Here is a 72,089-nt window from a genome sequence, read left to right as displayed (position 1 = left end):
TTTTCACTGATTAAGTCATTAGAAACACGCCGATTTAGGCAAATATATGAAAAATCTATTAAATATGCCAAAAGTTGTCCATTTTCAGATGGTTTCTGTCAAAAATTAAAATGGCCGCATCTGTGTTCATCCTCAACCTTCATGTATGTTATGTATTATCATCAATTACAACTTATATTTCAATATTAAGAATGAACACAAATGAGGTTACTTTTATTTAAGACGGAAACCGTTTAAAATTTAATCAAAATGCTAAAATTGTGATTATTTCAGTAATTTACCATGCCTTTATGATGCTAATACCCGATGTATGTGCATTGTATTAAAAACAGCACATATTTATGTAGCAATAGCATTCCACTTTTCTAAAACATTTTGCCAAATTCAGCTGAGATAACTATTCCTGTGGAAGAAAAACCGTAGTTTTTCAAAAATTCTAAAGTTTTGTAAACAGTTAATTTGTAAATATGACCATATCAATTATAATTCATGTCAGTACGGAAACGACTGATAAAACGTTTCACAGATGATTTTGGATAACCTTCACAGTCTGGAACACTTGCGTTTAGTCCCAATTTTCGGTCAAGTTTCTGTTCTTTAATCATTATGTCCTGTGCGCTATTGAGTGGACTTGTTTGTTTCTTTGGGTTTTTTTAGTATTAATTATTGGTATTGTTACTTATCTTTTCGTAATGGTAATCAATTTCAGACAAATAGGGAACATTTTTTTCGTAGAAGGCTTTTTATTAATTTTTATTATACTGCACTCGTTCTATTTGAGCAGTCAAAATGCGTTGACCGTATATTTATTTCTATGTCATATACAGTCACTGACCTGATATCACTTTTCCTCATGAATATTTAAATAGAAATTGTCGAAATTATAATTAATTATGCATACGACCTCTTCAACCTGGTCTTGTTTCCAATGTAAACAATGATGCGTTTAACGACTCAAACTCGTTTTACAATTTGGGGAACAATATTTCACTTCTTAATATTTTTTGTTTGAAACCTATAAATCATTATGTTTTATGTTTATAATTGTTGATATTTGAGTCTGTAAACAAACGAATTCGTTCACCATTGATTGCGGTTTTCGGGTGTACATTTCATCGTGTTGTATATATTTCTCCGCTGTGAAACATGAGGCCTTTTCAAACTGGGATTTTTCCAATATTTAAATCAAATAAATAACATTGACACACTAAACAGGAAGTAAAAAATGTTTTTTTTATATTGCAGTATAAAGACAATAATAGTGCATTGACTAGACATATCAACGATATAAGGATTCGGCCGGAAACAGGGGAAAGTGCTCGGCACAGACTCGCATTTCCCCGTTTCTAAGCCTCATCCTTATATCGTTGAAATGTCAAGTCGATTCACTATTATTGTCTATTTATATGAACAATATCTTGTACTCAACTTTACCTGTCTAAAGAGGTACAGTTATACCAAAGTAATTACCTTTATCATGCTTATTGTAATTTGTATTGTCCTCCAAGTATTCCAGATATTCATCTGATGATTTGTCAGGATATCTTAGGTTTAGTATGTACTGTTCTTGTGCTTTCCTTCTGACTAAACAAGCTTTATACATTTCTTCAAATTGTTTGATTGTCAGTCCAAAAACGTCATTTGAGATAATGATCCCTCCATCTTCAGATTGATAAACTAATGGTGGATATCTGCGCCTTCCAGGGTACGGGAAGCGTTTGATGCCGTATTTTTCCCTGTTCGTCATTTTTCTCAGTTCATGTGCATTTTAATTGCTCTTATTTTCGTCGTTTTTGGGCTTTGAGTTCATGCTGGCTGTAAATTAACATTATATCTACTGAGCCATCAATATTGACATAACTTTTCAGAAGATTCATAGAAATGTTTAAGAAATGTAAAACGACCATTCTAAGACTTAAATAAATGAGTAAACCTTCTAATTCTACCTACAAATAAGTCTGCAACTTTGGTAAACATGTAACAGGACTTTCCACATCCGATAACAACGTTAATGTAGCCACTTTTTATACAGGTCGTCCTAAATTAAATATCCTGCGTTCACATTATGGTACGTGTTATCAAATATATAGCTTTGACACAGTGAGACCCCAAATTATCATTCTAATATTTGTTTGTCTACATGCATATTAACATTTTGAATAAAAATAAAGTTTGCAAATTGTACAAACAATCTAAAAAAAACACCAATTGCACTGTTTAGATACCAGAGGGACAGACAAACTCATAAATCGAAAATATTCTGACAACGCCATGACTAAACATGCAAAAGACAAACAGACAAACAATAGTACACATGACACAACATAGATTACTTAGTAGCTGTAGTAGTCTTAGAATACCTATATAAAATGGCAAAACAAAAATTGTACACATTCAACGAATGGAAAACAACTGTCATATTTCTAAATTGGTACATAAACTTCATAATGTAGAACTTTGTTGATGTTCTAAGAGATACATGTAGTATTTACACAAAACTAATGTATTCTTCTGTCTGATAAATGGCTGATTTTTTGGTGTTTTTTGTGTAGAATGGATCATAAAGTAATAATGATTAAGAACGTCAATAGGATTATAATTTAGTACGCCAGACGCGCGTTTCGTCTACTAAAGACTCATCAGTGATGCTCATATCAAAATATTCATAAAGCCAAACAAATAGAAATTTGAAGAGCATTGAGGATTCAAAATTCCAAAAAAATGTGCCAAATACGGCTAAGGTTATCTATGTCTGGGATTAGAAAATCCTTAGTTGTTCGAAAAATTCAAAGTTTTGTAAACAGGAAATTTATGAAAATGAACACATTATAGATATTCATGTCAACAGCGAAGTGTTGACTACTGGTCTGGTTATACCCATGGGGACGAAACGTCCACCAGCAGTGGCATCGACCCAGTGGTGGAAATAGTAATCAAAGGTACAAGGATTATGATTTAGTACGCCATACGCGCGTTTCGTCTACATAAGACTCATCAGTGAAGCCCCTATCAAAATATGTATAACGTCAAACAAAAAGAAAGTTAAAGAGCATTGAGGATTCAATATTCCCAAAAAATGTGCCAAATACGGCTAAGGTAATCTATGCCTTAGTTTTTTTTTTTAAAAATCAAGGTTTTGTAAACAGATTTATTTTGAAAATGACAACATTATAGATAATCATTGTCAACACCGAAGTGTTGACTACTTGGCTGGTGATACCCTCGGGGTAATTTCATATAAATCTGATAATTTCAGGAATAAGACAGTTTTTTTTCTGTTTGTTCCATTTGTGTTTAAACACTAACTTGTTAGTTTATCTTTTATTTAAAGTGCTGTTACGTTTGTATTGCTATATATTTTCAATATATTTTTCCTGTATGTAGAATTGAATTATATAGAAGAGTGTACGAAATTATCTCGATATTAATTATGTCCAATCTGAGAAGAATTGTTAATAAACAACTTACCCTAGCTTCAATTAATGTTGATGATATTTTGAATAAATGGACGTCGGATTGAATCCAACAAGAATTTCCACTCTCGATATTAAGATTTATCCATTCATTCTTCAAGGTAAAAAAGAGGTCGTTGTCATTTAAATCAATATTTCATGGCTATGTTACGTTGATATACTTAGATTTATGATCATACAAATAAATCAGGATATACAATCGACACTCGAATATGAAATATTTAAACTAAGTACAGTAAATCGTAATAAGGTTGACACGTACGATTTACGCTTTGTATGTATACATTTGCAAATATTGGAAAGATAAATAATGTAAAGATAAAACACAAAGACAACTGACAACAAACTAATGAAAATCAAAGGACAAAAATGGAAACGTCAACAAATACAAACATAAGGAAATCTATCCTATCTGTATACTGCCCACTGATAAAATTTATAATGGTTGTTGTTTGTTATCTATTTCTTGCATGGATATATATGTTTATATAACGGATTATACATGTGTTGAGGTTTGTCATTAGATAACCACACAGAGATGTCAGTATATTTTCAGGAAACTGTTGGGGTATATACGACGTTTTTATCCTCAATTGGAACATTAAAAACGTCATCAAAACACTGGTTACTATGTTACGTAGTCAAAAGCTATACAGAACACTAAGGAATGTCAGAGGCTCACAGAGGAAAAATAATAACACTTCTGTATTGACATGATAATCAAAATGTTTTTTTTTTTATAGATTACCCGTTTACAAAACTCAAAATTTTTCGAAAGGGTTAAGGTTTTCTCATCCAAGCATAGATTACCTAAGCCGTATTTGGCACAACTTTTTGGAATTGTATAACCTCAATGCTCTTCAACTTTGTACTTTTTTGGCTTTATAAATATTTTGATATGAGAGTCACTGATGAGTTTATATATAGCTAATGAAGACGAAACGCGTGTGGCATACTTACTTATAATCCTGGTACCTTTGATAACTGTTTAAACCACTTGGTTGATGCCACTGCTGGTAGACGTTTCGTCCCCGAGGGTATCACCAGCCCTGTAGTCAACATCTTGGTTATTACATGAATATCTTAATGTAGTCATTGTGATAAATTTCGTGTTTACAAAACTTTGATTTTGTTTTAAAACTAAGGATTTTCTTATCCATGCATAGATACCCGTAGCCGTATTATGCACAACGTTTTGGAATTTTAGATCCTCAATGCTCAATATAAGGTCTTTCCACTGTTCTGTGTAAAAACCTATTGTATTTGTTTTGATAATTATTAGGTCTTTCCACTTTTCTGTTCAAACACCTATTGTATTTGTTCTGATTATAAACAGGTCTTTCCACTTTTCTGTGGAAAGACAAATTGTATTTTTTCTGATTATTATTAAAATAAAATTCCGCCACATTTTGAATTTTTTTGTTTTGCAATATGCCGCTTAGAAATTTTTCATAATGTTTCGTACAGTTTATTCGCTTCTTAATTTCACCATTTGAAGACAAACAATTTACTTTGTAAGCTTTATCTACCTATTCACTGTTATTAAATGTGTACATGGGAGGGTTGAGATCTCATAAACATGTTTAAACCCGCAGCAATTTTGCGCCTGTCCCAAGTCAGGAGCCTTTGGCCTTTGTTAGTCTTGTATGATTTTAAATTTTAGTTTCTTGTGTATTATTCGGAGTTTAGTATGACGTTCATTATCACTGTATTGTTATGCATATTTTTAGGGGCCAGCTGAAGGACACCTACGGGTGCGGGAATTTCCGCTACTTTGAAGACCCATTGGTTGTCTTCGGCTGTTGTCTGCTCAAGGTCGACTAGAAATGACTTTCAATAAACCGGAAGTGGCAAATTATCTCCTGTTCTACATACAATAGTATATAGAAACTATATATTTTTGGAATCAGTGTGAAAGAAGCTATCATATGAGGTTCTTGCTTTATGACCTTGAAATTGTCTCAAAGTTAAGCTTAATTTGATGTTCCAGACTTTGACCTTTGCTTTTAGCTCATATATTAGCATGAACAAGCCGCTTTTTGCAATTGGTTTCAAACAATTTAATCTTGATAAAAAACAGAAGTGACCTTGTATAAACGGAAAGTAGCTATTTTTTAAACTTAATAATATCAAATTATATTGAACCAGATATTTTTGGAACCAGTGTCAAGTAAATTTTAAAATAGTATCGGAATACGGAAGTAACAAATTATCTCCCTTATTTAAAATAATATTGTATAGAAACCTTACATTTTTGAAATCAGCGTACAATAAGCTATCACTTTGAAATGATATTTCAAACCTTATTGTACTACTTTTATATCAAAATATATGGTTTTTGGTGGAAAGACCTTCAATTGACCTCTGAACAATTGTTTTGTTTTTTATTTGTCATTATTAATTAAACTATTACTGTTTGGTCTGTTTTGTTGATATCCATTTGACGTGGCTCTGTATACCCGTCATTGTGTTGTATAATCTTTCAGCTTTGCTTATGTGCTTTGGACGTGGAACTTGTATAATTGTTGTACGTTTTCTTCGATATTTGCTTATGCTATGTCTATATGACGAGGCTCTCTTTTAGAGGAAATATACAAAACGCACAATAGGCAAATAGACCTGCGACTACAAGGAGGAGGTAAACTTCTTATTTACATTTTGCATAGGATATGCCTTAAAGAATTATAGACTATATTCTTTTCATACTTTGAATGCCACGATTATTTTTTTTATTACTACTTGTGTGATGTTTACATTCTGACGTCAAATACGAGATTCTAAGTCAGAGTTAATGTAGCCATTCGGTCAAAGTACCTAAAACCTTTTAATCCTTTATTGGTAGATTTAACATGTACAAATAGAATAGGAAAAAGATGAAAGAAATGAGTGAAGTTGTTAAATTTGATATATGCCTTTCTGTGCATCTGTTTTCAATATGTGTTTGTTTTTTATATTGTGATTAAGATTTTTTAACACAACGTTGACTGCTGTACCTCTATTTGTAACATATTATCTACAATTTATGTTGGTTTTGTTCACTCATCGTTGTCAATATAATGGAAAATGATGCGACTGTAATACAAGTGGCGAAATGTTTAGCAAGCTATAAAAACAGGTTAAGTCCCCAAAATTCTACATGAGAAAAATCTTGTACCAAGTCAGGAATATGACAATTGTTATCCATTCGTTTCATGTGTTTAAGCTTTTGACATTGCAATTTGATGAAGGACTTTCCGTTTTGGATTTTTCTCAGAGTTTTAGTGATGTTACTTTATTGTCATTCATTCAGTTGTTGATAAATTCTAAACTTTTATTTTACAGTTGTTTATTACTAAGTGAACTTTTTTTTTTTTTTTTTTTTTTTTAATATTTTCGATATATCTTTTTTAGTATGAAGTAACATAATGTATTGACAGTTTAATATGATTATTCACGATATAAATTATGTCCATTTTGAAAAGAATATTTTATGGAAAAACTAACTTACCCCAGCTTCACAATTTTTTTTAACAAGATGGACGCTTGAATTGAATCCAATAAAAATTGGCATCATTGATATCGAAATTAACCCTGTTTCCCTTCAAGGTTTTTCAAAGGTTATTTAAATGTCATGTTAATATTGGTATGTAACATTTCTTTTTTACATATTTGATTCTATACAAATCAATATATAAATAACCCGCACTCGAAGTTGCAATGTATAACCACAGCACTATTTCGTCATAAGGCTGAATAGTATGGTTTTCGCTTTGCACATGATGTATGCATACATTCGTTAAGATAGTAAGGTAGAGTGAATAATTAAGACACACTAATTAAACAGATCACGGACAAGAAGATGGCAATATAAAATGACGTAAGCCTTAGAATAGTAAGGAATCAAATTGTTAACCACATAATCGTTTTCCTTCTTCAGGAGAGCATTTTTATGTCTTCAGTTTCATAAACAGCCTGTTAAAAAAGAGGTTCACAAAGATTGGGCCAAAATATTACAAATTCCCATAAAAATACAGCTGATAAAACTATTTAAGACAAAAGTATCTTTGTTTGGCACCTTCATATGAAGCTATGACTCCTTAGATAGACATTATATATATTTGTTTAGGGGCCACCTGAAGGACGACTCCGGATGCGGGAATTTCTCTTTACATTGAAGACCTGTTGGTGATCTTCTCCTGCTGTCTGTTCTATGATCGGATTGTTGTCTCTTTGACACATTCCTCATTTCCATTCTCAATTTTATTGTTTGTATATTTTAGGTCAATTTTGATTAAGAAAATGCATATTTTGATAATTTTTGGCATGTTTTATTTTGACCGGCATATACGATCCAAAAATATTTAGATTGGTTTATTATATCTCAAAATTGAATTCTTTTGGTTGCATCACATTTTGGATTGTAGGTGGCGGACAGTGTGTATCTAAAGCTTTTCATTATAAAAAAAATTTGCTCAAATCCATAATATTTTGATAACACTTCTAAATTTGGCTTACTTGAGATAATTCTATGTGCTTTTCTGAAAAGAACTGATTTAGTTAGCATTAAGGTGGTATGGGAGTTAAATTAAAAATGATAGAATTTGTTCATACTTTGCCAAAACTATCTATTTATATATGTTAAAAAAGTTCATAAAATTGATAGGTCACCGTGCAAGTTGCAGGTCGTTACAAAATGACAACATTTGTATGGATTATACAGAAAAAATCGACATTATGTGATTAGAAGCTAAACTAAATGATATCATTTTTTAAAAAATTACGAGAAGATAGCTTTTTTAAAATCCTTTGAGAATATCAAAAGAAAGATAAGGTCACCGTGCGTTTTTTTCCTACAAAAAATGCACCATTTCAGAGTTATCTCTCCTTAATAATGCCGATTTAAAAATAGTAAACTTCAAGTAAAACTTATCAACAAGGCTTTTGAAATAAGACCTTTTACGAAACAAATTGTGACCTTTTTGGTTTTCTATGATAAATTTATATTTAGACAATTTTGTGCCGTTAATGGACCTTGTCCTTTGCGAGAGCAGCGACCTTAACTCTGGCGTCATCGGTGATCTTTTTTTTCCAAGAGCATAGGAAAAAAAGCATTTTCTTTTCCTTCGATATAATCTTTGACGTGAAATTCTTGCATGCAGTTGTCGACGTTTTCTTCAACTTTATCCTTTACTCTTTCAATGTCGAATGTTTCGACACTAACTTCAGTAAGCACTTTTGAAGTAGTTCAAAACATTTGTTGTCCTTTGAATATCCTCCTGTTTAAGACTACTGGCTAACAGCAGCAACTTCATTATGCTAAAAACAGAAAGAAATATGAAAGGTCAACAATATATATCTATAAACGTTTGAAAATAAACCACGCAGTGTAAGGATAAGATTTGCATACAGAATACATGTGGAATAGTTCAACAAATGTCAAGTTCAACTTTCGTTTTTCGTGGAAAAGTTAGTTCTATATATAATAAAATTATAAATTGAAATGGGAACTGTATTAGAGAGACAACAACCCGACCAAAAAGCAGTCAACAGACAAAGGCAACCAACGGGTCTTAAATTCAGCGTGAAACTAACACACCCGGAGGCGTCCTTTGGCTGGCTTCTAAAGAAAACTTTATACTACAATGTAGTTCAGTGATAATGGACGTCATACTAAACTTCGAAATATACACAAGAAGCTAAAACAAGTATAGAAGACTAACAGAGGCTTATGACTTGGGACAGGCGCAAAAACACGACGGGTTAAAACACTTTTAGAAATAAAATATTTAATGGCAAAACAAATTAACCCTAGCTATGTAATTGTTTTCTTGAGGTTGAGTTTAAACAAAATGGACGCTTGGATTGAATCCAACAAGAATTGTCATCAATGATATCAAAGTTCGCCCTATTTCTGTTCAAGGTTTTTCAAAGGTTGTTTAAATCTAATGTTATTATTTTTATGTAACATTTCTATTATTATGTATTTGATTCTACAAATCAATATATAAATAACCCGCACTCGAGGTTAAAATGTATAACCACAGTACGATTTCGTCATAAGGCTGAATAGTATTGTTTTGATATTGAAACAAATAACAATAAGTTTGTGTTAAAATAAATTTTATTTTGTTAAAATATAAACATAAATATAAAAGTTTAAATATATTAAAACAATTGTATTTGCTTGCTTTAGAAAACAAAACATATTTCAATCTCATTCTTAAAAGCAAATGTTGAAAGTACTGACCTTTAGCATTTTTCAATTTAGTTTACAATATTGAAAAATGAAATGTTTCTTAGAATGACACAAGAGAGTTAATAATGTTGTGGAAGAAAACTATTATGAAGTTTCAGGACTGTCCAAAACGTTTTAATACTGCTTGTTACACAGTGGAAGGTTACGACGCAAACTTATTCATGGAAATCACCTAGTGTAAATAGCTCATCACCAGGATTAAAATGTTAAATTAACGCCAGACGCACGTTTCGTCTACTAAAAACTCATCAGTGACGCTATATGTTTAAAAGGCCAAATAAAGTATGAAGTTGAAGAGCATTGATGACCAAAAATTCCTAAAAGTTTGGCCAAATTCAGCTTATATAATCTATTACTGAGAAAGAAAAGCCTTAGTATTTCAAAAATTCAAAGTTTTGTTAACAGTTAATTTATCTTTATAAAAATATCAATGAGAACTCTAGTCAAAACATAAGTGTATGAGTTGTAGTAAAAATAGATTTAATGTCTTTAGACTTTAGTTGTTTTTGAACGAAAACTCACCACTTTCAAACAATGATATTATAAATATGCACAGGATTCCAAACTTCAAACCAACCGCCATTTTCCTGAAAATTAAAACGATTGCTTAATGTTCATTGAATAGGATGTCCATTTGAATAATTACCCAACATACACGTATTCATTTTTGAAGGATGTTCGCTTTTTTGTTTTTAAATCTTTTCCAGTTATTTGGAATCCTCTGGTTTTATCCATGTTGTGCCATAAAAAAAAATACCCCACTAGCCCCTCTCTTTTCTTTTGATATTTTTATTACATATAGTCTAAAAAAAACTTTTGTGAACGCAGAAAGAATGTTACTGTTAAATGTATGAAAAGTCTAGAGATTGTGACATTTTGACTTATTGTGACTTTACATGGCTGGTTATTATCGAATAGAAGTAGACAGGAACTATGTCGACGCATCTGGTCTCGTTCCTTTTGTTGTTCATGCGATTTCCTCATTTTATTTTGTTAACTCGATCTAACCCAACAATCAATTAAAAGATTTGAAACTAATGTCGTCGTATTCCACTGAAATGTAATCGATTTAACTTATTCTTACAATTCTACTCACCTTCTAATCTGTAGCTGTATAGTTTACATGCACATATGAATTGTCAGAAAGTCACCTTACATTTAATGGACGTCTCTCTAGTTTGGGCTGTTATCTTATCATTTATGTGATAAGGGTAATGCAAAAGTTCATTCCTTACATTTTAAAAACTGAACTTATTTATCGTTTTAAAACATTTAATGTTAAAACGACTTTCATTATTTCACATTTAGATAAAACAACAGCAAATTATCTGTAATAAAACTTTGAAACGGATATTGTTTAACGGTCTACCAACTAGTGATGGTGTCCGTTAAAATTTACGAAGAGACGATTTCAACCTCATCGTTTGGAACTCTTGGTTTTATAGCTTCCTTGTGAGCAATGTTCCTCAATCAAGATAATCATGATAGGAAATATAAGCTCGGGAATATCGGTATAATTATGTTATATAAACTCCTTATGCAGACGCTCCTGGAATGTTGCTAAACAGAAATAGAATTTTCACAATTGGGAAACTGAAATCATCTCTTTATAAAAGATGTTTCTTCAGTAATGTTCGAAGGTAAAAATTTAAAAAAACCGAATCATTAACAAATGTTATACAGCTTTTCAAACAAAACATATTTTCTTTTAGTTTTAACGAAAGAGGACGATATGCCTGGTACGTTAACAGTATTATAACATGAAAACAAATGAGCCGAAAGTGAAAAAAAGCCAGAATACAAAATTATCGACATAACTGAGAAACTCAGAATGCATTCGTCATAATTGATATATTTAACAGTTGGGATTATTCTATGCAAACTCATCGTAAATTCCATGAGTGAAATTTTGTATTTGCACCAGACTCGTGTTTCGTCTACAAAAGACTCACCAGTGACGCTCGAATAAAATTAAAGTTGTTAAAAAGGCAAAATAAAGAACGAAGTTGATGAGCAGTGAGGATAAAAAGTTCCTAAAAGTTTTGCCAAATACAGCTAAAGGTAATCGACAAATGTTCCTGAGGTGGAAATGCCTGAGTACAATGTATGCAAAAAATTCAAAGATTTGTAAAAAGTTAATTTATAATTATGACCTTATCAATGATAATTCGTGTCAACATAGAAGTAGCAATAAAAATAATAAGTTTTTAAATTTTAATGTATATCTGTCTTTACAAATCAGACTTCATTTCACTAGCGCATGAATTCCAGCAGTCTTTGGCTATCATAAAACACTGTTCAGAACAACGAAGTTTTTCAATTTCTGCTGATATAACTTTACATCTTTCTGCACATTTATTGTTGACGTCATCGCATGTACACATACAAGGGTTATGTTTAGCCCATTCATCACATCCACTGGCCAACATTAATAAACAGCAGAGGAGTAATACAAATTTCAATATATGCATGACTTCAACAGTTCTGAAAACAAATCAATTAAAAATATCTACTCACAAAAAACATACTGAGTGCACGACTGTAATGGTAGAGGTAAATTAAAAAAAAATATTTTCATGAAAATCAGGCGGCGAATAAGGATTTAAGACTATACTTTCCAGTCAAATGGCTGTAAAATGTCTAATGAAATGACTATAACAAATTTTTTGTAAGACCACATTGACGATGATAGCACTTCAAACATTGGACTGCATTACTTTTATCCCGTAAATAAATGCCAAAAAATGTCTTCTTTGGTTAAAAACATATTACATGCCTTCGAAAAGAAGCCTTCGGTAGGTATATACAATCCTAGGATAGAAGTCCCTTTATAAATCTACAGTCTTTCAACGAAATAATCTTACAAAAAAATGTATCGAGATGGAAAAAACCAGCAACATGTAAATGTGATTTAATCTGTATCAATATAGAATGTTATCATCAGCTTTTAAACTTTTAAGTCAATTTTCTAAACTTTAAATGTTTAAGGTGAAAATAAATTAAGTAAAAGGTTCAAACTCTATCTACTTTTTATTTAAACCAGTAAATCAATAAAATGACGCATTTCGTGTTCACTACAGTATTGAGCGAGTAATTATCGGTCAAAGATTTCAGGAATATAAAATAAACAACAACTTGGAACGAAAAAGAGAACTTGAATATTTCATTCAAAATACAGAATGCTTGCAATTGCACTATCGATGGTTTTTATGGATATACCGAGACAAATAAATTAGTTTTGACTTATAATGGTCTTTCTACCTTTATAAATTGTTAGGATGAAGAGTTGTCTCATGGAACTCATACCACATCGTCTTATATCTAGCCAAGAATAATCCCACTAGTAACAAATTTGACCAGCAACTGTTTTTCAAATTTCTACTTCAAAATCCAAATGCCAAAAGCGGGTACAGGTATTTAAATTCACTAGATACTGTTTACTCAGTCAGCAAGGAATATGGTATATGTTTTTGATAGCGTAAAATAAAGTTTCTACATATTGATACATTTCTAAATATGCTACGATAAAATCCGCATTTTGTATAATTTAGCCAGAATCATTATTTAAAATTGTTGTTGTTGTTTGTTGCCATTCTTTTTTATCTTGTTGACCTTCTTTAATCCGTTTTTATATATTTCTTGGCTTGAAAGGTGTTACAAATACTTACTTTTCTGGATACCATATATTTCAAGCTTCATATATGTTGATAACACCATAAATCATCTTTATAACCTATGACATGTGTACAACATAATTCGGAAATTGTGTAGGAAATTCATCATATAAACGTAGTGTCATTGTTATACAAAAGTAATATATTATCAATACACGTAAAATAAACAAGTCCTTGAAAATAATCGGAAACAGTATTGGTTTCATATTATGTTGATAATAAAAAACGACAGGTGGTTTTAAACATTTAAAAGAATTTTAAGAAGCACTTTAATGTTTGATAAACAATCGGGTATATATTGACTGCGAAATTTGACATTGGTGATACATTTAAGTTTTAAGATATTTACTTTAATAAGATTTAATCATTAAGCATTAAATCAATTTAATAAATTAAGATTATCGTCTGATAAACTAGAGTTATCTTTTCTTTAATTTTGAAGGACTTGAGCGTCTTTCATTTACCTACATAATTTCGTAAGCGGTTTTCCCGCTTTTATTTGGTATAAAATTGCATGCTTTTCGTGATTTGTTCATTGCGTGATTTGAACTGAAGGAACACAAAAGGATGGGCTGATTCAGACATAAGATAAGTACATATGTTTTAGTGATAAATAGAAATAGTTGTTGCAGTTGAATTTTCTGAATGATTTTATTTCTGTAATTTATAAAAGAATAATTTTATTTTATTTGAAAGTTGTTCTTGCAAATAGTTTGATTCTTAATTCAATGTATCGCTTACTTCGATAGCATTTATACTGACTAGACTATTATTCAATAGTTACATTTGTGCACACATATATTAATCGTTGAATACATGTAGCATTAAATTTAAAATGCTTTAATACAGGTGATATATTTGTTTTGATTGTAATGTATGAGCGTTATTCTTTAAACAGGTAATTACATGTTTGTAGTGTAAGCCGTGTTAACATTTACATGCCCGCTAATGTTTAATTTGTTCCACGTACATCTTTTATAAGTTTTTTAATTTGCAGATAATTAAATAAGCTTGGTAATTTAACTTACCGTTTATAACGACGTTATATTTGGTTTGAAGGAACATTGCACTTGTTTTAATTGTGTTTTGTTACCAACTTCAGTTGTTTAATGCATTCAAATGTATTAATTTTATTTAAGACAACGTAGTGGGTTATATGTGGTATTTCATTTATCTAAATCGAATGATTGAAATTTTATAAGAAGTTGAATTTATATTTTGAAAGGTGAATGGGCTTTTAAGACTTGATGTATACATGTAGCTAATCTGTTTTTATAATTATAATAGTTTATAACAATGCCAAGAGATAGAGGCAGGCGTCGTCGGCAGGACCCGGTTGGAGACTTCGTCTTAGAATGGCTCCCAGGGAACAACTTCAACTACCATTTAGGAATGAGAAAAGGCGTCCCAAAGTTGATATTGATGAAGATGCCCCTGTAGGAAGAAGACGGAGTTGTTGATGGACCTCAACTAGTTGCCTTGCAACCAGATGTAGAATTCAAGAGATTGAACCTAAATTAGCTGCCTTAGGTGAGGTTATTGAAGTTTTTGATGAACATCTAATGTTGCCTGGTTTAAATGAGGTTGTTTTATTGATAAGTCAAAAGCTTAAGGAATTTTGAATATATTGATTTGTCCCTTTTGCATTCACAACAATTTCAACAGTCAAACAAATGAAAACACCATTGGCATTAATGACGGTATGCTGGTTATACAAAACAAAGTTAGGAAAAACCATACTGTTAATTCTGTTGAGGATTGGACTGATTGTTTTATTGCTTATGCCCAGGTCCTTATTGAAAGGTATCCTGGAAAAGCAAGTGAACTTTTCTCATATATGTCAATAATAAGGGGTGCAGCGGCTGATCATCCTGTTGAAAAATGGTATTCTTATGACCAACAATCTCGTTTGAGAGTATCGAGGGATCATACTGAAAAATGGTCATCCAGAGATGGTTTTTTGTGGTTGCGTATTTTAACTAACAATACCCAAAAACAACAGCAGGCTAATGTTGGTTATAAATGCTGAGATTTTAATTTTAAAGGTTTTTGCAATAAACGCAATTGCCAACACAGGCATGCATGTCTCAAATGTGGTTTTAATCATCCTGCTTTACGATGTCGTTGCTTTATGGACAATGAAGGTAATACTGGTCCATCTAGGTTTAAGAGAAATACCATTTCACCTTTTGTTAACAACTCTGCTAATAGACAAAACCCAAAAGGAGGTTGTCAGCAAAGATAATTTATAATTTTTCAGAACTACATCCAGACCAGTTTAATATTTGGGCCCTAGGAACATCTCCGGTTAATGTAAATGAACTCTCTAAGCTTCTGGAACTATATCATGATAAACAAAGCGCTGTTGAACTTTTGAATGGATTTAAATATGGTTTTAAAATTCATTAGGTCCTAGACGTTCATGTGAATATAGAAATTTGTTGTCTGTTTTGAAAAACCCTATTGAAGCTCAAAAGAAGTTGAATAATGAGATATCATTAGGTCGAATGGAAGGCCCATTCAAACATAAACCTATTTCAAATCTTCGGTGCTCTCCTATTGGTTTAGTTCCTAAGAAAACTGGTGGACTTAGATTGATAACTTATTTGTCTTACTTCCAAAGGAAAGTATCAATGATTTTATTGATACTCAGTTTACCAAGGTCACTTATTCATCATTTGACAATGCAGTCAAAATTGTTAAACAAATGGGGAATTCGGCTTTAATGGCAAAAATGAATATTAAATCGGCATTTCCTTTACTTAAATGTTATCCTGGTGATTTTGATTTTTTAGGCATCAAACTAAATGGTCTTTACTATATCCAAAAAAATAATGCCCATGGAATGTTCTATTAGTTGTGCTACATTTGAAAAATTTTCAACCTTTTTACATTGGTCAGTTAAAATTAAAACGCATTCTGAAAATTTGGATCATTATCTTGATGATTTTATTTTTGTTGGAGAAGCTCATAAAGATGACTGTCTCTTTCTTATGACTGCATTTTCGAAAGTTTGTTCAAACTTTGAAGTTCCTATAGCAAATAAAAAAAAAAAAAAAAAAAAAAAAAAAAAAAAACCAGAAGGTCCTTGCACAAAACTGGAATGTTTAGGTTTGTTAATTTATTCAGATGAGATGTTGGTTAGAATACCAGTGTTAAAATCAAAACTTAAGATCAGATAAATTGGGTATTGGCGTCTATATGGCTTTTAAAAATGTTAAAAAATCTCATCATTTTATAAGATTGACCAAAGGAATACGAGATCATTTGCATATGTGGCAATATTTTTATAAAGAATTTAATGGCTATACATATATCCAAGATTTAGATTGGGTTTCAAATGCTGATTTACATTTGTATACTGACAGTGCAGGTGGTCATTCACTGGTTTCTGCAGCTTATTTAAATGGACCATGGGCAATTTTACAATGGCCATAATTGGGACAAAGTTTTATTAAGTGACATTACTTATTCGGAAATTATACCTATTGCTTTGGCCATCTATTTATGGAAAGAAAGGTTTACGAATAAGAAGATAATTTTTCATTGTGATAATATGGCTGTTGTTACAATTTTAAATTCAAAATCTTCAAAAAAAGACGGGGTTATTTTTTGTTAAGAAAAATAGTTTTGTGGACATTGTTATTTAATTTTCAATTTAAAGCGTTGCATATTTTTTAAAAATACAATTTTATTGCTGATGCTTTATCTCGTGGACAGATGAAGAAGTTCAGAGAAGTAACGAGCAATGCCGACCGGACGCCACAGACTATTCCACACGAATTCCTAGATCTTTTGTTATAGAAGCTTCAAAATTGTTGAATTATTCAATTTCTCAAAGTACAAGAAATGTTTATGAAAATGCATTGCATTCGTTCAATATGTTCAGGATGGAATATTCTATTCCCCTTAGTTGGCCACCAAGTAACAGACAAATTATTGGTTATATTGGTTTTTTTGTCACTAAATCATTGTTCATCATTACAATTAGATCATATATATCTGGAATAAGTTACAAATTAAAAATTCAAGGGAACATAGATTTAACTAAATCTTTTATCATACAGAAACTTTTGGGTGGTTGTGATAGACATTACAACTCTTAAGATCTTCGGGAACCTTTGACTATTGATATTTTGATTAGATTAAATGTGGCTTTGAGACACGTGTGCTCTTCTTATTATGAAACAATATTGTATTTAACAGCATTTAACTTAGCTTGATGCTTTTTACGTGAGCATATTTTACATAGGCGGGATGTTTATATTGACCTTCTTAAATCAGCTGTTTATTACGATAATTTTTTTTCAAAAACTGATCAAAAAGGGAGATCCACTACTTTAGTTGTAAAAAATAAATAAAAATGAATCAAATGAGATTTGTCCTCTACAAAGTTTGAAAGCCTTTTTGCAAATAAGACCTGGAAACGATGGTCCTCATTTTTGCCATATAAATGGGAAATCATTGACAAGATTTCAGTTTCAGACTGTTTTAAACAAAGGGGGGTTAGATCTTACCTACACAAAGTTTAGGGCAAGGCTATTAAACATACTGATTTTGATGATATCCATCCAACTCTTTTCGCTGATGATGGCGAATCTGTCATATATTGGCAATGACATTTTTATTAATGCTATTCAGTCAGCATTAGAGTTGTTTACTAAGTATCCAAACAGATTTTTATATCCAGATGAATTTTAAACTGTTTAAAGTTGTAAGCCATCGTGCATGGACACATGAAGTTGTATGTCAGTTGAATAATTTATTTCAGTTGTTAAACGCATGCATCAAGTTGAACAGCTCTGTTGAATATACAACAGTTTTGTTGTTAGTTGTAAATACATAGTTGAATATTTTTTTTGTTGTGCACGTTGTTTATATTTGTACTGTTGTATAGTAAAGTTGATTACTTCATTGATCCTTTGTATAGTAAAGTTGATTACTTCGTTGATCTGTTGTATAGTAAAGTTGATTACTTTGTTTATCAGTTGTATAGTAAAGTTGATTACTTCGTTGATCTGTTGTATAGTAAAGTTGATTACTTTGTTGATCTGTTGTATAGTAAAGTTGATTACTTCGTTGATCTGTTGTATAGTAAAGTTGATTACTTCGTTGATCTGTTGTATAGTAAAGTTGATTACTTTGTTGATCTGTTGTATAATAAAGTTGATTACTTCGTTGATCTGTTGTATAGTTTAAGTGATATTCTTCGTTGAACTGTTATATAGTATAGTTGATATATTTCATTGAACTGTTGTATAGTATAGTTGATATACTTCGTTGAACTGTTGTATAGTATAGTTGATATACTTCGTTGAACTGTTGTTAAGTATAGTTGATATACTTCGTTGAACTGTTGTATAGTATAGTTGATATACTTCGTTGAACTGTTGTTTAGTATAGTTGATATACTTCGTTGAACTGTTGTATAGTATAGTTGGTATACTTTGTTGAACTGTTGTATAGTATAGTTGATATACTTCGTTGAACTGTTGTATAGTATAGTTGATATACTCCGTTGAACTGTTGTATAGTATAGTTGATATACTTCGTTGACCTGTTGTATGGTATAGTTGATATACTACGTTGAACTGTTGTATAGTATAGTTGATATACTTCGTTGAACTAATGTTTAGTATAGTTGATATACTTCGTTGAACTAATGTCTAGTATAGTTGATATACTAATGTTTAGTTGTTAAACTCCGTTCAATTAATATGTTTGTTCAAAACCTAGGTTTTTTCATTTGTTTTGTGTGTTAAAGTTAATTTTTTGTCATGGATTGATAAATTTTGTTTGGCGATGCTTACAAACAAGTTTGCTAGCATTTGGCTGAATTTATTACAGTTGGCGTCTGGTAGCCCAGTTGCCATTTGGAGAAAACATATGATGGTTGCCCTTCTATGTTTTTATCTTGGACATTAATGAGACATTGTCGATGAATGCAAATTCATAGGCCGGTTGATATATAGTTGAACTGTCCTAATAAATCCATGAAAAAAAATTGCCAAAATTCAAACTTACTATTTGTTGTTTTTTATTATGATAATTATTTAGTTTGTCTTACAACTTATCTTCATTTGTATAACGAAGGTAATCTGGAGTCATTGGAAATATTGCGAGTGATTTCAATGGATTTGGGTTATCTTTTATCTGGTATATCGAATTCCTAAATTTATATCTGTTGGTTTCTTTCGAATATTTAATAATAAGATTTAATCATTAAGCATTAAATCAATTTAATAAATTAAGATTATCGTCTGATAAACTAGAGTTATCTTTTCTTTAATTTTGAAGGACTTGAGCGTCTTTCATTTACCTACATAATTTCGTAAGCGGTTTTCCCGCTTTTATTTGGTATAAAATTGCATGCTTTTCGTGATTTGTTCATTGCGTGATTTGAACTGAAGGAACACAAAACCCACCCTATCCCACCCTTGAGAATATTTTCTGCTCTCTGTTGTATATTTTCAGATATCTTTAAAGAAGCGTCATGGATTGGACAGAATATGAACTGAATATATTGATTTACTGAATGGCTGAATTTATTACAGTTGGCGTCTGGTAGCCCAGTTGCCATTTGGAGAAAACATATGATGGTTGCCCTTCTATGTTTTTATCTTGGACATTAATGAGACATTGTCGATGAATGCAAATTCATAGGCCGGTTGATATATAGTTGAACTGTCCTAATAAATCCATGACAAAAAATTGCCAAAATTCAAACTTACTATTTGTTGTTTTTTATTATGATAATTATTTAGTTTGTCTTACAACTTATCTTCATTTGTATAACGAAGGTAATCTGGAGTCATTGGAAATATTGCGAGTGATTTCAATGGATTTGGGTTATCTTTTATCTGGTATATCGAATTCCTAAATTTATATCTGTTGGTTTCTTTCGAATATTTAATAAGTCACAATCAGAAAAAAATAATACCTAGCCTATCGACAAACAAATGTACTAAATCGAGTGCATAGAATCACTGATAAAACTAACTCTACGTGTAGTATTGATTCAACTTTACCACAATATGAAGAAAAATAATTTATTCTCATAGACATTAAGGGGACAATATTCACTGTTCACAAGTAGAAAGGTGTAAACTGTGTTCCATTATATTCGCCTGTGGCTTTAGCAAAGTAAATTTTAGCCCAACTTAGATCTCCTATCATTACCAAATATTCACAAAACTAAAACAATTACTCCCTTAGCAACCACTTATGCTGGTACTGAGGAAGCATTTATGAGAAAACTTCCAACTATTACCGTCAAGTGTTTTGAAATCAAAATATCAAATACTCGAATAATTCTTATGAATTATCACTTTACAACATATAAAAAGTTTCTATAAATGTTAATTTCAGCTAACAAGTGTACATGTATTTTCATTAGATCAGAACAAAACAAAACATTTGATCACCTTTGCTATTCTATATATCACAAACTCGAAGACGGTAACGTGCAAAAGCGAAAATACTAACTATTACAATTAAAGATAACTTTGTATGCAGACTTTTAGTGTCAAATATTTTATACTTTTACAGAAAAATAACTCGATTAACAGGTACTGTTGGCAAAATGATTTAACATGGACCAATTATAAGGTAAGTTATTGAGTAGGTTAAGATATTTAGAGTCGAAACAGAACACATATGGGATTCTGGGATGGATTGTTCGTTTTACATATTTTTTTTAGTTAGTGTAAATTTGTTTTTTTTTGTAATTGTTAAAATGTAGAAATCTCTTGTAAAAACCGTAAATATAACAAAATTTACGTAAACATTAGTATAAAAATGATAAAAAGTTAAATCAGAAAAATACTGAACTCCGAGGAAATTTTAAAACGGAAAGTCACTAATCAAATTACAAAAAGCTTAAACACATCAATCGAATAGATAACAACTGTCATTTCCTGAAATTGTACATTGACAGGCACTTTCTTGTGTAGAATATGTAGGATTCAACCAGATTGTATAGCCAATAAAACCCCTCATTTATATGAGAGTCGCATCAAATTCCATTAAATTGACAAGGATGTGTGCACATAGCAAACAGATCTAATAGTTATAAAAAATGTATGTTTTACGGACACAGCTAAATCTAAAAAAATCCTGCATGTATGTACGTTTAAAAGTGACATAACTATTCCGTGAATTTAGCTATTTTAAAGCAAATATTTATCTCGAATTAACGTAGACGGAATTTATAGAAGAAAACTTAGGTATAACAAAATGTAATCTCTTGTCAAACGAAAGTAACCTGAACATCATGTTATCATTATAAGGAGAAAAAATAAGTATTTGATAATTTAATGGTTTTGAAAGCGAATTCGTGTACGGCTTAAGATCGTAATTTATGCACTTAATTTGTTCAACATTTTAAAAGATTGTTTTTCATTTCAAGTTCACATTCTTTCGGAATTTAAAACCCATAGAAATTTCATGACCAAATACACGTCCGAAGTTATCCTGGTTTTTTTTCAGTTATACGCGAACGGTCGTATTCAAGTTACATTGATTTTTTCAACTTTTTGGTAAATTCAATAATAAATTTGGACTAGCTTAAAAGAGGTAGAATAGATATAGATCATAGTTGCTTAGTCCTTTTAATACTCATACAAATTCGGGACAGAATATCAAAGGGACATTCAAACTCATAAGGAAAAAGAACTAATTGGAAACGACATGGCTTCAAAAGTAATTGACAAACAGACAAAAAACAAATATATTTGGGTGATCTTAAGTGCTCCAGAAAAATTAGCAGATCCTGTTCTATGTGGCACCCGTTGTGTTGCTAATGCTCATACAAACCCGGTTATTAGTTTAATTCTGTCGTTCTCAGTGGGGGAAAAGGGGTCCGGATTGTAGCTATGACAATTGGAACCTACTCATCGACATCTGAGAAAAGGATATTCCATAACGGTCAATTAACTCGCAATTGCGTACATAAAATTTATGTTTATTACATTGAAATGGAAATTTCACAATTTGGATGCCAAAATAATTTCTTTTTTCGTAAAGTTTTGGTTTCAACAGACCATCATTGCCAATTTCCTGAATTAAAGTCAAAATATGTAGCAGAATTGATTGGATTGTACCTGTTTATTCTTTAAATTTATCTAAAGTTCGATGGGAGAAATGCATTTAACATTTTGACAAAATTTTGAATTATTTAGTGAATGGACATCTTTATGGCTGTAAATATTATTTGACAATGATTGTACATGATATATTTTAATATGTTTAAGAATATTTCTTTTTGGCATTTGTGATTTATTAACCAATTGAACCTCAATACTCGATAGATCATGTGAAAAGATAACAGTATTTATGATATGTGAATAAGGCACTAATCCTAGTGATTTAGAAAGCGATTTAATATTTGTTGTAGCTTCCTGGTTAGATTGTGTTCAGTAAAAAAGGTACGTACAGTTTCATTTTACATTAATTTGGAAGATACGTTTGACATTTATATGTCAAAAATGGATACCTATAATTAGATATTTACCGTTAAGTACGTATTTCTTCTTTTTGATGACAAAAATCCTCGGTATTAATTATTGAACACAAGTCCCATTTAAAAAATCTTCCTTGTCATACAATTTTACAGATAATTTATAAAATTGAGAATGGAAATGGGGAATGTGCCAAAGAGACAACAACCCGACCATAGAAAAAAACAACAGCAGAAGGTCACCAACAGGTCTTCAATGCAGCGCTTTTACTGTCTGACTATAGCTATAATTTGATAAATTACGTATACAATGGTAAAATAAAAATGTAGAATTATAACAGGAAATTGTAGTTATGGTAATTGTTTTCAAATTTGGGAGTCTTTTCAAAGTATCTTACACAAAAAATATACAAGATATTGCAAGCCGTGCGTAACCTGGTGTGGTAAAGGATTTTCTATACGGCTAATTGTAATCATCAGAAAAAATTAGCGCCGAAAGGAAATAAGATGTTCGTCATTATTGTTAAATACATGCTTCAATATTGAATTTCTAATAGTCATCAGTGTAGCAGTTGCCTTTGATTTGACTGGTTGAGTGAAATAAAAAGTAAAATATCAAAATTATTGAAAATTCGAAACGACAAGTGCATCATCAAATGGCAAAATACAGTTTTCTTTGAGATGCCCTCTGCCACAGCAGCTTTTAGAATCAATTAGAGATGTTTTCAGGATTTTATAGAAAAGGAGAAATACATTTCAAACTGTAGATTTCTAAAATGTCACTGTTTTCCCTTATCAGGAAAGATTTATGTAATTTATGTTGAAAGTTTTTAAAATGGGTCTGTTCACATGTATCACAAATCGTTATCAAAAACACATTACAAATAGTACTTCCACTTGTGTGAAAATATTTCAATGAGACTTTAATTTAAATTTATAACTATCCAGTAAGTACAATTCAAAAATCGATATGATATCTGACAAGAGATTCTTTATCACGTACTTTGTATTTTATTTTGATAGTATTTGAACTTTATGAATGAAATGATAATAGCACATGCATTTGACTTTTACAGGTACCAATGAGACAAGTCTACAGGTTATTGTTGTTTATTTTGGGAAATTTGGAATGTAAGTATATGCATTTCTCATCTCTGCAACTTGGTAGTATTTGTGTTATCTATCACTATCTTATATGAATATTGACTAATATATAAAAGGAAAATGATACAGATATATCATGCTTGCAAAGGGGTATTGTAAAAAATAGAGATTAGGAATTAAACCATTTTCTAGAGCCCAGTAGTCAGCACTTCGGTGTTGCCATGAATATCATTTATATGGTATATTTTATAAATTTACTGTTTGCACTAAGGATTTTCTTATCCCAGACATAGATAACCTACATCGTAATTGGCACAACTTTTTGAATTTTGGATCATCAATGCTCTTCAACTTCTTTCGCTTTCTAACTATTTTGATCTGACCGTAACTGGTGAGTCTTATGTAGACGAATTGCGCGTCTGGCGTATTAAATTATAAGCCTGGTACATTTGATAACTATTTACTAACTGGCGGATCTCTGAATAACCCATTCAGGCTATGTGATTCAGTGATGAACCACTTAAAAAACTACTCCGGGATACAGTTTCAATATTGAATTTCGCTAGATACATTTTTTTTTGTAATTACCTTATCCCGCATTAAATGTAAAGATCGAAATTGTTTAATTTCATGTTTTGAGTAAAAAAATATTATATATTATTTTGTAAGACAAATCGAATATAAATGCATTGCATGATAAAGTTATTCTTTTAACATTTTGAATAGGTTTCTCATCACAGTCTACACAGCAACCACGTTGGAATGATGATATCAGCGGCTTACACGAAATACCGGAAAATTTACCACTAGGTAGGTAATGAATGACTTCCAAATTTATCTTCTTCGTTACGATTTATGCGGGCTCTATTTCTGTTTATTGTTAATGAAAATATAATAATTCTAAGATGGATATATGTATACTTGTTAGTCCAGACTCACGATATACATCATCTATATTCTAATGTGTAAAGTATTTTAATGTGTATTTTTTTATATGTTCAACTTGAACCATGTTTCTCTGCTCATATAAATTGCATTGCATGCATTTTCATAGGTCAGATACGTGGATAAATCATGTTCAATAAAAACAAATCCTATTTTTTGTCGAAATATAATGTAAATGAGACAATAGAAAAAAAATACATAATGCACTATGTTTTTTTCAGATTCAAAATTAGCCACAATAAGTGCAACAGGACAGAATGGTGTTGATGTAATTCTTATGACATATGGCACAGAAACAGAAAGACGAGTCTCTTTCAATTATACGAAAGGCATAAACGCTGTTGGTACCGTTTATTTAAAGGAAGAAATGGATAGAGAAGTAAATATAACTCCATCTATTTCGTGTCTCTTTAAAAACAATAAAACAAAGTAAGAATATCATGAACTTGCTGCGTTTGACTGGTTTTAATTACCACAGCTACTAAAATATATGTTTAATATAACATATAGAAATGTGTATTCGCTAATTGAGTAATGACTATATACATCAAGACGTATATTCACTAAGAGGACCAATGTTTTTGGTATCCTCTAATGGTATTTAAATATAATTGAAAACACTTATGTATTTCTGCTAGTAAAAAACGTAATGCAATAAAGAATTTATAATTGTCACATACTTTTAGAAAAATCTGTATTGCCACCTTTTCAATTGTAGGAAATGAGTACATGGGAGCTTTATTTTAAAGCATACGACAGTAAAATAGGACCTGATCAGGTAAAACGTGATATTTTTGAATTCGGTGATGGGGTTGATACTTCTATTTTTTGACTCATTTGGGGGGATTAAGAATGCAAAATGGAGCAATTGAATGATGTGATGACGTTTACTTTAATTTTCCTTTTTGCAAAATTGAAGTGAATCAATAAACACATGTTGAATTATTGGTCTTATGTAGACGAAACGCGCGTCTGGCGTACTAAATTATAATTCTGGTATCATTGATAACTAATTAGCTCATACTAAATATACTAGGTACTATTGATTTTCTTTAAACAAGGATGTACAACAATAAAGCTATACAGCCTTTCTTTCCAAAGAACCTGTGGTGACAAATCTTTTCTTCCTATTTTATACTTAGCATTGTAGAATATTCCAACTTTTCATTGTGTCTAGGTTAGAGAAGGGAAATTGACTATATATATTACAGACGTAAATGACAATGCACCGAAGTTTACAGAACCATTTTATCAACAAGAGGTACCTGAAGTATGTATGATACTAATTATATCATATTCAGAACTGGTAATAACAGTAATAAAATAAATATTGCTCTTCCGGATTCTCATTTTGACAAATAAAGTTATTCATTGATGCTCAAACCAGTTATCTCCGTCAATATTATTAATCAATTATTTATCTACTTGAAATTAACAACTAAACTATACAGAAGAATTTTTGCAAAAACGTTTTTGATGCTATAGATTAGTACATATATAGTTATATAAAGATATCAAACATATTTATCATTTCTATTAACTAAATGGATTTAATGTAACTGCTATTTTACGAAATTTTGCTTAGATCTTACTGACTGATACTTTTTTCATAAACATAAGACTGATTATCGCTAGAAACTTAGGCTGTCACGTCATCATACGTAAAATAGCGATAAATAGATTACGTTGGTCATCCCATCTCCATTTGTTCCTCACTTTCGCCGTATCTGCTCAAGCGAAAAAATCACTCTCGTTGAGATTATCAACTATAGTCTATAAGTATAACACTTCTTGATATCAGTAAATGTTGCATAACAGGATTTATTTAGATGAAGATTAACCTAAAATACTGAAACATAATCAATCTCATTACACTTTTCCAATTATGTTGTCTTAAAATATAGTATCATTCATGTCATTGCTATATAACATTTAGAGAATCAGGCAGTGAGTCACTGTGCTTAAACGGCTGTGGGTAACTTAAGTTACCCACAGCCCAAGATGGAGCCGCTTTGCGTCGGTTAGGGACTTCTCTTCTATAGAATAACAATACCATGGATGCATCAATTAAACCACTGAATTAAAAAGTTGTATTAATTGTTTAGGGGAACCCCTAAACTTAACAGGTGATTAAATTCTACAAAAAAAAAAAACCGATCTCAACACGATTTGAAAAAACGCTTAGGCTGTCCGTAACTTAAAAACAACTTGTCCGTAACTTTCAAAGAATCGACATACGTGGATGTAATGTTTTACTTGTGATCTCTAGTATGATATAATTCATTTGAATTAGAATGGAAGACAAAATTGGGAATAATATGAAAAAAATAACGATAAATCCGTTAAACTCGGGTCTGATTTTTTATAACGTCGGGATGCCCAAATCGCCCAGTTCGGAGGGTGGTTTCCTACCATTGCAGTTAATCGTTTAAACATCATTGTTGATTTTTATTTTTGAACAAGTAAACTACACAAGAATTTTTTACACATGCATTTCGCGTGTATGCACTAACTGATTTTCTGCCAGCAATGACAAAAGTAGATCATGCGTAAATCCGGGATTATTTTTTTTTTTGGGGTAGGGGAGGGAAGACCAAAATTGCCCAATCACATGACGATTATCAAAGGTTCAGCCAAAAACGATTATATTCAAAAGACATTCCTTTCCATTGATTTTAAAAAAAATCACTTAATTCTAAGTCCAATGACATTACGATTCGATTAGAATTTAAAGTGGCCTGTTGCATTCGATGCTCGAACTTTATAGATTTGCAGTAAAGAGAAAACTTGAAGAAAGGACATTTTGTAAAAATATATAAAACCTAGTTTTACAGCTAGCTGGATATTTCACTTGTATGCAAGTTGCATTAAATTTCATTAAATTGAACTAAACTAAAAGACACAATAGTTAAAATTCAGTGACATAAAAGGAATAGAGCAATCAACATAGTGTAACAATTAGAAATAGTATATGAAAATATAATTAACTAAGACAACAGAGTAATTTAATAGTTTAACAACCCCTGATGACATACAAAGAGAAATAAAAAAAAACAAAAACACTAGGAAACGTATTCAAAACAAAATAACACTATAACTTACAGGTGGAATGTATAAATACCGAACCGCGTCAAAGAGTATTCATCAAAATACAAATAAAAAGAAACAGAGGTGAATATAAACCGCAAACAGATAATAAACTAAAAAAATTAAAGAGTATGACAAAGCCATGGTGCTAATCGAAAACGTCAATAAGACGCACATCAGTTAATAAAAACTCAAACCATAACCACACGTCCAGGATCGAGTACCACAAACCCCACATAAAACCACTGTGGTGTAAGTATGATGCATTAATAAAATCACATTTGGTGGTGAATGAGTAGTATAAACGGCCGTGAAGGTTACAAATATGATGTTAATTGTTGAAATTATAATTCTTAAATCAAAGGTTACCCACATCTGAAAATAAAGTTACGGACAATCTGATTATTTTCGATCAAAAAGTTACGGACGTCTTATGGATTTTTAAAAGTTGGCCTTGCGCTTTAGTGAACTCTTTACTAACAAATTTATGGTAATTGTTAGTCATTTCTTTATTCAATAATCCTATAAAAATTTACATTCTGCTTGAAAAACGTCGCAAAAGGTACATTTTGTATGAATTAAATATCAACGAGTTTAGAGTCCGCCATCTTGGGCTCTGGGTAACTTAAGTTACCCACAGCCGTTTAAGTACAGTGGTGAGTGTAGAACTTAATGAAATCTTTGTGCGACTTAGGTCAGCCGGTTTCACTTCTGTCAAGCGTTTTGTCACACTTCTTCATTGCATAAGTCCTTTAAACATCAACAAACACTATACAATGCAACGATCTCACTCTTCTTTTAAACAAATATGACAGCAAAGAATCTAGGAAGTAAGCAAAACAATTTCTTTTTCATCTCACTATAGAATGCCCTAAGGGAAAATATAGTAACCGAGATAACAGCATCCGACCCGGACAACGGCAATGGCGGGATATTTTCCTTAAGACTAGAGGTAAATAAACCATTGAATATTTAAGATGTTTAACATTTCCGAACCAAAAAACGATAGTTATTTCAACTCTTTTAGCAGCGAATTCTACCATGATGTTAACTCTTTGGTACACTGAAATATTGCAATGCAAATCGTGGAAAACATTCCTTACTGAAATAAAGGCAACAGTAGTATATCGCTGTTCAATAGTCATAAATGGATTAAGACGAAACAAATCCGTGTGTCAACCTAAAATTGAGAGAAACACGTCAACTACATGTATCAGATGAAAACAACGGAACAACAGAACCACGGAATTGCTTAGAAAACAAACGCCAACATATTTCATAGAAACAGTATATTTTAACATTTTTACCTATATCTAGTCTGTTTGTTTTATTCACATATCGTTCTCAATATAATGTAGTTGTATGTGACTGTCATTCAAGTCAGTTGTTGAGCAAACTATAGAACCAGGTTTAGCCCAGATGTATAAAATTTAAACAGTTGAAGAGATATATGATAAAAAAAATATACCTTAAATATTATTTTCCATAGCTAATACAGCGCTGGCTTATTAGGTACTTTTGGTCTGAAAAGTTGACAATCATAAAATATTTTACAGGCTGCTGGCCAGGTAAGCATGTTTGTTTTAATAAACATTACATTGAAGAAAAACACTGTTTTACATCTTAAGTTGAAATGTATTTCAACAATATTTTTCAGGCAGTTGTATTACAGTTGTATTTCTCTTATATCCAACAAATTCTTGAAATTACTACGTTAAAAAAGCAATCATTATAAGTTTTCAATAAAACACCACGATTTAACTAAAGGACAAATATTACCATCACTGCGAGAACATTCAGATAAGATCAAAACACAACAACAGAAACTCAATAAAACCTGTAAATGTGCCTTTAGAAATATTCCCAGCATCCATTTTGTTGTTAATAATGATTTTATTTTATGGACGAAGAATGACTGAGTGGAACTGTAATGCTGACGATGATATATCAAAAAACATCAGTAACAACAGTAACAACAGTTATACTAGAACAATTTAACAAATACATACACTATATTTTTTGGGTTTTTCATTCAATGATGTCTTTCAACCTTATCAATATAAACCATAGGTTCGCTAAAATGCTTCCATGAATTCATCAACTGCTTTTACATGGTTAACATGAAGATAAATACATTTCAATCACTATTTGTTGTCATTATCTGACACTTACCAGTAATATATCTACTACCGTCCCCATTGAGCTGTTCTGCATTTTGATATTTTAATCTTAAAACCATATTTTTTAATACAATATTTTTTTTATATGAATATCAAAAATAATAAGAATTCAAACATTATTAAATTTTGTTTTTAAATGTTTTACTTTTTTCAATACTGTTCAGTGGGGTTGCTGTCAATTAGTTGTCATATGCTTCATTCACGTATTCATTATCAAATATTATTTTTTTTAGGCAACACCTGATTCTAAAATTTGTTATATTCATATTTATATTTAGTTATGTAATTTTGTTGTATTAATATGTGTGTACTACAATGTACTAGTTACATATATTGTAGTCCGCACATTTATACCGAGGTGCTTTCAATATCAGCCAAAGGACTGTAGACGGTAAAACTGTTGGGACAGTTACTCTGAAGCGCGAGTTGGATTACGAAATACTTAGTTTTTATCAGTATCTTATCATTGCAACAGTAAGTATATATTCGAAACTCCTGTGCACCAGTCATCACATTATTACATATCATATAATATTACATATCGTGTAGCATATTCCTGTTTTCATGGATATTACGATCACGTGTTTCAAATAGTATTCTATGTATATGAATCTTTGTTTCTATTTTTAAGTATATTTAGGCGAGTGACAATTTAAAAAAAAACCGCTAAGTTAACGACTTTAATGCACCCACCTAACATACGGCTATATAATATATCATTCTAAAGCTTATTTCCTGTAATTTCTTGTTTGCCCTGTCGTCAATAATTCGTAATTGTTGCAATTGTTGTTAAGATTCGCACAATTGTATAGATATTTTAGAATTAAATAACTTCATTTTAACCATATGACTGTATTTTCAACCAATGCTTAATAGATGATCTATTAAAATAGTTCTTTTTTTTAAATGCCTAAAATAAAAATATTCTGTGGCTCATCTACATGTACATTGATATTTTAAAGAATCAGTACATTACATATGAATTAACAGGACAAGGATCCAGACAGACCATTGTCAAGTAATGTTACTTTAGTGATTAAAGTAAAAGATATTCAGGATTCGCCACCATACTTCCAAGGTCTTCCTTATTTCACTCAAATTAGCGAGAACGTTAATATAAACGCTGTAAGTACTGCAAATTGTATAGAAAAATAAATTACAATGTAACTCGGGTTAGTTAATAAAAACTCATCAAAGATGCAATGTTATTGCCATTTGATTAAAATGATGAAAACGATAAATGGGACATGAACGTCTTTCACAATATACCAGGGAAAAAAGTTTAAGAAAACTGAAAATATGATAAATGTACACAATAATATGAAAACTAGTAAAGAACAAATGAAGAAAATCATAAAACGTCGCCAGCATAGTCATTTATAGTCAATGATCTAGACATTTATATAAAAAAGCATATTTAAGTCACCCTTTATTTTTGTATCAGGTATCGTTCTAATTTAACATGTGTTTAATATGAATAACAATGATTTTATGCAATATATCAAGATCAATCAATCAAACCTAGATAAATAGCAGTTAGCAATTTCGAAAAGTTTTGAAAACAGTTTCATGAAATGTTACAAAACTTAATTCGTTGATGATGTTTATCATTACACCAATCTATTGCAGCGTCTTCCAGTTCAGGTGTTTGCGATCGATAGAGATATTGGTGTTCCAAATGAGATAAGATATTTGTTAAAATCAGGTATTATATAAATAGCTTTTTAAAATATAAATCAGATGATTTTATGGCTACTTGGTGTAATTTAGTACTATGTCGAAATGCGCATCTGGTGCAAGAAAATTGGTACCGTTAATTTTATTACTACCACTGGGTCGATCCTCTGCTGGTGGACTATTAGTCCCCGAGGGTATCACCAGCCCAGTAGCCAGTACTTCGGTACTGGCATGAAAATACGGATTGTTTGTGTTATTAAAATTTGCTGTTACAAAATGATAGAAATTATTATAAATTAATGAATGTATCTCCCTCATGCAAAGCTCTGACTCCTTTCACGGATTTTATTATACTTTTTGGACCTTTTGGATTATAGCTCTTCATCTTTTATATAAACTTTGGATTTCAAATATTTTGGCCACGAGCATCACTGAAGAGACATGTATTGTCGAAATGCGCATCCGGTGCAAGAAAATTGGTACCGTTAATTTTATTACTACACTGGATCGATGCCTCTGCTGGTGGACTATTAGTCCCCGAGGGTATCACCAACCCAGTAGCCAGTACTTCGGTACTGGCATGACAATACGGATTGTTTGTGTTATTAAAATTTGCTGTTACAAAATGATAGAAATTATTATTAATTAAGGAATATATCTCCCTCATGCAAAGCTCTGATTCCTTTCACGGATTTGGTTATACTTTTTGGACCTTTTGGATTATAGCTCTTCATCTTTTATATAAGCTTTGGATTTCAAATATTTTGGCCACGAGCATCACTGAAGAGACATGTATTGTCGAAATGCGCATCTGGTGCAAGAAAATTGGTACCGTTAGTTTTATTATAAATAATTTAGTGCAAAGGTGTTATACAATAATTGATAGTGGCTATGTTCTCCCAATTTATTAAACACCTATTTGGAGGTATTGTGTTTGATTTTCATATATTGAACACTTACTTAAATCCGTTAATTAAGGAATTGATCTGGCATGTCAGTAAGTGGGAGTTATGTATCGTTATCATTTTGAATAGTTTAAACATTTTTTTGTTTATTGCCAAAAGAAACACGATTTCTGATGTGGAATTTTTCGCTGTGTTAAATACCTTTTGGTGGCTTAGAATATCATATGCTTTATGTTCGGTACCGGTTATGTTTTTGACGCATTCCCCGCTTCCATTCTCATAATAAATAAAACCACCCGAACCATAACGATTTGTTATCAGCATTTATAAAAGTGAGGCAGAACATACCAAAGTGATATTCAAACTCATAAGTCAAGGACGAAATGACAACGTCATGGAAAAGAACGAAAACAAAACAGACAACAGTCTCAGAAAATAGATACCTAAGAATGAGCAACATGAATCTGTGGTGATCTTAAATGTTTTAACTTTCGTTTTTTCTTCGTTTGCTCTTGAAATAAGATATGATAATATTATTTTCTTAATACGTCAGTGTTTCTTTTGTTTTATTTGTGTTTTTCTTTTTGTTGTTAAGCAGGTTTGGTTTTCCTTGTGAACTAGCAACCAATAGTATTTCAAGAGTTTTGTAAAGGTGAAGCCTATTGTAACCAAGTTCTCAACTTCATGTCGAAATATTTTATGATGGATCTGCACTTCAGCATATATTAATAATTTGCGTATACAAATGCTTATTCATATACATTCAAATCAAGCATTATTGGTTCTGATAAGTTTCAACAAAAAGAAGTATTTTTTGTAACAATTATAGCATATTGATAACTATACAAACAAATCAGCATATACATACACAGTTTCTTATCAATAGACTTAGAAGCTCATTTGTAGTTTGATTACTAGATTCAGAAAAGTGTCGTGGTTTGTTTCGTATTGATCCAAATAATGGGACTGTCTATACCAACACAGCAAATCTTGATAGAGACGACACACCGATCAATGATAATGGTATAGATGGGGTATGCAGATTAACACTTGAGGTAAATCTCCTACTGTCATATATGTGAGCGGTTTAGCGCAGTAAAGCAGGTTCAATCCACCATTTTCCACATTTAAAAATGCCTGTGCCAAGTCAGGAATATGACAGTTATTGTCCATTCGTTTGATGTGTTTTGTCATTTGATTTTGCCATTTGATTAGGGACTTTACGATTGAATTTTCCTCGAAGTTTAGTATTTTTTTTATTTTACTTTCTACCATCTACCCAAATCTTAATAAAAGCGAACATTCTAAAACTATCAGATACATTGCAGCATCTATAATCCAGCTAGATGTTGGATTCCTAAATCAATTTGTGTAAAGAATAGGCAGATATATGCTTTTTTACGGGGTTGTCATCCATATATTGCTAGGAATGCTTGAAAATATTTTGTTGTCGTAAGTCGAAACTGTATTCATAATACAAGGGAACAAATCTCTGTAAAGAGAAGCAAATTTAGCTGTCATCTCAATACCAATACATTAGATTGTATACGTGAGAATGTTGAGTACGTCTTTTTCATGTTTTTAGAAGCATTTAAATACTGATTTATTTGGTTAACCTTTTTGAAAGCTACTACAAAATGGTGTAGCATTTGTAGCAGTTGCAACGGGTAATTCCTATTAAAATACATAATAAAATACGGTTTGATATAAAATATAAAAATAGCATGATCAACATGACAGATACCACAACATAGGGATACATTATTTACCTTTACTAAACAAAAGATTTACAAAGGATTTGTTCTACTGAAGTTTTAGCTTTTTTTTAATTGCACAGTGTATGTGTTTTTGATATTTATAATGACTGCATGCTGCAATATATTTCTTTAAATTGTCCTTTGTTGAATTTTATCTCCCAACATTCACATTCATTTCAGTATATGAGGGGGATGAATGTTAATATATTAGTGAAATGTAAATGAATTACACAAATAATTGGAGATAGCATACTGTGGATTATTTTTTTTCTTAGCTATACACTTTCGTTGATTAAGAAAAATCTGAATCTCGTGGATATTTGATTTCTTGGATCTTTGATTTCTTGGATATTTGATTTCGTGCTTTAGCCAATTTTGTCATACAAAGCCTATAGAAAATTTACAATTCGTTGAACATTTGAATTCGTGGTTCACCTGTACCCACGAAACTCACGAAAATTGGTATCAAAATGATTAATAATAAATCCACAGTAATAGCATATTAAAATGTTGTCCTATATTCAAACATGAACTATGATTTGATATTGAACTTAAATATACGAATTTCGACGTCTTTAGCTTTTATTGAAAATGCAGTTCTCCATTCCATCAATTGTTTTTTTTTTTATTGTGGTATTATATTGTTAATCTGTAATAAGTTATTGTGAGCAGAAACGCTTGCTCGTATGTGTCCTTCTGCTAATGGCATTGACAGTCCTTTCAATAGTGAACCTTTCAAGTTTTCAGTGTTTTTTTTTTATTCTTTTGTTTATATGAAAAAAAAATAAAAATTATATAAGTATATGTGGAAATAATGTGAAAAGTTTGTTTTCCCGAAGTTTTAAATAACAATTTCATTTTAGGCTAAAGAGTTAAATTCATCAGGATTGCCTCAGCATGGCAACGACACTACAACGACGCCTTTTGTGATAACAATATTGGATGAGAACGATAACTTGCCGAAATTTAATTATTCGGTGTATCAGGCCTACGTAGACGAAAACACCACAAATATTCCTTTGACAATTTCAAAACCAGAAGGAATTGTGGTTACTGATATTGATCAGGTAAATATTTAATTTTTTTTTTTAGAAAAGAACGTTCGTGCAGACCGTGATCGTTTCCACGTTAGTCATGTTAGTATTTCGTATAAATATAACAATAAGAAATTCTGGCATATCGTTAAAAGAGCAGATACTCGATATTCTATTGACTGGTATACGTTTTGTAGTAATACTCGAATCTACACAATGTGTCTGCTTCCTATTGATCCGATGAACAAAAAATGTAAACGAATGTAAAAGAGACTATAAAGATCATCAACACAGAATTTCCTATTTTCCCACTTTTTATTGGTAAGTTACATAACTACAATGCTTGAAATGGTACAATGAGTAGCTATGACTCTGTTGAAAACATGTATACCACCACATGTTAAATGTTCTGATATTTCAGTAACGTTCCCAATACTTATATAGTAGATATCAGAAGATGTTGTATGCATGACAATAAGACAACTATTCATTTAAGTCACAGTTTGTATAAGCCATTATAGTTAAAAGTATGGATTTTAACACGAAGATTTGGCTTACATCGAACTGCAAGCTATACAGGGCCCAACAAATGGCGAGTTCAAAACCATTCAAATGGTATAATCTATATAAAAAACGAAACGACAGGCACTTATGAACTAACGAAAACCGCTGATTATGAGGTTCCTGACTTAGGACAGGTGCAAACAAATGCCGCAGATCCAAATATTTAAATTCGCTTTATTGATATTTGTCTTATATATTTATTGCTAACAAGAGATCACTTTTCGAAATAAATTTGAAATTTATTTATTAAAGACTGGAAACAACGAGTTTGATATTTCGGTACAATATCTCAATGGATCAGATTTTAATGGTATCCAACCGGATCCTAAAAGTAATAGAGGAAGCGGAAATATACAATTAAGATTAACAAATCAGTTTAAGTTTGATTTTGAAGTAAACCAAACAGCACAGTATCGGGTGAGTATATGAATAAACTCATCATAGATACCAGGATAACAGTTTGGTTTTACGCCAGACGCGCGTTTCGTCTCAACAGACTCACTAGTGACGCTAAAATCCAAAAAAATCAAAAAGGGCGAGTAAAGTACGAAGTTGTAAAGCATTGAGGACCAAAATTCCAAAAAGTTTTGCAAATTACAGCTATAGACTGTAGTAATATCTCAATTACAGAGTGATTAATTATTTTAATAATCGTCAAGAGTAAAATGTTTTGTTGGAAAAATATTTCTCATTTCGGAAAATTGTAACATTTTGGTAAAGTCAGCGCATCTCGAACATCTGCGAATAAACGCATCATAGATACATGTACCAGGACTAAATTATGTATGTACGCCAGACACGCGTTTTGTCTACAAAACACTCATAAGTGACGCTCAAATCCAAAAAGTCACTATACGGCAACGTTTCGATATGACATATTTATTTGCTTTTTATTGTCATATACATAATATACATATTACTTTATCTCTTTAATATAAGAGTAGTAGATTGTCTTAAATAATAATAAAGTCTTTACGAACGTAACCGATTTGGAATTAGTGGTATTTTGGTGGGATCCTATCTTATTGGCTGTTAAAACACAATACTTTTTATTCAATTCAAATTGTGTATTTTGTTCATTTCAATAATCTTTATACATCTTTAAAATGATGGACATTACATCATTGTACATGTCGCACTTTCTATATTGTTGTGAAAAAATTAAATAAACGATGGACATTACTAAATCACGTCATTCTTTTCAACAGTTGGTTGCAACCGAAAAGGGAAAATCAAATGCTTCGTCTGATCAAACATGTATCATCAATATAACAATAAACGACATCAACGATAATTACCCTGTTTTTACTGCATCATCTTACACGGCATATGCTTCGGAATATTCATCAGATAAACTTTTTGAGTCGGAGAGTATACTAAACGTGACAGTAAGTAAACACCATATTTATGAAATAAAAAGAAAGCCCAATATAAATCATAATCTGTTTTCATATGTTTATTATGAGTAGTTGAAATGAACACTACATCAACATATATCTTCAACGTTGTCTGACTTTCATCTGTCAAACCTAATTTTTCAAAGAATTAAAAGTCGAACAACATACCAGGTTTTTCAAAATGGAAAAACGTACATTGTATATTCTACACTGGTGCTACACAAATGCATATTAATGAAAGTGGGTTTGTTGATATTCCATGTTTTCTCTAGATAAAATGCCTGTATGTATGTAGTCAAATATACAGGATGTCTTTCCACGCATTGATTCAGACAACAGATTTTATATTTCGTTAGGTACTGTAATTTGGGGTTTAAATGCTACGAAAAAAAAACCTAAAAATAAAAGTACATTCACAACAAACAGGACATCAAATGTGTAACCCAGATAATCTTTAATGTAGTTTTACTGGTACATTGTAGATCACACCTAATGTAATGAATTCTTAATAACATTGTGAAAATCCCCAGTGTTGGTTGGGTCCGTGTTGCTAAGGCTTTAGTTTTTTATGTTGTGTTTTGTTTACTGTTGTTTGGTGTTTACCTTTTTAGGCAATGTAATTACCAGTTTACTTTGGATTCACGAATTTGTATGTTCCTTTCTATCATTAGCCTCTGTTTTGTTTACTCGATCCCCATTTCTCATCTTTTCATACTAATATTAAATAATCTGGAAAAATTAATACCATAAAAAAAGTAACAGCGTCGGTGTCTATTAAGTTGTCACAGCCATTTGTTGTGTATGTGAATACAATTGTAACCTGCTCGATAAGATCACACAAAGAAACAATGATTTACTTGCTATCATCTATAAACACTTGTTTAATTAAGTGAGAAGTATATATTGAGCTTTTAAAGTCTCCAGTAACAAAACATTGAAATATCACAGTGTGTTATCCACTTTGAAGCATACATAGTTGTTTTTTTCTTCATTTTTATATGTGTCTTTGTGTAAATTTTAATTGGTACGTCTTCACTTTGAATACTGAACAATGTCCTTCATGACAAACTTTAGTTTGATAAGTACCTCATAAGTTAATGAAAGTTTTAAGCGAAATAGAAATCAGTCATGTTCACACATATTCTTTAACGATTTTTGTCTTGATGGACAATGCTTAAACAGAAGTTTCTGATATTCGTGCATTTTAAACAATAAATATAGATTTACATTTTGTTATTTTTGATCTCCTAGGCAACAGATTTAGACTCTGGAATTAGAGGAAACATAACATTCACACTAGGAGGAGATCCACAGTAAGTTTGACGTAGTAAAAGTACAAATGTCTTTTTCTTTTTTACTTGTGTTTTGATCGATAACTCGCTGTATATTTGTAGTTATGTATTCTGTTGAAGCAAAACGCTAAGTTTTCGTATGACACTTTGAATGGTTTAATGAAAAGTAGAATCCTTTTATTTTTTATATTAAAATTGGTCATCACATGTGTTAAGAAATGATATTTGATAACAATGTGAGGACAATATATACAGTTCAGTCAATCATTTATTTACTTCAGTAGTTAATGTGCTTTTGCCAATTACTTTATATTTACACCTTTGTAATTATGATTATACTTTTATTTGAGCAGAAAAATCATTTTATACTATATGATACTATTTTTTTACCTTTCATCTGTCGATTGAAAGAGTTTCATTTTGTCAGATTTTATGAGTTTCCCCATTCCAAATTTGCATTGGATGTCAATATTTTTCGCTATATTTTTCTTTTATAAATAAAAAAAACCCATTACATGTATATATTGAATGAGTTTACTTCAAAAAAGAATATACATGCACTGGGATTCAAAACATATATTACATATATGACATAATGATAAATAGCACAAAACAACTCAAACAATGCTTTCAACAATATTAATTGATCTAGTTATAATTAGACTATTTACCGGATTTGTAATCACATAAGCAACACGACGGGTGCCACATGTGGAGCAAGATATGCTTACCCTTCCGGAGCACCTGAGATCATCCCTAGTTTTTGGTGGGGTTCGTGTTGTTTATTTTTTAGTTTTCTATGTTGTGTCATGTGTACTATTGTTTTTCTATTTGTCTTTTTCATTTTTAGCCATGGCGTTGTCAGTTTGTTTTAGATTTATGAGTTTGACTGTCCCTTTGGTATCTTTCGTCCCTCTTTTATTAATAGTTGGCCAAGAATAAAAGTATTTTAGTTAACAATGTGACATTGAAGTACAAACTTAATCAAAATGATATTCTTCTTCAACAACGGTTATAATACAACAAAGACATAATCGTAAATCTTTAAGAGTATTGGCATATCTACCAACTTAGATTTTCTCCCTGAATATGAAATATATCGGTATTTTTCATTTTAACGATCTATCCATTTGAGTGAACACGATAACTTTAGTTGATATGCTTGCTTGTATCATTAAATGTACATTCAGGTTTATTTTCAAAACCCAATAGTAAGTATGAACATGCAATTGACAAATAAATTACGATGTAAAATACGAAGGGTACACCAAATTTCAACAGCTTGAAAATCTATTGTAATTGTCTAAATCCAAACTATTTTCTTAACTCAGTTTCAGTGTGAGCAAACAAAATGCAACAACAGCAGAAATCAGGACTGTTAACGTTATATCATCAGAGGGCGTTTTAGACAGAGAAACTAGAGATAAATATTACTTGACCATAGAGGCATCTGATGGAGAAGGGGGACGAAGTAATGCAAGATTAAATGTCTTCATTACAGATTTAAATGACAATTCTCCAGTATTCGTCCAAGGATATCGTCAGTTTTCAGTGAAAGAAAACCAACCAACATTTGACAGTGAAATTGTAATAAACGTAAGTTTAAGAAAGAAATGTAGAAAAATTCACAATGTTTGATCCAGTATATGTAAATATTGTGTAATGAAAGAAGCAGAAATAAATTTGATCATCTTGGAAATTTATTAGACACAGACGTTAAATCGTTGTGTTAACCTCCTCTGATTTAATTGACCGTCCGATATTTGAGTTATATGCGTCTAAAAGAATGTTATTCAAACATCACATGTATCTCAATGCTCTTCAACTTTGAACTTGTTTGGCTTTATAAATATTTTGACATGAGCGTCACTGACAAAAAAAAATAAGGATTTCTTATCCCAGGCATAGATTACCTTAGCCATATTTGGCACAACTTTTTGAAATTTTGGATCCTCAATGCTCTTCAACTTTGTACTTGTTTGGCTTTATAAATATTTTGACATGAGCGTCACTGATGAGTCTTATGTAGACGAAAAGCGCGTCTGGCGTACTAAATTATAATCCTGGTACCTTTGATAACTATTTACACCACTGGGTCGATGCCACTGCTGGTGGACGTTTCGTCCCCGAGAGTATCACCAGCCCAGTAGTCAACACTTCGATGTTGACATGAATATCAATAATGTGGTCATTTTTATAAATTCCCTGTTTAAAAAACTTTTGAATTTTTCGAAAAACTAAGGATTTCTTATCATAGATTACCTCAACCATATTTGGCACAACTTTTTGGAATTTTGGATCCTCAATGCTCTTCAAATTTGTATTTGTTTGGCTTTATAAATATTTTGACATGAGCGTCACTGATGAGTCTTATGTAGACGAAACGCGCGTCTGGCGTACTAAATTATAATCCTGGTACCTTTGATAACTATGTATACAATTTTCTTTTCAAATAGCCGTGAGATCATATTTGATACATCTTTATGATTTTAATTCATTTTATTCATGTTTTATTGGGATACCTATCAAAAGTTTTATTATCAATGAAACATGGCAAATTCTGATATGATAAACATTTTTTGAAATAATTACGTGCTATTTCATGAATCACTTCCAATGGGAACCAATTGTGCCCCTCTTCTTGTCGACGAGTTCCTTCATTCTCATGAGTCTGAATTCATACAGCAACTTCTTAGGAAGAAAGACAAGAAGTTGGCAATATCCCTTAACAAATACACATTCAAGCTGCGCTAGCATACGGATTATATATTTCCCAGTTGCTACGTTATTCCCGGTCTTGTATTTCATATCATGATTTCACTGTTGGGTTGCTACTCAAAAGGAAGCTATTAAACCAAGAGTTCCAAATGGTGAAGTTGGAATCATCCTTTCGTAAACTTTTCACCATCACGAGTTGGTTGACCGTTATTGAATTATGTTTCAAAGATGATATCGAATATGTTCCTTATGGCGTAAGTACAACCCCGTTCTCTTTCTCGAAGATGACCTCCCGAATAAGACTATATTCCGGGTTTGAAATAACGTAAGCAACACGACATTTGTCACATGTGAAGGATCTGCTTACCCTTTTCGGAGAACATATAGATATATATCCCCCCAGTTTTTTTGGTAAGGTTCGTGTTGGTTAGCTATCGTTTTCTATATTGTCGTGTGTAGTGTTATTTGTCTGTTTTCGTTTCTAGCCATGGCGTTATCATGGCGTTGTCAGTTTGTTTTCGAACTATGAGTTTGAATGTTCCGCTGGTATCTTTCTCCACCCTTTATCTAGTATTGCAATGTCTAGACGCTTAACGATTTAGATGTGCACATGTCTAGACTCTTAAAAAGGTGTGTAGTTTTTAAAAGACGTTACCTCTAACCGTATTTTAGGTCTTTTGCTATGTTGTCTGATCAGTTTGTTTTGCAATATTTAACTTCATCGTTCAATTATTTCTTTATTTTGTAGGCAACGGATATTGACCAGAAGAATCTCTCAAACTCTCAAGTCAGATACAAAATTCACACGCCATCCTATCTAGAGAAGAATTTCACTATCAACAACATTACAGGCAATATTACATTATCTGCTGAAATAGATTTTGAAGGCCTTGATAGAATTGACGGCAAAGTTACATTAACTGTAGAGGCGTATGACCTTGGTTCCCCTAGTATGTCTACGAATGAATCGATTGATATTAACTTTCAGGTAATATGACATTAAATCTAACATAAAACATGCTTTATACATGTTATCACTTCAATGAATTATAAAACCATCAAGCAAATCATTTTTCGTAATTCTACGGATTGTATGTAGTCAGCAAAACCTTTTATATATCTGGTTCTTGCGTTCATCAGCTTGTTTATTAACTTCACTGTACTGAATATTATTTGGTCGATCGTCTAAAATTAGTCTTTCCTATATGAAACTTGCGTCTTTTATACAAAATTTTAAAGCTGGTATATACCAGGAGTTTATTTTGTGACTCTGACAAGGGTTTTGTTGGAACTTAATATTGAAAGTAATGTTTTGAGCGGTTGTACGTCTAAAGAGTTCATTTCATTAGTCAATGTCTTAGATTTTTGTTTGTAATCCGAATTGTATCTTTATATTTTCAACATTTAACGTACAATCAAAAAAGTACTCATTATCGATTAAAAAACAATTATTGTTAAACAATGAAAATGATGTTATTCTGATAAACTGAAGTTGTATGTCCTCCTCATTTCCTTTCTAGATCATAATTTGCGATCATCGCTTGAATAAGTTTTGAAGGCTTTTGTTTTAGACGATAAAATAGCCGCCGTGTGTATATGAACACAATATTGTGATAATAATACATATATATAAATTATAATCCTGGTACCTTTATAACTTTTTTCAAAAGTTCCGTATATGCAAACACAAGTTTTATGTCTAAAACAGTTTTTTACATTTCCGAATTTTGAATATGTTTTCTTTTGCTTTAATGGAATTAAGGTTTATGAGCTTCAGATGCATGCAAAAATAAAAGGCTATCCAAATCGCTTCGTAGCATTATTTTGTATGAACACTCTTTTAATCGTGTGTTAAAGATAAAGACACATCAAATTGCAAGAGGTTTTTTTTTAAAGCTTTTAGACATAATGGATTTTTTTTTTAAATATTTCATCTATATTTATAATAACACATTATTGTTTATATTGTATTGTCATTTCGAGGATGCCCTGAATAGAAACTGTTTGGGGAAAAGAGGCTAAGGACATTATTGAACACCGTTAAGGTGAAATTTATTTTAGCTCTTGTGTAACTTTAATTTCAATAAACATGATAAAATAACATTCCTCCCTGATTGTAGGATGTGAACGACAACGTTCCTGAGTTCACAAATCAAACATTTATAATGACAGTTGTAGAAAATGCTGATTCAGGTTTGTAAACACATAATTAACAAAAACGTTTTATTATTAGAAAATAAAAACATTTGCTACTGTTAATTTGAGGAATCAGATATAATATACAGTGTATATAAAAAAAAGAGTTATGATTGTCTATTGGATTTATATCTTTTTTCAAACTTGTAGCAATAAGAAACATGATATTTTGCTAGCAACGTTTATTATTTCTTTATCCCTTTGCCTGTTTTTTTTTTTAGGTTAATAAGATCTTATCCGGTATATCATTGATATTTGTAATGCTGATTTAAACGCCTTTTTTTTTGTAACCACATACATTTAACAAAAGTGTCATGACATGCTAATTGGGTGCATGCAAAAGTTCTTTGACCAATGACGTTAAACTACGGTAGAGAGTGCCACGCTTTCTGAACGTTAGGATTGATTGCAAGACTGTTTGATTGGGTCGTTCAAATGTAGGTGACCGTTTGCTTGGAAAAAATTCTGTATTAGTTCAAACTTTTCCGATGTTAATCCCTTCCGTCCTCTACATTAAGATCTACAAGTGTATTTTTTGATATTGTTTTCTCGTCCTGATTATGCATGAAATATTTGTCATCAGATATTAAGCAACAAGCAAAAATTAAAAAACAAAAATACCGAACTCCAAGGAAAAATCAAAAACGGAAAGTCCGTAATAAAATTGGCAAAATCAAAAGCCCAAACATATCAAACGTATGGATAGCAATCAATCACAATCTGTATGTTGATTTTCAACTTATGCGTTGGAAATTAATTCAGAATAAGACAACACCGTAGATATATCTTATATGCAGCAATAAAGTGACATATAGACACTACATGTCTGTAACCATGTCAGCAATTGTATAATGTGTTCTAATATCGACTTATGCATTGTGCAAATTATAACCGATATACCTAAATACTAAAAATATTAATTGTAGGGACGCATGTTGGAACTGTGTCAGCAACCGACAAAGATGGTACACCTACAAATAGTAAACTAACATATTATATCGATAAGGGTGACCGAGAGAAGTTCCGAATGAATGGAGCTACCGGAGATATAACTGTTGATCATGGAGCAAAAATAGACAGAGAAGAGTATACAATGTACAACATAACAGTTTTAGCCATCGATAGAGGAACTCCATCACTAAATAGCTCGGCTGTGCTGTTTATAAATATAACAGATCAAAATGATGCAAAACCAAAATTTAATCAATTAATTTATGTAACAAGTGTAAATGAAAGCGCTAATTCAAGCACAACATTCACAGTATGTCCAGCCAGCGATGAGGATTTAGATTCTGTATTGGTATATTCTATAATTAAGGCTGTTCCAACCTATTCACCAGGTGCTATTGGAAATGAGTCAGCAGATGTAAGGTTTTAACCATACATAACATGCATTATTATTTCTTAAGATTCCATGATCTTATTATTCATGTTGCTCCAAATATTAATCATAGTAATTGTTAAGATATCTTTCCTATTAAATCATACCGGATGCAGAGCTGCTTGTATTTTTGTGTTTTGTTTGATTTATATTATATTTAGACACAGAGAATGGTTAATTCAATTCAATTCAATTCAAATCTTTATTGCCATAAAACTTCATATTTATAGTATGTGACACAACATAACAAAATGAAAATAAAAAATAACAACAAGATCATTAATATAAACAATAAAAGTAAATATTTTAAGAGTCCCCTGTCCTAGTTCAATAGACTGTTTTAAAAAGGATCCTAGCTTATTTACCTGAATGTGTGAAATTGGGTTGAGTATATATGGTATTTTATCTATCTCCTTTAAATTTATAAAGTGGATATTCTCGTTAATGAAATTTCAAAATATTTTGTTTTGATTATAACATGTATAAGTACCATTTGTTTTTTAGTTTCTTAAACAGATGCCATTAGAAACAGTATGTACTTATATTTGCACTGACGTCTGTGTTAAGTCATATTACTAAAGATGGAACCTAAAAATGAAAAAGTTTAAAATAAGTTTTGCAATAAAATAAAAAAAAGTATAAAATAAGTCTCGCACTAATATGAAAAAGTATAAAATAAGTCTCGTACTGAAATTAAAAAGTATAATATAAGTCTCGCTCTTTATTTGTCTTTGACGAATTTGCTCTTGCTTTTAAATTATCCTGTCTTAATAACTACCACATCAAAGACTCATAGACATTCTGACCCGTATGAAAACAACCGGAATTATTGTTCGCCTTAATGTTTACGCATGTTAATGAAAACAGTATAATGTGTTTTTCTCTATAGGATTATTTTGGAATTACAAATGATGGACATCTATATGTGAAATCAGGTGCTTTAATTGACAGAGAAGTCATATATCATGTACAACTTCAAATTAATGTAACTGATGTGAATGGTGTGGTAAATGTACCACAGACAGACTCAGGTATGATAAAATCATCTTATAACGTTAAATTGCTCCTTATTCAAATGATAAAATGTAAATAATATTGTTAAAGTTGTTCATAAATCACAGTAATCGAAAAGAAAATAACAATTAAAAAATAACGGACTGGTTTTACAAGGATTGTATTGCATAATAGATGTCATAATAAGTTAGAATTCAATGTAGTTTGATATCGACATGAGTTACTTAATTTCAATAAAATTGAATACATGAAATGTTGAAAACAAACGAGTGATAATATAAAGCGATATTTAACTATCGCGAGTCTTTTTGAATCTATTATCAGACATTCTATAGCTATTTGTACACTTCAAATAAAAATCATTACCGATTATCATAATATTTTCAATTAAAGTAAGTTCTTTGTTTATTGTTAAAGAAAGCACCAATAACCGTAGCAAAGATGAAATGTAGTCCGTTTTGACATTGAAAGTTACCATTGCCCTAATGATTAGCCATTGAAAAAACCCACCACCTTTCGCATTTAAGTATCACTGCATTACATGACAATGCGTCAATTGTGATGTGCTAGAAATACGTCTTCTTGCGAGGAAAAGACAGCAAAAGCAACAACAAAATGAATCTAAAATGAACTATAGATATATATGGTATATATATTTTGCTATCATGGAATTTGTATCATTTATTCCACAATATTTTTAAGCCTACGATTGTGCATGATTCCCTAATTTTACAATATTGACATAGAACATGTTGTGTTGAAATGATTGCAGACAAAAAGAAAATGAAGAACTGAACGCAAACAGGAGTTTTACTTCCACAAAAACTTATACACTATACATGCTATAGTCATTTCAGAAAATGTGAAATCTCTATTTGGAAGCGAAATAAAAGCTTCCATTTCTGACTACTGATATGTAGTAACATATACAACGTGAGACCTTATTATTAAAATGCACTCATTTTATATTAATAGCTTAACCATTATAACAATATTCTTTGTTTATATCTGCAGCACGTGTTGAAATAGAAATTGAAGATACCAACGACAACCCTCCAAAATTTAATGAGACTGGTCCAGTACTTATATATGAGGGAAGAGTAGGAGGTTACGTGTTGACATTGACAGTGTTGGATCCTGATATGAACCCAATATTGAGTTATAGCATTGTAGACAATCCTTTAAATGCATTTTCTATTGATCGGAGAACAGGTAATATAAATTAAAAATTGTCTTGTTGTCTTTCAATTGTTACAATAATTAAATAACAAATTAAAATAAAATAGAACTTTCTGTGTATAATTTATCAAACGTCTTTGTTTTCTTGGCAATTACATTTGAACAAAGATTGGAAATGCCTCATAACTACGCGACTAGGTTTTACACCTAAAATAATATACGGCGAAACGAGGTTCCAACTCCATTTCTAACCATTTTGCTGGCCGTGTTAGCCTTTGTATAAACTTTAGTAAAAATATGTGCTGTACCAAACTTAAATCATTTTATTAACATAAAGAAAATATTCGTGTTATCAGACAGGTCTATACTGAAATGATATCAGTAATAAACAAAAACGATTTCTTGTAAGTAAAGAACTATCTCGAATGGGAAACTTATTTCAATGATTTATATTCTTATGAAGGAGATGTTAATATGGATTAAATACTAGTACTATGACTGCTGTACCCATATTTTGACTATTTTATTTATTGTGTCTGTTTAGTTAGCGCATCATTGCAAATATAACGGAATTTGATGAGAGGTTTAGCGCTGTAAAACCCGGTTTAATCCACCATTTTCTACATTTGAAAATGCCTGTACCAAGTCAGTTCTTGTCCCTTCGTTTTTGATGCGTTTTGTTATTTGATTTTGCCATGTGATTATGGACTTTCCGAATTAATTTTCCCCTAGTTCAGTATTTTTGTGATTTTACTTTTTGCTATTCAAAATTGTCATGGTAAATAAAGTAACAAGGAGGGAAAATATCATATATCAATGTATATATATAACTATACTCTTCATGCAATTATCAATGTATCTGTTTAATTGTTGTAGGCGTGATAACAAGAAACGATTGGATTACCATAGACAGAGAAAAAAATGAATCATTGATAATGAATGTTTCAGTAACAGATATAGTACATACCATTTATACCAATATCAATTTGACCATTCTGGATGTAAATGACAATAACCCTATATTTACTCCGAACTCATTCACAACGAACCTCACAGAAAACAATGGAACAGATACGTATACTGACGAATTTGTGATTGCAGTAACTGCAACTGATGCTGATAGCGGAAACAATGCATTGATGACGTATGCTATAATAGAAGGAAATGAAAACAATATTTTTCGTTTGAATAATACTACTGTGGTACGTTAATTATCAAGTGAAAAAAAAGGAGATTAAAATCTTCATACTATATTTTAACATTAACATGTGAAGTTTTTATAAAACCCTTTGTTAATCATTTTTACACGTGTTATTTTTCTCTCTCTCATAAGAGCAGGACTAACCATAAATGGTTCTAGGTGAAAACGCGTTTTTACCTCTTTTATAAAGCAGCGTTCGCACTCTCGTAAAGTAGTTTATAACATAAATGTTTCATAGTGAACACGAGTATTTTTTCTCTGTCTTGTATAACAGTGTGTACCATAAATGTTTCATATTCAGCGTTCTCTCTCTCGTATAGCAGCAGATAACATTAATTTTTCAATTAAAGAGAAGTATTTTTTCTCTCTCTCGTAAAGTAGTGTGTAACAGGTAAACGTTTTTAATTTTCCTCTCGTATCAGTGTGTAACATACATGTTTAATATTGAACAAGCGGTTTTTTTTTCTCTCGTAAAGTAGTATGTAACATAAATGTTTCCAATTGAACAAATGTAATTTAAGGAATACAGTCTACACCTGTGTCGCTGATTCGATTTTGAAAACTCATATCTAAGCCGCGTTTTTTAGCTAGTACTGATCAAGTTGTAAACGGAATTCTCTCTGAATGTAGAATAAAAGGATTCATACAGTTTATATGAAAAAGATATTGATATCTTTGTCGTCTTCCCAAAGGCCAAATCGAAACCTATACATTTAATTTTGCCTGTACTAATAATGAAATATCTGGACTTGAATGCCTTTTCATGATTCATAAGGATATTTTGTTTAGAAAATATCTGAATAGTTATAATATGTATTGACTCTTTTCGATAACTAATGCTTAATTTAAAAGTATGTCTGAATCGAAATGATAAAAAAAAAGATAATATTTGCCATACATATACTTATACAGGAACTGTACATAGTGAAGACAAATAATCATTTTCTCTTTATATCAACTATATAGGGTAACATATCCGTATCAGGAAATCTTGATAGAGAGAAGACGGGTAAGTATATTGTGACAATAGAGGCGAAAGATCAGCCTGTTTCTGAGACACCACGTACTGGAACTGCAACTGTAACTATTTATATTAATGACGTCAATGATAATGCACCGACATTTCAAAAACCTTATTACTGTGAAACGGTTCTGGAAAACGCTAAAGTTAATGATACATTACAAACATTGGCTGTTGCAACTGATGGGGACAGTGGACCTAATAAAACAATTTCTTATACATTTACTGAGACGCATATTAATATTACCAATGTGTTCGGCATTGATGAGGTGACAGGGAGAATAAGAGTTAAATCAAGCTTGAAAAATAAGTACGGCTACTACTCTTTAACCGTTACAGCAACTGACCATGGTATTGAACAGTTATTCGGTTCTACCAATTATACAATATATGTGGAAGATTTGAATGACAATATACCACGTTTGATCGATCCACCAACAAATGTAAAAATTTATGAGGTTAGTATAATATAATATCCTCTTTATAAACACAAGTTTGTTATGTACATGCATGACACGAATGGATCGGAGTTTCGGTGCTGCGACCCCTTAAATTGGAATTAAAAAGATTAAGAAAATGTAAATTGACATTTTTTTTTTTTTTATGCTGTTGTTAGATATTTCTTTACTGGCTTTTAAGAGTTGTTCTCCGTTAAGGGTTGAAGTTTACCAATTTTAAGTCTGGTACTCTTGATTTCTTTTTCAAACCCCAAAAGGATTTCATTCCTTTTAATTCTAAATTGAAATATATTCGTATGACAATCTTTATTTTATATTCTAAATATATTACCAATGGAGTTTCAATGCTTCATTATCATAGTGAGTCACTGGCAAATGACCTAAATAGGCTTCAACTAGAAAATCAAAACGTATCACAGATATGATTTACAAAAACGGCAGAACTTCAAACTTGAGATATTGGCATCGTATCCCCGGTTGATTTATAAGTAAAATATACATACTTAAAACATATTTAAAGGGTTCTGTCTTATTGTGAATTCAACTGATTTTACTTATGTGTAATTTGAAGCTTTAAAATATGTATTTTTTTTTGTATACATTTACAACAATATCGCCGAACTAAAACCTCCCATTGCATGACATGTATAGCTTAATTTTGGCATTTCGATATCATAGTTTGCACGAAACTGTCAAAATGAACCAAAGGGAAGGATATTTGGCAATTGTTGATTACAAAAATATAAAAAAAAAGTTAATTTACACGAATTGCATCACAAGAAAAGAACTTTAATTCTTAGTACAAATACTATTTATATGTCTTTTATACAAAGTATTTTCTATGTTCAAGAATGCTTGATTACTTTATTATTCTTCGTCATGTTCATAACGGAAAATGGACAGAAAATACAGTACAATACTAGTGTATATAATTATCTTACATAGTGTGCTCGGAATGGTACGACACTGGTGAAATTGAATGCTACAGATGAAGACGATGAAGCTAATGGTAATGGTTTGATAGAATTTTACTTCTTGGACAAATCTGAAGATCCTAACAGTACATTCTTTATCATCAACAATAAAACAGGAAAAATTTCAACAGTAGCATCTTTGAAATCCCTTGTTCATCAGCATAAATATTCAGTAAGTTCAGATTATCAATTCGTTATATTAGATATCATTTGACATATTGAATTTTTTATATACTGTTGCTATTAAGCTTCTAAAAATTTTCCGTTTAATATATCGTTAATTAAAGGGAGACACCGGGTAAATGGATATATAATATTGAACTGTAATGCCATGAATTTTGTTTTAATTTTAAAGCGAACTTAAATTTCAGTAAGACAAATGTTTAAAATGTTGTAATATGTCAAAGCTATAAACATATTTCACTCTCCAAGAAATCTAGAATGGACCAGTTGTATTCTTTGTTTGTGTCATTTCAATACAATTCTGATACAGAACCTAAACTTGAGATACATGTGTATTATGCATTTACGGTTTATATGAAACCCAGATCATATAATCATTACAAATAATACATGGTACCTCGGACCAAATGACTGTCTGTGCATAGTTTAATCATATACTTTAAACTCTTTTTGAAATATACACCTGTTCTATGATCGGTCCTATAATCCTTAATTCTATGAGTTATTTGTCATTGTCCTTTACATTTAAAAGCATTTAAAATTAAAACGAAAAGAGTAAACAATATTCGGGTAGACGCTTTCAGAAAATTCTTCCATATATATTCTAGCGAGAATTCAGCTGTCCGTTTTGTTATAAATATATGGCACATTCATGTATTTCCAAACATTAACTTTTTATATTCGATTTTTACACTACAATGTTATTTTTTAAGTATTTTTAAGGGATTCGATTCATATTATAAAATCGTCTCAGTTACTCATAATGTTGTATGTGGGTTTGTTCATATTTCAGTATGAGCATACAACCAAAATATTATTTCAGAAGCATTTTGCATTCTTCCTGATAATTGTTTTGATTCATTGAACTAAAACATGACATCAAACGACGATATACATTTTTTTCCAATTTGTCAGCAGAAGATTGCTTTGTTTGAGTTCAAATTTGATTTTGATAATTGATTGGTCCTACTGTGAGGTACTCTTATAAAAAACAAACCGATATCCCACGTAACCAAATTAAATGAACAATATACAACGATATGTAATGTTTGGTAATGCCTATAGTGTTAAGTTCGATACAAATCGTCGGACTGCCATGATCACATTAAAACGATAAACAAAAACAAACAATAAAAAGCTCTCGTCCTCTTTTAAAGTATAAAATTCGAATTGTACTTTGATTTCAAGATGATTAGCCCGTTATCTTTAATGTGTCATTTATTTTGTGAGATACAAACTGCCGTGGATTTCATGAGTATAGGTTAACCACTAATTGTAATGTTCATTGAAGTAGAAATTTTATATCGGCTTGTACGCATAATTTTGCAAAACCCAGATATCAAATATCGATGAACATTTATTTCCTCCGTAATTCATAAAAAATGGTATCAACCCCCAAAAAAATGAATACACAGTATAAACATTGTGTATTTTACCGGAGTATTTTATTGTTTAGCTGAGGATTCAGGTGAGAGATCACGGTGACCCACCTTTAACATCCCCTAGTCATGATATGGAAATTGAAATCATTGATGTAAACGACAATCCACCAGAATTTGGTAAAGATTCCACGACGGCAGAAGTGTCTGAAAATGTTTCAAACATTACTTTTACAACAGTCACAGCACATGACGAAGATGAAAATTCGGTTATTCGCTACAGTATAGGTAAACATTATATTAACAAGATCCTAGTTATATTGAAACATTAGACTTCTGTTAAAGTTGAATGCTAAAAAAGTATTTCCAGTACACATTCGTCAAAATTGCATCGAAAGTTTGTTAAACTTTTTAATTATGAAATTGCATCATTCTTGCTCCGTCTTATGTCTTATCGACTTTTATTTACCACAAAATTACTTATATGGAAATGACAAAAAGGTTATATGTGTATCCATAGTTTTTAAGTATACTTGAAAAACGAAAGAGCATATACCATGTATACCCTTTCCAATTCATCATTAATGCAGATTGAAAACATTGAAAATCTAGATTTTTGGCTTTTTAGACAAATGTCAATTCAGTTACACGACTTACATTAAAGTGATCTCAGTTGAATTTGTAAGATAACCAATACTGCTAAACTATTGACACTCATCACGTTGCTTAGTAAAAACACTCAAATTCGGTGAAATTCTAAATTGGTATTATACATTCATGGGAAATGAACGGGTTGTTGTAACAAATACTCCATACCTGTCAACTAACTTGTGATTGTATGAATTAAACTTTCAAAAGCTTAACTTTACCACAAGGAACTTTTGGCTCGATATGTGCCTCTTCAATCAAGGTGTAATATGGCACAACGTTGTGGAATTATCGGTTTAACTGCTTTTCAACATGGTTTTCGATTTTACATTTTAACCGTTTTAATTCATGCATACATTGTAAGTGTCATGATGACAAAACGCGCGTCAGGTCTACCAAATTATGATACTGGTATCGTTGATGAGTTACAAATGTATCCAGTGACATTATCCCTTAACTATATGCCTTGAGATGAACTAATTTGAATTAATTTTATAGATCATTAAAACAAATCCCATCGGATATTTTATATTGTCTTGCAGTTAAAAATTTCAATACATGGTTTGAAGTCAACGAAAAATCTGGCAGAATTAGCATAATGAAAAAAATAGACCGAGAAGAATTTCCAAATATAACAATACGAGTTAGAGCAACAGATATTACTGAAAGGGACATTACTGTAGATTGTGACAATACTCCTCAAATGGTCTCAAATACAACTGAAATGGATGTGAGAATAACAATACTTGATCAGAATGATAACCCTCCACAGTTCAACAGTACTTTTCTCTCTAGAGGGATCAGGAGAAATGTCAATCTTAAAACATTGATCATTGACTTGAAGGTAAGAATGAGAAATAAATTCTATATTTGAGACCTGCTATCAATTCGGGGCCTTTTATAGCTGACTATATATGCGGTATGGGCTTTTTTTTCATTATTAAAGAACATACGGTGACCTATAGTTGTTAATTTATGTGTCATTTTAAAGTTGGTCTCTTGTGGAGAGTTGTCTCATTGTCAATCTTACCACATCTTCTATTTTATATTGATATACAATTGTAATTCGACTACTGATATTTAAAAATGATTCGTTTATGATAAACGGCCGAATTCATTGTGTGCCATAAAGGCATATACGAAGTTATTTTAGACCATAGTACCGAACATGTTGAACAAAAATCCTCGTAATATCATGTGATAGATAGATTGATAGATGGATAGATTGATTGACCTTTGGTGATTTAACGTCACTTTTGGGCTATTTCGTGGCGATGAGTTTTATTGAGGAAACTAAAGGGTCTGGAGAAAACAACCAACATTCGATAGGAAAACTGACAATCCAAGTCAATTAAGATTGGAGTCGACTGCACCTGCATTGGCGGGGTTCGAACCCACAATCTCAGTGTTTACTGGCTAGTGATTACAGTAGTAGGACTACATAGAACCCTTTGCTACCGAAGCTCCTCAATAGATAGACGAAGCGGGTTTATCGATTTTGATCACAGAATAAAAAAAAAATAGTTCAAATTAGACAAACACAGTTTCATAGATTACAATACACACAAAGAAAACATTGATCAAACGTGAACAAAGAGTTGGTATAAATCAGGAACTTTTCTGATAACCTCGAGAATGATAAGCAGTTATCGAATATCACACGATTTACGTCTTGACATTCATTTTGTAGTTTTTTTATTTAAATGAAAACGGTAACATGATAAGCGCATTAGTAAATATCTTCTGTACTTTTACATGTGATTTAATCTACATTTTTTAATGGAACAAAAGTATAGTTTAGCTCTATCTTGTTCTAATGAATTATACTTAAGTAAAGGAGGTTGATAATTCAAAGTTAGTAACTTAAATAAATAAATGCATCATAGATACCAGAATTGAAATTATATACATTGAATGTTCAGGTATCAAATTTAAAAGATGACGAAATACAAACCACAGTAAACACAAAAATATCTTTCAATGTTATAAAAATGTTGTGTCTAATGTCATGAAAATATCTACAAATTAAGCAGAAGATATGCGAATACATAAAGTGTAGTCAGATATGTATCCACTTGACACAGCAATATTCTCAAATTCATAACGCGAGGCTGACCGAGCGTTTAAAATATATTTGCCATTTAACATTATACACATTTTTAATTTGAAGTATCATTGACTAAACCTTTTGTACCAAAATAAAATTTTTCAATATAATTTCTCTTTTCTCAACTAAAATTTTACACTTCTAATAGGGTTACATCTTAAGTCAATAATCATTGATAAGGAGCTAAAGGTGTAATATCACCAAATTATGGTACGTCACATCTGTATACGAAAAAAGGTAGAAAAGAAATATTCCCTTGAATTTGACAGTTGTAAGTTATTAATCCTACATATTATTGCAGTAAGAGATTTCTTTGTGAAAAACATATGTCTTGGGTATTTCAAAGCACCTTTATTTTTTTATTTGGGATTTCTATAGAATATTTTGTAATCTTGAGATTACATGGTGACTAAACCTTGTACACAAATAAAATAAGGGGAGAAATTTGATTGGTTATCTTCCAGTGATGGTTATTTTCTTTTATGCAATGAAATGTTATTTGATTTTTGTTCTATAGTACTCGACAGGATAAAACTTTACTCATACCAAGTATTTTCTTTATTTGAAACAAAGATAAATTCTACAGAGTTTTTTGAAAAGTGCAAATTTAACAGAGACTAATAGGGGAAATCAATGGTGGTATTACACCTAAAAGATGAGAACAAAACACAGTTTTACATCAATTATTTGATTTATTTTGACATCACTAAAGGCAACCCTGCTTAATGACGTCATATTGAACGAATGCATCTCTTTGCAGATCATTCCGACAAAAAAATATTTAATATTGTCTGCATATCGTCTTCAAATCATAAGAGAAACAGATTTAACCACAAAATATCATGCAATACAATTAGTAGCCACTGTCGTCTTTAGTTAATGTTTTAAGTAATAAAACGCTCGGTAAACCTCGTGTTTTTAATTTGAGAATATTGCTGTGACAAGTGGATACATATCTGACCACACTTTATTTATTTGCATATCTTCTACTTATAAATTAGTTGGAAATGATAAATGTAACTAATTTTTAATCTTTAAAGCAGAGCATATCGATTTTGTAGACCACTGTTAATCCAGATCCTGATCTAGGGGAAAATGCAGTACATAAATTTGCATTTAATGGTGATTTCAGTTTTTCTAATTCGGATTTGAAAAATAAAATTCTACAAACAAAGGTTGGCCAATGCCCAGATAAACAGGATGGCAGTGCTGTGTGTATCACATCTAATGGAACCTTAACAACTAACATTTTGTTTGAAGAAAATATGAAAGGATATATTTCGATACCACTGGTTGCCGCGGACGCTGCTGGGAATAGTACTACAACTTTGAGGGTAGATACCAGTTATAGTTTAGTTGTGTATACAACTTTTCTAAATGTATTAGAGCTTGAAATATTCCATACAGACACATATGTCGTTGGTGACCATTAATTGCACTACAAACCAGTAAAAATCTGAAATGGTCTATATCTGTACTATACTGTACTGATTTTTACTCGACCAGTCTGAATTGGTCTGAAATTTACTTTATAATACTCGACTGTAGTCTGAACCATACTTAAAAGTCTGAACTTGTACTTGACTAGTTCTTAACCATTTTATACGGGCCTGAACCATGCTCGACCTAGCCTGAACCATACTTGACCTAGTCGGAACCGTACTCGACCTAGTCTAAACCATACTAGACCTAATCTGAAACATACTCGACCTAGTTTGAACCATACTCGACCAAGTCTTAACCGACCCCATTATTTGTATCTATCAACTGAATTTTATCAATTTAGGAAATATTTTTAATAAAAATGAAATTTGAACAACAACTTGATATTAAAAATGTATTTAATATAGTTTTAAAATTAAAATTTCAAAATAATCAATCATAAAATAACTTCAACACAATTTTAATCAACACTTACATAATAATATATATCAACCTTAAAATACAAATAAAACAAGGTGATCAAATAATATAAACAATGAATTGTGACTAAGATTTTCAATATTATTCAAAATTTTATGAATATTTTTGAAGTATTTTATGCTAACTGGACTATTTTCAACAATCACTGGTGGTAAGCGGATGGTCATGTTCCGAAGATGGGAGACAACTCTAGAGATACATTTGTCTTTTCCGATTTTCGTGCAGTAAAAAAATGTTTCAGTAAAACCGCTTGTCTCATACATAATAATTGTCAGTGTGTTGATATTGAAACAAAATTTGATACATAAAAACATTCCAATTTTCGTAAAATGATCTTTCAATAATTCGAGCATGATGGTCGTAACTAAAAAAAACAAAAATGTTCAGGATGGTCGTAACTTAAAATTGTGATGGTCGTTACTCTTTATTAAAGAGGACCTAATAAGACAAGTCAAGAGTTTTAAACGTGTCTTTTGTTATATGAATATATTATATGATGTATTTGTGAAGTTGATTTCACCAAATGATAAAAACTAAAAGAGGTGAAGAGAGGGATACCTGTAAAGTGCGAAAGGAAAGAAAATTTGAACGAATCGAAAAAAAACCAATACAAAATGAAATGACCAGTCACTGTTACTTAAAATATCATGTATAAAATAAACCAAGAGGCAACTAATTATAAGCTGTTAAGTTTAATAACAATATAAATTCTCAAAAGTGGAAAATTCATTTTAACACACAGCTCTGGTTATGATCATTCTTAGTTACGAATTAAGAAATGGCGATTTTAACAAATTTGACATCACATGAAATAACAGTATCCTGATTTATTTTATTTATGTTTTGCATGTAATGAAAAGATAAACTTTTTAAAAACTAGTATGTACCTACTAGGTGGAATTTAAAAGAAAAATCTACAATTTAAAATTGATACTTTAAGTCGAAAGAGCATAAGTAAACAGTCAAAATAATGTTATGGGGATCGTCATCGCTACAAGACCATATCCGCGAATTCTTAGGTCCGTAATCGAATTAAACAACATACATCTTATTCTTAGCCTGGATTTTGAGAAGTCGTATTGTCATTTGGTATATAGTCAAGCTGATTCTAAGGTGCAAATTCGAAGTTCAGGTATAATTATTACCCGTGGTTTTAGAAAATTTTGAATACACATATTTGTACCATGCTATCCGATATACATCTTTGTCTTTCTTATGGAAAATACCATGAACCCTGGACCACACGTTTTTTTAATTCCAAATTCATAAAGGGAATGATGCATCCGATCTTAATAACTATCGAGGAATTACAATTATTACTGATTCATTGGGGAAGCCTTTTAAATAAGATACTTGATACACGTCTTTGTAAATCCTTAGATAAATATCATATCATTGATGAGAGCCAAATTGGGTTTACCAAAAAAAAAAAAAAAAAAAAAAAAAAAAAAAAAAAACCACGACCATCTGACCATATGTTCATTCTAAAAACTATTATAAATAAGTATTGTATTACAAAAGAAGGTAGAATGTTTGCCTGCTTTGTTGATTTCCAGAAGGCTTTTGATACTGTCATTCTCCCAGGGATAAAACTTCATCTATTGAATATAGTTAGAGAGTATGGTAAGAGATCTCTTTAAAACTAAAGTTGGAGTAAAACAGGGAGACAATTGGAGTTCAAATTTGTTTAAAGTTTTTATAAATGAACTTCCTGATTGTGTTAAAAGTTCCCCTGATCCAGCTGTTTTTTATCCACGACCAGTCTATTCTTTACTATACATATGCTGATGATCTTGCCATTTTTTCAACTTCAGCAAAAGGACTTCAAAGTAGACTTGATGGATTAAGACCGGTGTTTGAAAATTAATCCCAATAAAACCAAGCCATAGTATTTAACAAGACAGGCAGACATATCAAACATGATTTTTATTTTAATAACAAGCGTTAAAAGCCTACCATAAGCTACGCAAGGACTTTCTGTCACTGAATCCAAGTATAAAAAACAGCTTTCATGTTTTTGATCATACAATAAAACCTATTCTCTTATATAGTACTAAAATTTGGGGATATTTCAACCCTTTCAAAAAAAAAAAAAAAAAAAGACTACAAATGTAAATCAGGCTTATCCTAAGATTCTTTCAGAAAGACTACGCATTGAATTTTATAAACATTTACTTGGTGTTACCAAAAGAGAAACACATTTTGCCAATCTTTCTTAACTCGGTAGATTCACTCTGTATTTTGTCATTGCAAAGTCTATGATAAGATACTGGCACAGGCTTGACAATTTGGGATCATCTTTCCACTACTAGAGGAGGCATATTTAGAGTCAAAATTACTACACGAGTTAAAAAAAATCCTTCATAGTATGGATCCTTAAACTTCTTTTTAAAGAATATTAAAGGGGTCAGCAATTTACATTGTTTACTATATGCTGATGATACTGTATTTTTTTTGAATTTCAGCAAAAGGACTTCAGCATACATAGCTTGTAGCCAGGAGCTTTATGCTTCAACTCAGCGTGCTGGTCTTTTAAATCTGAGTACATTCATACAATATAAACATATAACATAAATATTATTTTCAACCTGCATATGTATGTGATAGTTGCCGCAGTACATTTAGTTCTACCTTTTAATATTATCTTAGCTACAAGGCTGGCTATAAACTACTAATATTTGATCTTACTCTTAAATCCAAAGCGTGTATCATTGTAAAATATATACCTGCATATATGTATGTAATATTTGCCGCAGTACATTTAGTTCTACCTTGTAATATTATCCTGGCTACAAGCCTGTCTACAAACTACTGATATTTGATCTTACTCTTAAATTCAACGCGTGTAGCATTGTAAAATATCTCAACCTTATTCATACTTTTTAGGTTAACACAATGTTCATTGCGACACCATGAATTAAGTTTTTATTCTGAACCAATACTTAGAACAATTATCAATGATATACCGCAAGATCGTCATGCAATCGATAGAAAATAAAGACAGCACGATAAAAACACCAGGCATTTGTGGATTTTCATTAATCATGATTCACCAAAAGCCGAATATTTGAAAGCCAATGGTTTATAAAAACTGCAATAGCTGAATTAAAGAAGATTGTTCAAAATTGTACGTTCAATAATTTCATCTGCCGACATGATTGCAGGAAATAAAAAGTCGTAAATAAAAAAAATCTGAAAGCAAATATTCAACAATTTTATGCCTTAACGTACAGTAAAAATATATTAATACTCAACCCTAACATGCTATTTGGCTTAATGCGAGTTGATTAGTTTTCACCTAAATGATGGTCGTTTGGAACATATCAAAAATGTATGATTGATAATTCTTTAACTTAATTTCTGCATACCATTATTAGAGTAACAAATGAAATAACATGTTTTGTAGTAAACTTTATTGACAACTGTGCACAGTACTTTTAAAATAACTTGATAAAAGTTCGTCTAAATACTTGAGTTACGGTCATCTTTCAAAGTTACGACAATCTTGTGTCGGTTACGACCATCATCCAAAATACTATAGTTGACATTACGACCATCACAAGTTAAAGTTACGACCATCATGCTTGAATTTTTGAATGACTATTTTACGAAAATTGGAATGGTTTTATGTGTCAAATTTGGTTTCCATAAGAATGCACTCACGATATGTGTATATGAGACAAGTGGTTTGACTCAAATGAACCTTTTACTGCACGAAAATCGGAAAAGAAAAACTTATCCCTAGAGTTGTCTCCCATATTCAGATGGTCGTAACTTTTAGTTACGACCATCCGCTTACCACCAGTGAACATCAACTTAAGCCTAGTATAGATTTATGTTGTCAGTTAGACTTTAGTTAATAATGCAGTGAATGTTTTTTTGTATTAATATTTATATAAAATAGTATATAAGAAAACTTGATAACCTTTTTAAAAAAGGAAATGTGTTCCAAAGTAACTGTTACAGTAAAAATTTATTTCAATTGATTTAAGTATTTTTTATCAAATTAAAGACATGGCATTCATTAAGCAGTTTAATATGGTTTTATTGCCTCAATACATGTGTGTTTTACCTGTAGGTAAAAAAAGCCCTATTTTCCTAAATTCGTGTATTACTTATCTTGTATATTCGAAAGGCCTTGTTTTTTAAAGTTAAACAGGATGTTGCAATTTTGAATAAATGTTAATTAGAATTTAATACCTCTGACCAGGTGTGATCTTATTTATGAGTTTACCCTAAGCAGAGGTTATACTTAATATTTCACCACTACTCAGAAAAACAATTTTATTTATTTATTTAATTTTATCTCTTTTTGATTTAATTTATATATAATATATTATTTTTTTTATCCTAAATATAATAATAGATATATTTCTAATATAAGGTTAAACAATTTATAAATTTTGTTGGCTGTTGTTATAATTGTCAGTTTAAAAGATATTTATTTTAAGAGTTAAAAAAGTAGAGGTTATTTGGTCTAGTATGGTTCAGACTGGTCGAGTATTGTTCAGACCTTTGGTTAAGTATGATTTAGACTGGAAAAATAGGTCGGGTAAAGATCAAGAACGGGTTAAGCATTGTTAAGACTGTTCCAGAGTGGTCGAGTAATAGTTCAGACTATTTTCAACGGCAAAGATACGGGTCAAGTAGGAATCAGTACAGTCGAGTATGGTTCAGACTGGGGTCGAGTAATGTCAAGTAAAAGTCAGACCAATTCAGAATGGTCGAGTAAAAATCAGTACAGTCGAGTACAGATATAGGCCATTTCAGACTTTAATGGTTTGTAGTGTTGGTGCATCTTTCCAACGTTTGGAAGTTAAATATTAATAATAGAAAACCTTTCATTGTCGTAGTTATTTGATTTCGTAGTTTTACAAAAGTCTGCATAAATTTGTAATGAACGTGTGCTTTTGGTTGCATCTTGGAAGTCGTGCTTCAACTTGTTAAAGAGTAACACGACATACATGCAAATTGGCATCCAACGAGTAATACTGAATTTACAGTATGTTGGAGTTACCTTACCAAAGTATTGACTTTTGTAATTGCTAAATTTAAGGGTACAAATTTGCTTGCCAATGCACAAACCTCTTTATTATAATTAATATAAATTTTCCAACGATTTAAACTGTTTACCACTGTGTACCTCCTATTTTGTGTTCTGATCCAAATCATGTTTGGGGGTCCCTTAGCAAATCACGTTCTTTGCTACTTTCGTATCTAGGGGGAGGAGGTTTGCACCTTTTTCTGAATTATTTTCTTTGCACTCATTGAAGCAACAGTAGTTTACCGTTGTTCATATGTCATAAAACGATTTTTTTGGTAATAACTACCATATTCCTGAAGTGAAGCAGTGCATTTTATGAACAAATGGCTTTATGGCTAGCGGAACCTCGCACTGAATGGCAATGTAAAAAGTATCACTAAAATGAATACATGTCATATCAGGAACAATTTAATTATTGGTAATTTTTGTATTATTTTCCTTAATTTTTGCTCAAGTTATGTGCTTCAATTATGTCTTAATGCTTTTTTGTGATTCTTTGTTACATATTTTTTTGTTTTCATAGTGATTTAGTATATAACACAATGTTGACTGGTGTACCCCGATTTTAAACATGTTTACCTTTAATATTCGTTTGTTTTGTTGGCACATCGTTGTCAATGTAATTGAATTGTATGCAACTGTCATAGAAGTGAAAGGTTTGACTAGCTATAAAACCAGGTATAATCCAACATTTTCCAAGTAAAATGCCTGTACCTATTCAGGAATATGCCAGTTTATATCCATTCGTTTGATGTGTTTGAGCGTTTAATTTTTCAATTTGATTATGGACTTTCCGTTTTAAATTTTTCTCGGAGTTCAATATTTTTGTTATTGATAAATTCTAGTACCGTCTTGATATATTTTATGATATGTAAATCATTGATTCAATTGCTTTAATTAACATTGAGCAGCGACAGCATTGTTTTTCTCTTTACACTCATAAAGGAAAGTCTGATGTTTGAGGCGTGCTCTTAAGAAAATAAATTCAAATCATTTAATTTTGGATGCAACGCTTCTTCTGATTGGCTGACGTTATTTTGTTATAAGCCCATAGACATAATTTAGTCATGTGACCGTGACGTCATCAACGTTTTTCATGGTTTTCTACGGTTTAAAATGGAATTTAGAATTAAATCATAAGAAATGACTGTAATATTGTTTCTGTCGATTCAAAATAACATAAAAAATGTGGTGCACACTGTTAAATAACCCGCTACCGTTTTTCAGTGTTCATCAAATTTTTAACGTTATTTCTTCATAGAAAGAAAAAATATTACAGTCATTCCTTAAATGTAAAGTTACTTTTTTCAGATAGATATAATTTCTGATGACCAAACTGCAGCTATGCTGATTTATGACAACAAAGCGTTTGTGCAGAATAACCAGGATGAAATTCTTCGGTAAATCTAGTTAAATGATAGCTGGTTATTAATTTATGTTTATAAAATAAAGATAGAATTGAAAATGGAAATAGGGAACGTGTCAACCCGACCAAAAATATAAAAAGATCTTAGTTCACCAAAGTGTTCAACACAGCGATAAAATCACGCAACCGGAGGCGTGTTTCAGCTGGTCCAAAAACAAAGATATGCACTAATTCGGTGAAAATAGACGTCATACTAACTCCTTAACATATAATTGAACTTAAACTTAAAATACATATAGGACTAACAAAGGCCACCATGCATATTTACACCTGCGTTAACTATTATAATGCCAAATGTGTAAGCATACTCAAGTACAAAACCAGTTATTTACCTAATTAAAATTTATTTGAGCAAATGCATAAGAAATTACTAAATGCAGAATAATGAATCATGAATATGTTCATTAAAAAACACAGAAAACATCAAAACACAATCAAATGTATTCTGACAAAATGTCAATCAATATAAAGAAGCTATATTTAACTATATATGTACAAAAAGGTTGATATCTGTAAAACCAGATTTAAGTCATATTTTAATTTTTACAGAATACTGTCGCAGATAACAGGATACGAGTTTGTGGCTGATGGAATCGAATCGTACCAAAAAGATGGTATTTCGGATGCTTTCAGGTACTAAGTTTACTTGGTGTATCAACTGAATATTCATTATAAAACAATACAAAGATAGTACATTTGGAATGTCCTCATTGTGATGTAAAACGTAACGGAAGATCTCAGTCTACATGTATGCCTATATGCATGTATAAACGAAATACAAGTAATTACATCAGACAGTTTAGGTCTAATATTCTTTATTTTAATTCATCAGAATGTCTTTGCTTTCCTACTATAACGATAAGAAAGTTACATAGATATTTTTTAAGCACACCTAATCATTTAACAGTAATATGTGTACAAAAACACTATTGTTACGTATCGTTTTGTTGGTTTTTAGTCATGTTATCATTGTAAATATTTTCAGAACTTATTTGTTCTTCCATGTTATCGTTGAAAACGACAGGGTGGCATCTGCAACTGAAGCTAAGAGGTAAGATGTGTTAATAGTACACTATAAGAAGATCGATTACAATAATAATTTGTTGTAAGTGTGCATGAATCTATAATCATAATAATCTAAAAAAAAACTATTTTTGTTGGAAAGCCAATGCTTATATGTTCCAGTTTTCACAAAATATTAAAAACACATTAATATCTTGTCTCGGGGGAAGGAGAGGGGAATCGCGCTGATTCAAACAAAAAATTATCTGAAATAGATAAAATCTAGGTGGTTGAATTTATGTTTGATAACATATTTGTTACGTTTAGAGGACAAGCTTTTCAACCAATTATCGGCATCCCATTAACTGTGCCCCTCATCTTGCCTTATTGTTCATAATCTTTGATAAGTCTAGCCTTATAAAGGAACTACTTAAGAAGAAAGGAAACAGTACGCAGTATCCTTTAACTTTACTTTCCGCTATAAATTTGATGATCTCTCACTAAATAATGCTTAATTTGGTGAGTATGTTGAACGCATCTATCCAATCGCACTGGAGATAAATAGTACAACAGATACAGATAAGTCTGCCTCATCTCTTGGCTCACATATAAAAATTGACGACAATAAGGTCGGTGAAACAAAACTGTACAACAAAAGATAGGATTTCATTTTCCAGTTATGAACTTTCCATTTCTATGTAGCAAAATTCCGGTAGCGCCAGCATACGAACATGACGAAGTATATATCTCCCAATTGATACAATATTCCCGGTATTTTATTTACAATCATGATTTTCTTGATAGATGGTTGATGCTCACAAAGAAGCTAATAAACAAAGAATAACTAATGGTGTAGTTGAAATCATCCTTTCGTAAATGTTTTGTACCATCACGAGTTGGTTGACAGTTTGCAGTATCCGTATCATAGATGATAGTGGATATGTTTTTGTTTATGTCATAACTGCAATCCCGTTCTATTTTCACTAAAGTGACCTACCGAATGAGACTTGTTATCGGCTTTTTACTAACATGAGTCTTGTTTTTCTATGTTGTGTTTTGTTTTTCTATTTTCTGTCTTTCTGTTTTCCTTTTTTCTTTTTCAGCCATTGCTATGTCAGTTCAATTTTGATTTATGAGTTTCCTATGGTTTGCCATCGGAAGATATACTTACTAACTTTTTGTAAAAATTATTCATTTCACTAAAGTGCATGGATTTCATATTTTATTTTGTTTTAATAGCATTTTCGACAAACATGCTGTGGCACTTGCAAGCATGGCTGCAAAGTACAAGATTTCATCTGTTCAGGTAAATGCTACAAATAATTGTTGAATTTACTGTCTAATGTTTATTGATTTATCGGGCATTCACGCAATCGGCGCGTATTTCCGTAAAACAATATACACAGAATAACCAAATAAATTAAGAACAACGGAATACAGCTCCTGTGTGGTTGTACTGTCGTTTGACTAACACACTTTATACTTAATCGTGAGCATTTTTTCTTGATTTCCTTTCAATCTAAATATTAAACGAAAGAAATAAATTCATATGCTTTGAGTTAAATAGTGTTTCAAATAATTATGAAAAATATTTTATAGGAATATAAAGAAACATTACAACAGCCTACTGCTGGTGTTCCTACTACATATATCTTGATTGGTATTATTGGTTTACTAGGATGCACCGTTCTTATTGTTGGTTTCTTTTACTGCAAGAGTATATCAAGGTATTTAAATAAATTTCAGTGGTAATAACTACGTTGCTTTATGTCTAATATATGTTTTTAATGCGATACCATAATCTAGGTATGATAAGGATAAATGATCTGGGTTTTTCAATAATTTATGTCGTTAAAGTGAGAGGTTTAGCGCTATAAAACCAAGCTCCATCCAGCATTTTACTACATTTGAAAATGCCTGTACCAAGTCAGGAATATGACAGGTGTTGTCCATTCGTTTAAAGCGTTTTATCATTTGATTATGCCATTTGATAAAGGACTTTCCTTTTTGAATTTTACTCATAGATCAGTATATTTATGATTTTATTTAATTTATACAATAGAAAAGTTACAATTCAATACGTGTGTGCTGTCGTCCCTTAATAAATATAACAAAAGAGTATCTGGTGTGATTGCCAATGAGACATGTCTCCACAAGAGACCAAATAACACAGAAATTAAAAACTTTGTGTCACTGTATGGCCTTCAACAATGTGAAAATCTCATATCGCATATTCAGCTAAAAAGGCCCCTAAACGAAAAATATAAAACATTTCCAACAAGAAAACTAATGACATTATTCATGAAAAAAAAACACCAAAATCAAATATATATAGCACAGGAATAAATGAGAACCACTGAAATACAGGCTCCTGACTTGAGACAGAATGTGGAGGGGTTATAAAATGTTAACAGGATTCAAATACTTCCAAACGTGGAACAGTAGTGTAACAGTGCAACAAAAGAAAAAAACTATTAAAATCAGTGGAAAAAGGCTAAACTCATCAGATGAATACTAATAAATTACATTTTAAAATAAAAATTTATTTTTAAAAACTAATTATGCCTTGCATGTATACTTATGATAGTTTTATACGATAATTAAATGCACGGTATAATGTATATAGCAACATTATATTAATTTTTTTGATAGAGTAATCATGATAAAAGGATTGCTTGCAATAGCTAATCGCAAAATTATTGAAGTATATTTACTTCCGAATGAAAAAGAAGTTAAAACACATCCATAAAACAAACACTTGACTGTATGTTGTACCTTTATGAAATGCATGTTTTGTGTCAAAGTTATTTTAAACAAAAGGTCAACGCTTTTTGAATTTTTCACAAACTTTTCAATTTACCAAAAATTTTTAGCTTAGTAAAGGAAGTTAACAACTATCAGTTATAATTCCAAAAAAAATATGATTTCGAAACTGAACAAAATCATTTCGTGTCATATGGGTCATTGAAAAACTGCAACTACACACTTTCTTATCTTGGAAGGTAAATGCATGTATTTTATATGTGTAACTTCTTAAAATTCGTTTATTTTCGGACTAATTTGATTTTGTATCAACTTTATTTATGAATAAGATATAACATAATTTTTGTCTCGTGGATTTCTTGTTCACCTCAATTGCGGGAAGTCGTAGGCTCGAATCCCCACCGGGTCAATCCAAAGACTTTTAAGTTAATATTTGCTGCTTCTCTGCTAAGCTAGCGGCATTACGAAGTATTTGTATTCATCTGACGAGGTAACCCTTTTTCAACTGATTTTGTAAAGGATGTTCTTTTGTTGTACTGTTCTAGGTTGGGAGCGAACATTTGTATGTGCCTGTCCCAAGTCAGGAGCCTCTTATTCAATTGTTTGTTGTTGTGTTACATATTTTTTTATTTCTGTGTCCTTTGCTCTCTTGTTGAGAGTTGTCTCATTAGTAATCAAAACACATTGTGTTTCTTTAACAATAAATCAAACTGAAATAAGTTTAAGCTTCGTCTTTCATGTTAAGTATGTACATGGGATTTTAAACAGTTAAATCGAGTTTGAAAGACTTATTCCGCTGGTTGTTGACAAGCATTTTGTTATTATTGTTATAATTGTAGATATCAAAGGAAGTTGAAAGCGGCAACAACTAAGACTACGGGTGGTATGTTTCATTATTTAAAGCCTAATGATTGCCTTATACAGTTTATCATCATTATTTGAGAAGCTTTTCGACAAACTGTGTTTATAATATAGTTTCAACACTTTGCTGTTTTACATAGCATTGTCGACGTTTTTTTAAAGTACAACACTTTTGTTCAATAAATCATAATCAAACTTTGCTTAGAAATGAAAATTTAGTTCTTTATAAAAATATTTTAATATTTTTTGTTCTGTTTGTTTGGTTTGATTATGATTTTACAATTTCATTTTATGAGATGATAATTTAAATGCATATGACATCACATTTCAAATATTCTTCTTTTAATAACACATAAGTGTACATAGACAGACAGTCTTTCATTTAATGTTTTTCAAATTGCATTTTAATTTTACACCATGTTGCAATTTCAAAATTTACAATGATTTCTCCCATTGGTGTCTTCCACCTACTTCTGAATAATACACTTATTTTTTTTTGATTTACGGCTATTAATTTATATTTCTGATATACTCCTTATCCTTTGTAGACACAGATATTAAGGAATGTCAACCCGGAACGAACATGTATGCACGAAGGTAAATCTCTATCTAACTTTCGATCTGGATAAACAAAAATAGATAAAAAAAAAACACACTTTAGTTTGAGAATTGAATCAAACACAGTAGCACATATCACATGCTCTAGACATGTTAGAATCTGTTTATTTATGAAAAGAATTTAGTTATAAACGAAGCGAGACTTGTAGAACAGTTCCTTGGCATGATTGTCTTATAAATACTATATCTGTTAGTTAAGTATATGTTTGAAAGGAAAGATATATTATGAAAATTTTGCTGCTGTAATCATATTTCATCAATGCTTTTGATACTATTTATTAATTGTTTTACAAATTTACAATAGCATTGGTCTTCCAGTAATAAAACAATTATATCATTAGTATTCCAAGGTACCAGGATTATAATTAAGTACGCCATACGCGCGTTTCGTCTACATAAGACTCATCAGTGACATTCATATTATCTATAAAGCCAAACAAGTAAAAAGTTGAAGAGCAATGAGGATCAAAAATTCCAAAAAGTTGTGCCAAATACGGCTTAGATAATCTATGCCTGGGCTAAGAAAATCCTTAGTATTTTGAAAAATTCAAAGTTTTGTAAACAGGAAATTTATAAAAATTACCACATTATTGATATGCATGTCAACATCGAAGTGTTGACTACTGGACAGGTGATACCCTCGGATATGAAACGTCCACCAGCAGTGGCATCGACCCAGTGGTGAAAAAAGTTATCAAAGGTACCAGTATTATAATTCAGTACGCCATAATATATATATATTGCAGATAACAACACGTTTATACACACATTTGTTACGCAGTATTGCTATGTATTGTTTACGTGTAAATTAAATTCTGAAATTACAGCACAAACCCATTGCTGAATAGAGAAGAAGATCTGTCAAAAATAGACTACGATCGATTTGAACCTGAAGATGATATTGAAAGGTATATAAGTGTTTTACAACTAATAATCAATTAAATGTTAAGCAAGGCTTTATTATTAATTAGCATTTCCCAAAAATATGCGGTGAGAACAAAAGTTTTAACGTTAATATAAAATACGAATTGAGTTTGACGTCAAAACAGACAAGCAAACGACGTAAATGAAAACATCCGAGACAAAAAATCACATTGGCATGGTTTATCCCAATAGCCCATAAATGAGTATTTCAACGTGGATCACATGGTCCGTATCACAGCAAGTTTTCAACGACCCTTTGCATCGGTTTGAGTAAATTATTTACTTTTATCATATTAAACGTGAGTTATTAGCTTAGTTTTTCTTTATTTTTTTACTGGAAACGAACATTAATGAAATGACGTAAAAAAATTAGCATAAATAGAAAAAACGTTAAATGAGGAATATAACAAGATTTTAAAAAGAAATACACAGCACGTTGTTTAAAGTTTGAAAGGTTTATTGTGACAAGTTGACATTATGAAAAATAAAAATCTTAAAATAATGCACTCCGAGGAAAACTCAAAACGAAAAGTACCGAATTAAATGGCAAAATCAAAAGCTCTAACACAGCAAACGAATAAAAACAACTGTCATTTTCTTATAATTATAATTATAAATGATTGCAACACATAGGCTTTTGACTGTCCCTTTGGTATCTTTCGTCCCTCTTCTTTAACACTCACAGGTTTTGGTGGAGTTCGTGTTGCTTATGCTTTAGTTTTCTATGTTGTGGAATGTGTACTATTGTTTGTCTGTTTGTCTTTTTCGTTTTTAACCATGGCGTCTTCAGTTTATTTTCGATTTATGAGTTTGACTTTCCCTATGGTATCTTTCGTTTCTCTTTCATTTATATATAAAATTAACTTCATTTAAATGACTTTTTTTATTTCTAATAATATATGGGCTAGATTAGTTTTAACTTAACATTTTTTCCATTTCTAATCATTCTAAATTGAAGTATGTACATTAATTCTGTAATTTGCAAAATAATACGACTCTTGGTATCTTGTTTTAGTGTGACGTCGTACGATTCACATCAGTTCAAAAAGGGAATGGAAAATCTAGGTGACGAAGAAAAGGGAGCAACTTTGGACATGTACGAAGACGAAATTGTCGTACAACACGGCGACATTGATGCCCTGGCAATGGTTCTTGAGCAACATAAACAAGAAAAAGCTGCATGCCGTGAAAGTTTGATTGAGAACGAAAACATTGACGGTCACCTAAGCTCTGAAGATTTTACGCATTCGTTTGATAATGAAGGTTTCCAATTGAGTTTGGAAACAACCGAAGTGTAGATTTCACAATACATTTCTTATATATAATATAATTCAAAGCCAGTGTCTTTCTTGGTTTTGTTTTTCAATTCAAAATAATATATAGGGAGGGTGGAGGTGTCTTAAGAGTCGATAGACTTATATTCGATGACATGTAAATTTAAACGACCATTAATACAGTGATGTTGAAACCTATAGATTCGGAGAAATATTTAAACCTTTTTATTTTCTTTTCCTAATGGATACATGTTTTCCTTTATGTTTTTCATTGATAATTGATATCGTCAGATAATGTGTTTTCGTATGTCATAGGTATCTTACTATGCATGTGTTTTCAATATAAATTGTGACGTCATAAGCCATTCTGAATATAATGAAAACCCATTAGACGAAGATATATTAATTACAATTAGATGGCTTCGAGAAGAAATTATTTAGCTTGCAATTGTTTGTCCTAAAACGACACTGAATTATATATTAAATGTTGAGGATATAACCATTTCTAAATGCACACAAAACAATGGATTTTATTCACCTGCTTTTTAATCATATAGAGATAAATATCGTTTCATAATTATGGTTATAATGCATTTTCAAATATTTCCCTGACACACAAAAACAATATATTAAGTAGATCCTTTTTTTTTTTACCTGTGATTATCCATAATGAATAGTTTAACTTGTGATAATTAACAAAACATTAAAATGATTTAATATATTTATCAATGCATTTGTTGATTTAGCATGACATGTTTTTATACGCCACTCAGCATCGTCAGAATCCTCTTGTACGTCCGTACGTCGGTCAGTTCCTTACTATTTTTGTTTCCAGATGATAAATAGATAGTCACTTTTCGAAATTCATCAAGATTTTAATAAAATATTTTAGAGTAGTAGAAACTGTATATATTCTATAATCGTCGTTTTCATTTTCAAGATGTTAGATTAAAACTGGCGAGTAAGCTAACACACGACCATCGTAAGCTTAATCATTGTAGAGCCTAGGTTGTT

General features: G+C 31.0%; 1 protein-coding gene and 2 long non-coding RNA genes across 3 annotated transcripts; 2 read left to right on the top strand and 1 right to left on the bottom strand.

The window, feature by feature from the left end:
• Positions 1-11,908: 11,908 nt before the first annotated feature.
• Positions 11,909-13,489, bottom strand: LOC143046707 (uncharacterized). Its single transcript, XR_012969239.1, has 2 exons — positions 13,377-13,489; positions 11,909-12,192 (listed from the first exon to the last, which is right to left on the bottom strand). It is a non-coding gene; the product is annotated as an uncharacterized LOC143046707 (long non-coding RNA).
• A 468-nt stretch (positions 13,490-13,957) lies between these two features.
• On the top strand, positions 13,958-20,112 carry LOC143044648 (uncharacterized). Its single transcript, XR_012968745.1, has 2 exons — positions 13,958-14,912; positions 19,857-20,112. It is a non-coding gene; the product is annotated as an uncharacterized LOC143044648 (long non-coding RNA).
• Positions 20,113-22,713: 2,601 nt separating this feature from the next.
• Positions 22,714-71,800, top strand: LOC143044647 (cadherin-23-like). The gene is made up of 37 exons (XM_076216706.1): positions 22,714-22,807; positions 23,916-23,970; positions 24,670-24,753; positions 25,110-25,267; positions 25,607-25,666; positions 26,066-26,158; positions 28,841-28,927; positions 29,532-29,543; positions 30,495-30,629; positions 31,146-31,280; positions 31,785-31,860; positions 33,656-33,792; positions 35,358-35,561; positions 36,345-36,509; positions 37,301-37,480; positions 38,741-38,802; positions 40,113-40,377; positions 42,248-42,487; positions 43,620-43,692; positions 44,622-45,061; positions 45,966-46,107; positions 47,105-47,302; positions 48,146-48,471; positions 49,437-49,949; positions 50,895-51,095; positions 52,563-52,773; positions 53,676-53,977; positions 56,302-56,574; positions 63,519-63,607; positions 64,183-64,266; positions 64,619-64,684; positions 65,875-65,941; positions 66,235-66,362; positions 68,238-68,281; positions 68,808-68,856; positions 69,705-69,785; positions 70,817-71,800. The coding sequence occupies exons 2-37, from the start codon at positions 23,922-23,924 to the stop codon at positions 71,097-71,099; spliced, it is 5,712 nt and encodes a 1,903-aa protein (XP_076072821.1). The 5' UTR covers positions 22,714-22,807; positions 23,916-23,921; the 3' UTR covers positions 71,100-71,800.
• The last annotated feature ends 289 nt before the right edge of the window (positions 71,801-72,089 follow it).

Source organism: Mytilus galloprovincialis, chromosome 9 (assembly GCF_965363235.1).
Source record: "Mytilus galloprovincialis chromosome 9, xbMytGall1.hap1.1, whole genome shotgun sequence".
Classification (NCBI taxonomy): domain Eukaryota; kingdom Metazoa; phylum Mollusca; class Bivalvia; order Mytilida; family Mytilidae; genus Mytilus; species Mytilus galloprovincialis.
Note: the sequence above shows the minus strand (reverse complement) of the source record. Positions and strands in the feature narration are given on the sequence as shown.

Bases quoted from the DNA above. Each gene is read 5' to 3' on its own strand.
- LOC143044647 (XM_076216706.1), top strand. From the start codon at position 23,922: ATGAGACAAGTCTACAGGTTATTGTTGTTTATTTTGGGAAATTTGGAA. The intron at 26,159-28,840 runs GTATGTATGATA...ATCTCACTATAG, and splicing joins ATCAACAAGAGGTACCTGAA to AATGCCCTAAGGGAAAATAT. The intron at 65,942-66,234 runs GTAAATGCTACA...AATATTTTATAG, and splicing joins ACAAGATTTCATCTGTTCAG to GAATATAAAGAAACATTACA.